Source organism: Hibiscus syriacus, unplaced genomic scaffold (assembly GCF_006381635.1).
Source record: "Hibiscus syriacus cultivar Baekdansim isolate YM2019G1 unplaced genomic scaffold, ASM638163v2 tig00111758_pilon, whole genome shotgun sequence".
NCBI classification, from domain to species: Eukaryota; Viridiplantae; Streptophyta; class Magnoliopsida; order Malvales; family Malvaceae; genus Hibiscus; species Hibiscus syriacus.
The window spans coordinates 1,176,850-1,243,177 of record NW_024063170.1 but is presented as its reverse complement, the minus strand read 5'-3'; the positions used below and the strand labels follow the sequence as shown (position 1 = coordinate 1,243,177).

Sequence of the window (66,328 nt, the reverse complement as noted above, 5' to 3'; positions counted from 1 at the left end):
TAATATGGATAGTTTGGTGACATTTACAGATTTTAAACACATTTTTACTTCTGTTTAGGTCGAGGATTGACTAAACATACGACTCTGATACCAATAAATATAACACCCTTAACTCCCATTCGTGCCCGAATACAAGTTAAGAATGTCACACTTTTCGTATAACAATTACTGTTTGAAAACGGTAAAATTTCTATTTCTTTAAAAATTTCCAAATTTAACCATTTAGACTCAGACTATTAACCATTATTCATATCATTATCTAAACATAACATATTAATCTTTATATTACAATATTTTACTACACTCATACATAACCATTTAGTATCTTATCATATTTTCACCTTTCTTTATTTCTTATACTATATCATTTCTCGTTTGAGCACAATTTCTAGAATTTTCTTTTTACAACACTATACATAAAATATTTGTAACATCTATAATCAAATTTATTCTAAAACATGTTTCTTTGGTTGCACGACCTCCTACTGACAACAACTTTATTATATTATCTTCATTACACATATATACATATCATTCGTATCTAAATTCAAACCAATATAATTCATAGTCTTAACCATTCAATGTAATTTACACTATGTTTATAACATTTTACTGTAAAATATAATAATTAAACTTGTATTGTTCCTTATCATATACTTACTCTTTTTCCTGTATCAATCCTTTCACTATATTATTCTTTTTCCTGTATCTTTCCTTTAACTGCACTGTTCTTTTTTCTGTATTGATTTATTAACTATATCTTTTCTTTTGTTACATTATTTCTCATATTGTACTGTATCTTTTACTGTTCTATATCTTATGTTGTACTGTTTCATATAATATACCATGTACTGTACTATTTCCTTAATTTCATTTTATAGCCTAGTACATAATCATGAGAATGTACGATACTCTAGTCTCATTGAGTGATCTTTGCAGTATTCAATTATCACTCCGCCTCATGCTCCACAAAGGTACATGAGTCATATGAGTGATCTATAATGTGTTCAATTATAACTCCGCTTCATGCACCACAAAGGTACATGAGTGATCTGTAATGTGTTCAATTATCACTCCACCATAACCACCACAAAGGTACATGAGTCATATGAGTGATATGTATTGTATATAATTATCACTCCACCTCATGCACCACAAAGGTACATTAGTCATATGAGTGATCTATATTGTATTCAATTATCACTTCACCTCATGCACCACAAAGGTATATGAGTCATATGAGTGATCTGTACTATATTCAATTATCACTCCACCTCATGCACTACAAAGGTACATGAGTCATATGAGTGATCTGTATTGTATTCAATTATCACTCCACCCCATGCAACACAAAGGTACATGAGTCATATGAGTGATCTGTATTGTATTCAATTATCACTCCACCCCATGCACCACAAAGGTACATGAGTCATATGAGTGATATATACTGTATTCAATTATCACTCCACCTCATGCACCGCAAAGGTACATGAGTCATATGAGTGATTTGTACTTGTTCACCCTACCTTTTGCATAATTGACTTTCATGTCTTATACACTGGGCTTTTATTTATGTCTTATATCTTTATTAATATAAAATATTTAAAGAATAATTATCAACTTCATACATTATTTTAACATATATTAATACTTTAATTAACTTAATAATTCATGTTCATATAATTTTTTTTTAAAATATTACTAACGGCTATTAAATACTAATTTCTTTTACAAAATTGATACTAACGTTATTTTTTACATTCATCACTTGACTTTTCAACATTTCACATTTAACCACTTATAAAATTTTCATTCAATTATAAATCCAATATTTAGTTTATATGCAAATTATTTCCTTAATATTCTATTTAAATCCATATCAACTATTTTCACATTATATTAAATGTAATACATTAACTTTACCCAATTGTCATTTCTCCACCAACTTTCCTAAAACTTATGAATTAAATCTCTATCTTATACAACTTTCCACATTGAGCCAAATTCTATTTTAACTATTCAAGTCCCTCTAATAATTATTTAAACTTTACACATCATCTCATACTCAATTCCTACTTTAATCCCTAATCTCTCTATATTAACAATTTATTTATTTAGCTTATACATTCTTCCCAATTCGATTCTAAATCCATAATATCATAATTTTAACCATAAGTTAAATTCTTTTAAATTTTCATCTCAACTTTTCTATTTTGTTTAATATAGTCCTTCTTGTCATTTAATCCTAAATTCACAAATATTCCAATTTGCCATCTATACATCAAATTTAGCACTCCGACTTTTAATCTCATCCTAATACATCAATTATTAAATAATTATACGTTAATCCTCATATTTCTCAATTTATACGATTAGATCCCTATACTTTCACCATTTTCCAAATTGGCCCAAGTCATATTCTAATAATATAGAATCACTCATTCATAATTTCTAAACCTTGAAAAAATTTTACCACAAATTTTCTTTATTTATTTCCTTTGGCCAAATACTTTTAAGTTTTTCGAGCATAGTTTCTATTTTGATTCAAACATAAATTCATCCTCTATGCAACATTTCCATGAAATTATCATAATTCCATAATATGATAAATATCATAATATCCATGCTAAGATAATATAGTTGGCTCATTTCAACCAATTAAAATAGTATATAACATAAAAATATCACAAAATGCATAATTTACCACCATTTCATATACTGGCAGTTTGCAATACCCTCAAAGAAATTTTTTTCTGTATTCATATATACACTTAAAAATTATTCTGTTTATACCATTAAAAACTAGACTCGAATACAAATCTAACGATATATGGAACTTCTTCTAATTTAACTTGTACATTTTATGGTAAATTTTTCAATCTAGCTTATAGAATCTATTGGGAGCAAAATCTGCTGCCCAAGTTTTTGACCTTTCAACAATCAAAATATTTATATCTTTTTGTATACACATCTAAATAATTAACCATTTTTTAAACAAAACTAGACTGATTTACGAATCTAATGGTATAAAAATCGTGTTTTATTCATTCTTGTAGAATTTATAGTGATTTTCTAAACTTACTACCCAGATTACCAATTTAAACCGATTTCACTAATTTGCATCCATAATTTATTCACTCACTTTTATTAGCTTATCAAATGAACACAAATGAATCAATTGAAGATCCTAACACCATCAACACAATCACCTTTAGTACAATACAATAATTTCCAACATTTACATAATTATGCTTTAATTTCTTAAGTCATGTAAAATAGGCTCCTAATACTCTCCAACTTGTTTCAAGCTTGATTCATAAAGTAAAACTCATTTCCAATCAATTCTAATCATTCTGAATCAAATTCAAAGCAAAACAAATCAAATTCAACCAAGTTCCTAACATATCCATCAATTGCCAAATCACCGTACCAATCCCTCCAACAATTATATTCAACTTTCATGCTTAATTATAACCCTACAACAATCCTAATATCAAAATCTAACTTAATTCAATCAAATTCTCAACTCCCCTTCATCCAAAAAAATCACAACTTTTACCATTCAAGCTTGAAACCAAGAAATAATTACACCAAATTGTAGAGAATTTAATGGGGATTATTTTCTTATTTTACACTTTAACCCAAAATATTACTAAATTTGATAAAAAAAATGGAAAAGAAAACAAATTGCTCACATTGGCTATTAGTTTCAGCAACTTGATGGAGAAGAAGAGACTCCCAAAATTTCTCAACAAAATCCCCCAATTTTGACTTTTAAAACCAATAAAAAAATTATTCATTTTGGGCCAAAAACCCAAATTGCCATTAATGAATTCCCAAAATTACAACCAATCCACTCCATTATCTCTATTTTAATATTATTAAATACCTGTAAAAATCTTATCTCTTAATTTTTCTTTTTAATCCTCCAATTTTTTAAAATTTTATTTTAGTCACTAAATTGCACTATCTCACTTTATAATGCAATTTTCACCAAACTCCACCGATCCAACTTAAATATCTCTATTTAAAAATATACATATAATTTTTCCAACCCAAATATACCTTCCTGCAAATTTTTATAAATTCCGATTCGAGCTGGTATCCGATTAATATAATGAACTTTATCATTTAATAGAGTTTTATGCAAACTCCGGATCAAAAATCTAAAACCCACTAAAATAATTGTGTTAGGCTGAACCACTAATTTACAAATCCAGAATATAACTTTTAAAAATTTACATTGTTAGTCCCTATACTTTTACAACTTTATACTTTAGTCCCTAAACTTTCAAAATTTACACTTCAATCACTAATCAAATTTTTGGGGTATTAGATATACTTAATGGAGACTAAGTAGGGGATTTGTCATGTTATTGAAGAACTAAAGAAGAAGGCTTGTGCAGATTTACATGAAGACTCTTTGTCGAAGTGTGATCATTCTTTATGAAGAACTTAGAGTTTTTCATTCAATTGTCGTTCAAGAAAAGTGAAGACATTAACCCCACAAAGTCTAGTCACTCAAGTATGAATCCTGAACATTAAAAGTTAACAGAGGCAGAATGCGGTGAGCTTCTATAACAAGATTTGATTGAGCCCTCAGATTCACAATGGGCTTGTGAAGACTTTTATGTCAACAAGAGATCAAGACATCTGAAAGGAAAGCTCATGCTTGTTATCAACTATCAGCCTCTTAATTACTTTCTAAAAAATGATTAGTTTTCTCTGCCTAACATAAATGCATTGTTCTCAAGCTTGGCAAAAGCCTAAAATTTTTCAAAATTTAATTTAGGAAGGCATTTGGTAGTTGGGTATAGATCTTGGAGATCGCTCCAAAATAGGATTTTGTATCCCAAATCATCACTACTAGTGGAAGTTTATGCCATTTGGACTCAAGACTGCTCCATCACTATTCCAAAAGGTGATGATCAAGATTTTCCTGTCCATTATGCAAAATGCTTTTGTTTGTATTGATGATATCCTTTTGTATAACCCTAATGAAGAATCTTACTCTCGGTTACTGAACCAGTTTAAACAGTTAGTTATCCAATATACAATTATGTAGTCAGAAAAGAAAATGCATATATGTCAGCATGAGATAAAATTTCTTGGAATGCGTCTCAAAGATGGGAAATATCATCCAAGACCTCATATCGCCCAAGAATTATTAAAATTTCTAGGAGAAAATCTTACAAAGAAGCCAGTAATTCAATTCAATTCTTGTAAATAATAAATTACTTAAGAGATTTTATTCCAAAAATCTCTAAGTATACTAATCCTTTAATAAATAAGCTTGAAAAAGATCCTCCTACATGGAATGAAGCTCAGACCAAAGCATTGAAGGTGTTAAAAGAAAAACTCCAACAGTTACCACCACTACAAATCCTTTCTAATGGTAAAAGAATTCTTCAGACGGATGCCAATGACAAATATTGGGGTGCAATACTTTTTGAAGAAAAAGAGGGGAAAAGACAAATATGTTGATACAAAAGTGAAAGATTTTCTAATGCAGAAATCCACTATCATTCAACCTTCAAAGAAATCTTTGTAGTAAGAAAAGAATATCCAAGTTCGAGTTTCATCTTATGGGTTGTCATTTCTTGGTATAAATTGATATGTATTTTTTTTCCTCGGATGTTCAAGTTTAACATAAGGTTATTCTTAATCCACAACTTCTCAGACGGTCATAATGGTTTTCAAAATACTCCTTTAACTATAAACACATTAAAGGTTGTTAGGTATGGCTCATAAATATACCAGAGTTTATTTATTATAAATAGAGATGTAACCTAAACCTATGAGATATTGAATAAAACTTCTAGCACCGCCTAGGCACCGAGGAGTAAGCACATTGTTGAACCTCGTTAAAATTCTTGTGTTCTTTCATTTTTCTTTACCCGATTCTTCAACAATTGGCATCAGATGTCAGGAGCAAAATTCAAAGTTACGAAATTTCGATGGTCAGGGTAACTTCGGATTATGGCAAACAAGGGTGAATGATCTGTTGGCACAGAAAGGGATCATGAAGGCTTTGCGACCTATAAAGTCGGCGTCGATGGAGGAGGAAGATTGGGAAGAATTACAACAGTGAGCAACAGGAGCCATACGATTATGTTTGGCGGATGAGGTCATGTATCATGTCATGCATCTATCGTCTCCAGATGAAATTTGGAGAAAGTTAGAAAGTCAGTTTATGTCCAAATCCTTAATGACTAAACTGTATCTAAAGTAGTAGTTGTATGGGCAGAAGATGTATGACGATCATGATTTGGCACAACATATGAATGTCTTCAATCAAATTATTTCTGATTTGGCTCGACTTGATGTGAAAATTGAGGATGAAGACAAAATGATAATTTTGTTGTGTTCGTTGCCTCCCTATTACGAACACATGGTGACTACTCTTACATATGGGAAATAGACTATCAAAGTTGAGAAGATTACTCCAGCCTTGTTGGCTCACAACCAGAGGAAGTAGAATACAGGGGAAAGCTCTCAAGCTGATAGCTTATATGTCAAGGGTAATCGAGACCGTGGACGGAAGCCAGAGAATGCAAGGTATGAGAAGTAGAATTTTATATCCAAATATAGGGATAAAAAGATAATTCATTGTTACAAGTGCAAGGAGGCGGGACATATGAAGTGAGACTGTCCGAAGTTGAAAAAACAGTCTGATGAGAAGTGTGACGACTCATTCAAGTTTGTTAATGTGGTCGAGGATGACAATTTTGATTGCAGTGAGGGTGATATGCTCTCTATTTCAACGACTCAATTGACAGATGTTTGGATTCTTGATTCTGGATGTTCTTATCACATCATACCAAATAGGGAATGTTTTTTGACATACATGCCGGTTAATTCTGGTTCTGTTTATTTGGGTGATGATCGATGTTGCAACAATGTTGGTATTGGTGAGGTCAAAATTAAGATGTATGATGGCTCTATTCGGACGTTGAGTGGTGTTCAACATATCCCAGATTTGAGGAAGAATTTGATTTCTTTGGGAACTTTGCACAAGAATGTTTTTATCCCTAAGGCTGATGAGGATAGGGAAACCATTCGGATTGTTAAAGGAGCTTTGACTGTGATGAAAGGAAAAATGAATGCATGGAATATTTATAGATTGTTAGGGAGTACCATTGTAAGTGGAGTTCATTCGGTTGAGTACTATGATGATACTACCAAACTGTGGCATATGCGTCTTGCTCATCTTAGTGAACGTGGTATGGCTGAATTACATAAAAGAAATCTGTTGCATGGTGTTAAAAGCTGTAAGCTCAATTTTTGCAAGTATTGTGTTCTTGGTAAACAGACTAAAGTTTGTTTCAAGACTTCGAAGCACACAACTGAAGGGATTCTTGATTATGTGTATTCTGATGTATGGGGGCCTTCCACGACATCATCTTTGGGTATATCTAGGTATTATGTTACTTTTATTGACGATTTTCACATAAAGTTTGGGTGTATTTTTTAAAACAGAAGTTTCACGTTTTTGAGAACTTCAAGCTGTGGAAAGCTGAGGTAGAAAACCAAATATGATGAAAAATCAAATTTTTGCAGTCTGATAATGGTGCGGAGTACACAGATTCACAGTTTCTAAACTTTTGTAAAGAGTATGGGATTAAGAGGCATTTTACAGTGTGCAAGACACCACGACAGAATGGTGCTGCAGAAAGGATGAACATGTCGTTGAATGAAAGAGCCAGATGTTTGCGGTTGAATCTGGAGCTTCTCAAACACTTCTGGGCTAAGGCTGTTAACATGGGGTGTTATATTATCAATAGATCGCCAAGGGAATCATTGGATGGGAAAGTTACAGAAGAGGTATGGACTGGTCATGATGTTACTTTTGATCACTTACGGATTTTTTATTGTCATGCTTATATGCATGTACCTGCTGATGAGAGATCCAAACTTGATGCAAAATCAAATGAGTGTATTTTTCTGGGTTACAAGAAAGGTGTCAAAGGATTCAAGTTATGGGATCCAGTTGCGAAGAAAATTGTGATCAGTAGAGATATTGTTTTTTATTAACATCTCATGTTGCAGCAGAAGAAGGACACGACAGTTGTGGATTTCGAGCAGTTTACAGTTGAGAAAACAGAAACTTCTCAATCGACTTCTGGTGATTTCGTCACAGATGATTTGCAGGATTATAGTCTCGCCAGAGAAAGGGTGAGACAAACGAATATAAATCCTCCGAACATATTGGGTTTTGAAGACTTGGTCTCTTTTGCACTTACTGTTAGCAGTGATGATCCAATTATTTTTCATGATGCAGTTACTAAAATTGTGATCAGTAGAGATATTGTTTTTATTAACATCTCATGTTGCAGCAGAAGAAGGACACGACAGTTGTGGATTTCGAGCAGTTTACAGTTGAGAAACAGAAACTTCTCAATCGACTTCTGGTGATTTCGTCACAGATGATTTGCAGGATTATGTCTCGCCAGAGAAAGGGTGAGACAAACGAATATAAATCCTCCGAACATATTGGGTTTTGAAGACTTGGTCTCTTTTGCACTTACTGTTAGCAGTGATGATCCAATTATTTTTCATGATGCAGTTACTAGTCAGGGAAAACGAAAAGTGGATATCTTCCATGGTTGAGGAGATGAAGTCTTTGAATCACTATCGTACATGGGAGTTAGTTCGCCTTCATGAGGGTAAGAAGGCGATTGGTTGTAAATGGGTGTATAAGAAGAAACCAACAGCAACAGAAAAAGAGGGGGAGAAGTTCAAGGCTCGTTTGGTAGTAAAGGGTTTTTCATAGCAGAAATGAGTTGATTATGATGAAATTTTTAATCTTGTGATCAGTCACACTTCAATCCGAGCAGTACTTGCATTGATGGCTAGTTGGGATTTGCATTTAGAGTAGATGAATGTGAAAACTGCTTTTTTACATGGTGATTTAGAGGATAAGATCTACATGCGGCAACCTGAAGGTTTCACTCAACCTGAAAATGGGCATTTAGTTTGCAGATTGAAGAAATCTTTGTATGGGTTGAAGCAGTCTCTGAGACAATGGTACAAACGGTTTGACTCCTATATGATCAAGATTGGCTACAAGCGATGTGAGTATGATTGTTGTGTCTATGTTAAGAGCCTTGATGATGATTCTTTTATTTTTCTGTTGCTGTATGTTGATGATATGTTAATTGTTGTGAAGAACATAGATGATGTTATCAGTTTAAAAAATTTATTGAGTCAGGAATTTGATGTGAAAGATTTAGGTGATGTAAAGAAAATTATTGGAATGGAAATTTGCAGGGACAGAGACTCAAGGAAAATGTGGCTATCTCAACGGGGTTATGTTGAGAAAATACTAGAAAGGTTTGCGAAGAGCAGTGCAAAACCAGTTAGCACTCCATTGGCGAATCACTTTAAGCTCTCATCAGAACAGTGCCCTAAGACATATAAGGAAGCTGAAGATATGGGCAAAGGTTCCGTATTCTAATGATGTTGGCTGCTTGATGTATGCAATGATATGTACTCGTCCTGATTTAGCTCATGTTGTTTGTCAAGTTTGTAAGTACATGTCTAAACTTGGTAAGTAACATTGGGAAGCAGTTAAGTGGATCTTTCGGTACTTAAAGGGTATTGTGGAACATGTAATTGTTTTTTGTAGTCAACGGGATAATCCTTTAGTTGTAAGAAATATGGATTCAGACTATGCATGTGACTTGGATAATAAAAGATCTATGACAGGGTATGTCTTTACTTTTGGTAGAGGGCCTATTTGTTGGAAGTCTAATGTTCAATCTGTGGTGGCACTATCTACAACTGAAGTTGAATACATGACATCGGCTGAAGCTGCAAAAGAAGCTTTATGGCTTACTGGTTTAATGAAGGAATTTGGGTGTTCAGCAAGGTGGAGTTCAGCTGCTTTGCGATAATCAAAACACTATTCACTTTGGTTAAGAATCATGTATATCGTGCTAGAACTAAGCATATTGATGTAAGGTTTCACAAGATCAGAGAGTTGGTTGCATCTGGAGAGATTTTGTTTCAGAAGGTACATACTGATGAGAATGCCGCTGATATGTTCACCAAGGCAGTTACGACAGATAAGTTCAAGCATTGCTTGGACTTGTTGAATGTTTCGAGTTGTTAAAGAAGTAAGGTAACCCAACCCACATTGAATGTTTCCTTATAAAGAAAGTCTCGTAGTGGGGGTTACGATTATGTGGGTTAGGGGTGTAGGGGCGCAGCACCACGGTACGGTACAGGGTTATATTTGTAAATATGTATCAGGGTTTATTTATTATAAATAGAGATGTAAACTAAACATATGAGATATTGAATAAACTTCTAGCGCCGCCTAGGCACCAAGGACGTAAGCAAATTGCTGAACCTCGTTAAAATTCTTGTATTCTTTCGTTTTTCTTTACCCGATTCTTCAACAAAGGTAAAACCAATGTGCTTCATACTTATTATCCAAACCATCACAACTAGAACCAAAAAGGCCCAAATTCTCCTCTTATGAGTCAACATTTTTCATTCCGCCTAACCTTAACCCATATTTCTTTCTGAGGTTTATAGACTGATAGTAGAAAAGAAATTTAAGACCATTTGGTAGAATTATCAATGTATGGCTTTTATACAAAGATCAAAGCCCACAACTAAATCATTTCCTAAGATATGTGATCTCAATATTGTAGTCGTACTAGAACATCTTGGAAAGAATTAAATATTAATGAGCTTACTGATAAGGTGAGTTGCAAAAGTCTGATCTGTAGCTGAGTTGAAATATCTGGTATGTGGATTTCACCATTATGGAGGGAGAATATTTGGTCTCATGATAGTTTCCGTTGCTCCAGTATCAATGAACGGAATAGCTAAAATTGGCTTTTCATATTTTCCCAAATAAACAGAGATTGGAATATGTGGAATAGGAACATGTGCAATTGATACTATTGATGAACTTATCTTATTCTAAAGCATATAGATTCCTTCTTATTCAGAGGACTATTTTGTTTCTGACTCAGTTTCTTCAATATTCTTAGTTTGAATTGCTAACAGAGATTAGTATGTGGGTTCATTTTCAATATATAAAAGAAATTTAACATAATTGTCTTTCTTGATTTTTATCCATGTTTTCTCCTGAATCTGTTGTATCATCTTTGAACCTTTCTTGTTCTTTGGAAAATTCTTTGCAAAATATCCTTTTTGTCCACAAACATAACACCTGGATGACTTTACCCCTGTGGTTTTCTTTCTTAAATATTTTTATTTTCTTTCTTGGGAAAGATGGCAATCTGTAAGTTTATTTTCTGGATCCTCTGTAAAACTTCTTCTTGTTCTTTATATTGCAATGACACTTTTGTTCGTTCTTGCATTTGATGGTCAATCTTGATTGTTTGTATGATTTATCCATATTTCTGATTCCAGTCATATAATCTTTGAATATTTTCTTCCTGGCACAAATTTCTTCAATAGCAATATAAGTTTCTTGTTGCATTTCTCCTTCAGTCAATTGTAGAATGTCTCTTCTTTGTTGCTAAAGGTGTTTGTTGACTGAATTCTGTAAAAGCTCTAGAATTGAAGCTAAAATAGCTTGTTTCAGGCTCTGATCCGCTCCCAGTATATAAAAGAGCTTTGTCATGACATTAAAATGCCTCTCTAGATATTTCTTCTCAAAAGAGCAACATATTATTTTGAAGAATTCTATTCTCTTAAAACATATTTAAAATAGGCAAAATGTTAACTTTTGCCCCTGTAGTAGACCCAATTTATCACTTTCATCCTATCGTGTTTTCACATCAATTTAGTCCTCGAAGTTGCTCAATTTCATCATTCTATACGCTACCCCTAACTTAAAACCCTAAATTATAAACCCTAAACCTTAAACCATAAGGCTTAATACCAAAATAAATGCCCAAACCATACCGCTTTTCCTGAATATGTGCCTAAACCATTTTTTGGCCATCTAGGTGCCTAACATTATAAATGTTACCCATTTAGGTGATCGGGCCGTCAACGGTGTTAATTTTCCCCATTAAGTGACACGTGTCATAATCTGGTGATTTTGAATTTTTTTTTAAAATATTATTATATTTATAAAAAAACTTTAATTTTTCTTAAATCATAAAAAGCCCCAAAATACCTAAAATCCCCAAATCTTATCCTTAACCTACCACAACTGCCTTTTTCGACCACGACCACCCTCGCCGACATAGTCCCTACCATCCTCCTAGTTATATGTCGTCGTAGTTAATGTCGATTGATCGTCGAGGTCGCATGGGAACGAGATTTTCATCTTAGGGTTTATGGGGTATAAAACATCGATTCGTCATTGATCAGACACGATTTCATGGGGGTTTTGGTCGTAGGGGAAGATGAGATCGGGTGGAGCTTCGTCGATGGTAAAGGGTAACGATCGCTGTGGGTTTAAGGGTTGAAATAAAGGTTTTTAAAGTTTTGGGGTTATTTCAAATTGTTTTTTTCTTTAAAAGATATATAATTGTTTTTAATTTCTAATAAAAAATTTAAAAGCACAAGATTGTGACACGTGTCACTGAACGAGGAAATTAACATCAATAACGGCCCGGAAGCCTAAATGGGTAACGTCTATAACGTTAGGCACCTGGATGATTCATAAAAATAGTTTAAGCACCTATTTGGAAAAAGCGATATAGTTTGGATACTTATTTTGGTATTATGCCAAACCATAACCATATTACCTCTAAACCATAAACCCTAAACTCTAACTTAAGTTTATAATTTAGGTTTTTAAGTTAGGGGAAAGGTATAGAATGATGCAATTAAATAACTTTGAGGGATAAATTGATGCAAAAATACAATAGGGGCAAAAATGATAAATTTGGCCTACTACGGGGTGAAGGTGACCCTTAAGCCTTTAAAATAACAATACCTTTAGAAACTATTGTAGGCACTATATTTTGTCCAGATTTATTTTATTTTATTTTATCATCATCATCATCATCATTATTATATTATATTATATTATTATTAATATAGTATTTATTTATTTTTACAGATCCAAACAGGTCAAGCCAAATAACATTTAGCCCAACAACTCTAGCCCATTACAAACCCTAACCCTAAACCTAACTAAGCCCTAGCTACTTAACCTCCAGGTGTCACCACCGTTATTTCCAACAGGGAGAGTCCACCTTTGTCGACTCCAGTCGCCATCGCGGGTATTGACAAAATTGAAAAAAAATCAAATCAATCTAAAACACACACAAAAAATAAAAAAATCCAATAAAATAAAAACAAATCAAACACACTCCCCAAAAAATCCAGGGAACCATGCCTCTACCCACCAACCCCTCTGCTATGGCCATCTTTGCCTCACAAAACATCACCAAATCCACCAAATGGAACATGCAAGAGAATATAAAAAGGGGAATGAGAGAAATAACGGGGTCATTCAAAAAGTAGAAAGAAGAACAAAAATAGGGACGAGCACTTTACCTCTTAAGTTCGAACGCCTCACTAGAGACAAGAAGACCTTCAAAGCATCAATTGTAGCATTTTTAAAATTTTTGGTCTTAAGGAGAAAAAAGGTTTATTGGGGATCGAGTTTCCTGGTCGGTGGTGGTTCATAACCACCAGAGAGAACCTCTATGGTGGTCGGTTGGGATTTTGGTGTTTCATTTTTCTTGTAACATAAAAAAGGAGGGGTGAGAGTAAAGAGAAGAATGACACCGAAAAAAGGGAAAAGAAATAGAGAGCTAAGGTTTCCTAAAATACCATAAAAGGGATATTTATATTATACCCAAAACAACGCCGTTTAAACTTAGGGTTTTTTTAAACTTGGGTGTGGTTTAATACCTCTTTTATTCCATCGATTCCTGTAAATCTCTGTCTTAGCCATGATATGTAACTTGGGTTATTTCGGTGCGGGATCTTTAGACTTTACCATGTTTATATTTTAGTCTTGATTTATAATATGTATAGAAAATGTCATATTTAGGTTTTTGTCCTTGTGATTTTGCCTTTAATCGATGTAATCACTATTTTAGTTTGAAAGAATATGGATAAATGCCTTAACTGTCTCCTGTGTTTTTGTTTTTTGTTTAGTTTCGTCCTTGTATTATTACATATATTTATACCTTTATTTTATTCCTTAAAAGTATAATATAATAACATGTTTTAAATGTATGATATAGAATATATAATATTAAATATAACATATAATTATGTAGGTTTTATAGAATATTTGTGCATGTATTTTTATTTAAAAAGGATATTTCAAGTAATATTTCATATACCCATATTTTTATAAAATGTATTTTTAATAATATAAAATTTTATCAGATTCTTCATTATTCGATTAACTTATGGAAGACTTCTAAATACCTGGAATATTCTTCAGAGGGTTATTCGAATAAGGTCGATATTTTATTATTATTCAATATTTGTTTGTATTCTATTTTTTTAAGAAGTATAATTTTATTTATTTATTTTAAAGATATCTTTTTATATATTTATAACGGAATCAATTTAATAAGTAAATATTTATTGCGTGTTATTTTATTATTTTATCTTTTATTTATTTGTCACATGACATGTTAACATTTCATTTATTTTTGTATATATCGTTTATTACTGTTGCATTCATAAATCAAGCATTTGTTTTCTCGTTTTCTAAAACAATTGAAGACAATGTTGTCTCACGTCTTTGGTTAACAAAATTGTGTCCAATATGACTGGATTTTAATTTTCATTAATTCACAAAATAATAGGACATCCTTTTCTAATAAGCCCGATTGAATTAAATCATTTTTATCGAGTTAAGTATTAAAAAAAGGGTCTCACTCATTCTTTAAAAATCACATAAATAAAAGGATCGTAATTCAAATTTTAGATTCAAATTTGTAAAATTCCACTACTTAGACAATGTATAATTGAAGGTACCAATTTTGGATGTCGTGGGAGTGCTCACACTTCCCCACGCGTAACTGACTATCGAACTCTTAAAATTGAATTTTTGGTAATTGTAGACCAATTTGTCTTTTAAATATTTTGTCTTAAAATTGTTTTAAAAAGACACTTTTCGGTATTCTACCTGCATAAATTAAATTTATCAAAAATCTCAATTTTTCCAAAATAAAGTCATAATTAATTTTAATTTAATATTTCGTTTTAAAAACGTTATGACAGCTTGACGATTCTACTGGGGAATTTTTTGTGAGTCAAGCATGACTCGATTTATACATTGTCTAAGTGGTTGAAGTTTTTTAAATTTGAAACTTTACTTGAATTACTATTTTTTTAATTTCAATTTTTCAATTTTTATAATCATGCATCATTTTTACTCATATAAATAGTTGTACTGATGTTTGATTTCATTATGTTCGGACTTGTTAAGGTTTTTAAAAATGATTCTTACATTTTGTTGAAAGGTTTGTGAGTTCTTCTTCACACACAACACATGCATTTGCATGTCATAAGCTATATAACCAAGCTCTGTCCCGCTAAGTTAGAGTGAATTGCTAGTGCCCTTAGTGAGCAACCCTCCGCACAGGCTAGTGAATCACTCCAGAGTATATGCCAATTGATCTTCATGAGTAGATCTCCGTGTTAGACATAAGTAATGTACTCCCTCGAATTGAACTCAATCTGCTTAAGTTTATAATAGATGAGGATTGAGGGTTTGGTATCCCAATGGGGCACTGACATCAAGAACAATTCGAGTACCCTTTCCTCTAGAGCCAAAACCATGCATGTAGTGAACCATAGAATGGTCACCCTAGGTGGAGCCATACTGAACCTCTGTTCGTCGGTAGGTACCGAAAATAAATGTACATGAAGAAGGAACGACTTTGAACCTTTACCTTTTCTTTAAATTCATAGAATAAATTTCTTCCGAATGAAAGCCACGTGGTTAAGATTACTTTTTGAAATAAAACATGTCGGGTAGAAAGCATGTATGGGTAGGATTGCTATTTAATAAAAACATCATTTGGGTAGATACCATGATTAGGTATGTGTTATATTTATCTTTAAATATCACTTTTGATAAGTTATTTCACTTGTACTAGCTCATTTTTCTTATTTTTGTGTCATTTTTACTTTTTTACAATACATCATCATCATAGCATAACAGAAGGTGTTGATCTGTAGATGACTCTTTAATTGAAAATTTTTCATAAATAGAGAAAAAAAATTTATCAATCAAGTAGTCGCATACACAGACATGTGCTTATGGCTAAGGGAAGCTTAAAGAGAACAAATGGGAAGCTCGTATGAAGATTACGTACCAGGTTGACTGATAGCACAACATCCAAGTTTTGAAAGATAATCCCTTTATTCAAGAAATAATGCAGTAGTAGATTATTATCTACGATCGTTCCACCATTAATCATCAAAGAGTGACACATGACTCCAATACCGCATGGGTATCATCCGAGATAGGCCATATTTTGAATGAAGCCTCTATACAATTTAAAGGGGTCATAAAACACTTGAGAGGAACAATTTTCGAGGATGAAACTTTGAAATAAAGTATAGACTCATTCTAGACCCAACATTCGAGCAAAAACATGTATGTCAAATAGGTTATCTTGTAGCATAAAGACTTTTATCTCTAATGAAACTTATTCTATGATATGCATTATACGAATCAACACCTTTTGTATTTGTATCTTTGCATTCCGCATTTGTATTGCAATCATTTTTTTTTATATTTTTACATGCACTCAATCATGAAAACATGGGAGTAACTTATGAAGGATTCGGTGACAGAAATTGAAGCCATCTCAGTCGTTCATAGTAAAAGGTCCAGAGCTATGAATAAGATACTAGCACATGTTATTAGAGTCGAGAAACTCCAGGAGCAACTTATTAGGACTCAACAAGATATAATCAATGAAACAAAGGAGTTTCAAGATGGGTTAAGGGATCAAATGTCCAAATTGATGAACATGTTGACTATAGTGATATATAGCAAGAGGTCGTTAGAGGATCCTGTTTTGCAAGGAGAAGCAAAAAATTTGAATGAATATTTGAACGATGGTGAGGATATAGTGAAATTAATTGGTGAAAATAAGACTACTGAGGTGCAAAATATCCCTATTCAGTATCAGAAATTAGATGCGTTCCTGGAACAAACTGGTAAAGTGTTAATGAGTGAGAAGACAACAAAAGATGAGAGTTTTCTTATGAGAGATAAGTCAAAATCTAGAAAAAGGGGCATGGAGGAAGTTCAAATGCCTGTTAAGGAGATTAAAAAGATGAAGGCACCACTCATCTCTATTCTTTGCTCGTACTCAGATCTATTGCCTTTTCTCTTCAAGGCTCTCCTTTTAGTGCATATTCTATCGAGAGCATACAATTATAGTAAGTCAAGTTGGCAGAGTGTCGAGAATCCCTGTGAATTTCACTCTGGTGTTACCGATAACTCCATAGAGAATTGTCACTCCTTAAGATTAAAGGTTCAAAATCTTATCATAGAGGGGTTGTTGTGTTTTGAAAATGAAAGACCTAAAAACCCTAGAAGCTCAAAATTTACCTATGAGCCTAAGAAGACAGAGAACCAGGGACAAACACCCATATCCCAATGCTCTGTTTCTTTGGTGGATGATAAGGAAAAAATGAAATCCAAAAAAACTTTATTTGATCTTTCTTCATTACTGTGCAGTGAGGCATATTCTAAGTTATTTGAAGTACATTTGATTGCGCCATACTTTGTTAAACCCCTAAATCCCCCATATCCAATATACTATAATGATAAGGTTTCATGTGAGTATCACGCTGGAGCTTGAAGAACTCTATTGAGAGATGCACTAAATTCAAACAACAAGTCCAAAGCCTTTTATGTCATGGAGTTATAGAGCTTGATTCCAACAATCACTCCATTTTAGTTAAAAAAATTGGAAATCAACAATTTGGTTGAAGTTGCCACGGTCAACAAAAGTGAAGAGTAGGTAGGTAATGGCATGGAAGAAGAGAAAAAAAAATAAGAAAGTGATAGAAGATTGTGACAAGAAGAATGAAGTAGAGGTAACTAGAGACTAGCCATAAAAGATGTCTTGGACAGATGCAACACTAAAATATTTTCAAGTGTCCATTTATAACCTATTGCCTTCTTTGGTTAAAGGTTGGTACCTCACCTTAAAGCCTCTGAAAGTGATTACTAGCTCATTTACTTATGGCTTTGATCTAAGGGGAGTATGTGATTTCCACATGGGGCATTAGAGCATCCCACACAAAAATGAATGACTTTGATGGAAGAAACAGAGAAACTTGTCAGCATTGGAGTTCTGAAAAAAACATGATTGAGAAATGAGTAGAAAATGAAGCATTAAAGGGTAAAATCGTAGATCCATGAATATGGTAAAATCGAAGAGTAATAAGTCATTCCGATGTAATTAAGAAAAAATTGTTTTACTCACTGTTCAACACTTTGTATAGAAGCATCTTTTATTGTTTTTGTTTTTATCTATTCTTAGTTTCTTTGTATGCTTTTAAGATGCTTATGTAAACTTGTATCACTTTTTGGACTATGAGTAATGAAACAAATTTATTTTTGAAGTTCAATGAATATGGTACTTGTGTAGCCTTGACAAGTGACAAGACTGAATCCTTGTAAAATAATAACCTTGACCATGCCTTAAAGGTCACACCCAAACATTATAACCTTCTCTTGTAGGGACCAAACTTGCATTCTCTTCCCACGAAGAGACGATCAAATGGCTTGGCATTCAGGTATGTATAGGAGATAACGAAATGGGGCATCTTGCATATGAAATTACAAACCTGATTAGACCCTACTTCTGTTGGGGACGTTTAATTATGACAATAATCTTCTTAGATGGAATGGTGGAATAGATGAACTTACTTTAGGTCAGTTTCTTGGGAAGAGAACTCTAAATATGAGGGATTTTAACTTCCAATAACACCCAGACTATAACATGTTCTTCTCAATAAGCTTAAGAAATCTTGAAGTTGCATACTCAAAAGGTTAATAAAATAGTGATAGATAAGTGTAATAAAATGGGGCCACTCTGCTGAAAGCATTAAGATGCTAACTTGAAGGCAATTTCAAGCAGCTATTGAGGTAAGTCTAAGATTCATGAAGTGGTTATATTCAAACCGTGACATTAATTATGACGCGATGAATTCCCCGAGGTAAGGGAAAGAAACGAGAGGGAACAAATAAAAAGGAAAAAAAGGAAAAAGAAAAGAAAAAATGAATGAAAAAAAAGAGTTTAGGTAATTCAATAAAGGTGGTAATGCTTAAGGTTTAGATTAAAGAGTTGTAATTGGACGATGGATTAAGGGAGTTGAATAATATCCATTATATTACCTCACACGAGCACTAAGACATTTTATCTTTAGACCGATATCTCAGCTCTACCTCTACTAAAGGAGTCTATGAAGCTTGGACAAATTAAAGATTTCAGAGGACCGAAATGAAAGTGTTATAAAAGGTCTAGCAATTGAATACGCTAGTTGCTTCATTTTGTCTGTATTTAATTAAATGCCAAGACGATATGAAGGGGCATGTCAGCATGTTTACAAGAAGGGTGATTCAATGACTGAAAGGAACCTAAGAAAATATGAAGCCAACCAAGAAGCCAACCAACCTATTGATCTTGCCAATTGTCAAAAGGGCTATAATTCTTTGAAATTTAAAATGTTTGATTTACTCAATATCCATTGAACTATTGATTTGTTTCACTTATAGGCCTAAAGTGTGGGGTACTATTTTGGTTTTGTAAAATTCTTTTATTCTTTTAATTTTTCGAGAATGAAGGAGGTCCTGGAAATTCATTTTACCTCAAATAAATAAGTGAGTTAGAAAATAAAAGCCGAAGTAAGAAGAATGAGTGATGTAGGAATAATCAATGTTTTCTTTTGAAACCATAAGTTTTAAAAGATCAGAAGACACAAGAATAGGACTTCTCACGTTTCTTTGTGACATCATCAAAGTTGGTAATTGGTCAAACGTAGATGTTTTTCTTAACAAAAGGGCACGGTTGATTTTGAACATCTTCTAATATATCGACTTAAGAGAAAAGATCGGAGGCTTGGTTGTTGAAGTTTTGATTATTTTCTGAGCGTCCTTTTGAAAAAGCCCTCAGACAATCAAAATAATATGATTTGATGGTATTGATGTTTTCTCAAGATGATAGCATGAGATAGTACGAGGGTGAGATTATTCAAAGTTGAAATTTGTTGGCACTGAATGAGTTGTGAAAAAAGTACGTGTATTGGGGCATTATGGAAGACCCATATCATGTTAAGATAACAAAATTTAGGCCAAAATGATGCTTAAGAATCTCAGGATTAGGGTTATTCCATCCAACCAAGAGTACAAGATCACTGATTTGAGTGGGCGATTGTACAAAAATCATATGCTTTCAATAAAGTAAAAAGGTGTGAAGTCTAAAATGGTGAAGCAGATACAATGGGACTTACTATATATGTTTGTTTTGTCAACCATCATAACATACAATTGTGTTACTCTGTTGATTTTTCACACATTAATGTCGATAATCCAAAGCATCACACATATATTCTTATTGAGCTTTCCTCTTTGGTATCATTGCAACGCTCTGCGAAAGCTTTAAGCACCTTGTAAAGAGCTTCTCTGGTTGAGAAATTTAGGCAAAAGCTACAAGAAATGATGAATGTAACCATGATACTGAGCCAATGTTGAGTTCCTGAGGGGTTTCTATAAATTCTAACTTCACCCGAGTGGAATGTTGTGTTCTGTCTGCTCCAAGGTTAAAAGTGGGTAATAAGGAAGTTACATTTCCACGAAATGGGCGATAGAACTTTGACAAAAAAATCAATGCAAAGCTTGGGGGTTGAATTCCATGTTAGTAATTGAATAAACACATTTAATTCTAGTTGTTTCTAAGGTTCCAACTATATCCTAGGAATGAATGTATCGTATAGCTTATCAGAGAATGTAGATATCCCATCGATTACTGCAGTGGTTAGCTTTGGCCAGTGGATATTGATTTTTTTTCATAAGGTAACAGCACGTACATAGTCTCCAAAGCTTGAAATGATAAATTCTCTTTTTCCACAGATAAAAAATCATGCATTCATACATGTTACATGAATTTGCATCTTTGCATATTCATCATTTTATACAAATATGATAAATTTTGATTTTCATCTCATGAGGATACCCGTAATTCGAGAAACCATTTTGCCTTTCTTAAGTTTGTTTCCTTAGAAACCACACTCTAATCCTTCTTAGGATTATTTCTCTAGAAATTGTTTTATTCCTTTTTAGGATCATTTCTCTAGAAAGTTTTTAGTCATCCTTAGCATCATTTCTTTAGAAATTTGTTAGAGTCCTTCTTAGGATTGTTTCTCTAGAAATTCGTTTGAGTCACATTCTTAGGATTGTTTCTCTAGAAATTCGTTTTAGTCATTCTCAGGATTGTTTCCCTAGAAACCTCAACTTGACTTTCTCGCGAAGAGGATTCAATATGTTAGTGATGTCTTTCTTGACGTTCTCGTGAAGAGGAGTCAATCTTTTAGTGATGTCTTTCTTGACTTTATCGCGAAGAGAAGTCAATCTTTTAGTGATGTCATTCTTGACTTTCTCACAAAGAGAAGTCAATCTTTTAGTGATGTCATTCTTGACTTTCTCGTGAAGAGGAGTCAATCTTTCAGTGATGTCATTCTTGACTTTCTTGTGAAGAGGAGTCAATCTTTTAGTGATGTTATTCTCAACTTGACTTTCTTGTGGAGAGAAGTCAAGTATTCACCAAAAAGTGGGCAGATTCTCTTCAATGTAAACGAGCAATGTCGTTTTCAACATCAAATTATCTCCAGACGATCAGATTTCTTTGTCGAACGGGAACAAAGTTGTTTTTAGACCTTTTACCTTGGAATCAGGGATACACAGATCGGAGTGAACGTTGAGGCCGGACAAAATGGTGTCTTTGATCTTTGCCCTATTCTCGTTATACAACAATGGGCAAAGAGAGGCAGTTGTAGACACTATATTTTGTCTGGATTTATTTTATTTTATTATCATCATCGTCATCATTATTATTATATTATTTTTTTACAGACCCAAACGGGTCAAGCCCAACAACATCAAGCCCAATAACTCTATCCCATTACAAACCCTAACCTAAAACCTAACTAAGCCCTAACTACTTAACCTCTAGGCACCGCCACCGTAATTGCCAACCGAGAGAGTCCACCGTCACCGATTCCAGTCCCCATCGCCAGTACTGACAAAACTGAAAGAAAATTAAATCAATCTAAAACACATAAAAAAGAAAGAAATAAAATAAAATAAAAACAAATCAAACTCACTCTCCAAAAAATCAGTGGAGCCATGCCTTTACCCACCAACCCCCTCTGCTATGGTCATCTTTGCCTCACCAAACATCACCAAATCCACCAAATGGAACTTGCGAGATAAGATAAAAGGGGGAAGGAGAGAAATAACGGGGCCATTCAAAAAAAAAAGGGAAGAACAAAAAAAGGACGAGCAATTTACCTCTCGAGTTCGAACGTCTCACCAGAGACAAGAAGGCCTTCAAAGCATTAAAGGTAGCATTTTTTAATTTTCAGTCTTTAGGAGAAAAAGGGTTCATTTGGGACTGAGTTGCCTTGGTCGACGGTCCGGTGGCCGATTGGGATTTTGGTATTTCCCTTTTCTTGTAACATAAAAAAAGAGGTGAGAGTAAAGAGGAGAACGACGTCGAAAAAGAGGAAAAGAAATGGAGAGCTAAGGTTTCCTGAAAACTCATAAAAGGGTTATTTATATTATACCCAAAACGACACTGTTAGACCTAGGGTTTTCTGAAACCTAGGCATAGTTTAATACCCCTTTCAGTCCCTCGATTCTTGTAAATCTCTGTACTAGCCATGAAAAGTAACTTGGGTTATTTCGGTGCGGGATCTTTAGAGTTTACCATGTTTATATTTTAGTCCTGATTTATAATATGCTTAAAATGTCATATTTAGGTTTTAGTCATTCTGATTTTACCTTTAATCGATGTAATCATTATTTTAGTTTGAAAGAATATGGATAAATGCCTTGACTGTCTCTTATGTTTTTGTTTTTTTTTCCAGTTTCGTCCTTGTATTATTACATATATTTATACGTTTATTTTATTTCTTAAATGAATAATAAAATAACATATTTTAAATGTGTGATATGGAATATATAATATTAAATATGATATATAATTATATAGGTTTTCTAGAATATTTGTGTATGTATTTTTATTTTATTTAAAATGATATTTCAAGTAATATTTTATATACCCATATTTTTATAAAATGTTATTTTTAATAATATAAAAATTTTATGAGATTTTTCATTATTCGATTAACTTATGGAAGTCTTTCAAACACCTAGAATATTCTTCAGAGGGTTATTCGAATAAGGTCAATATTTTATTATTATCCAATTTTTTTGTATTCTATTTTTTAAGAGGTATAATTTTTTTATTTATTTCAAATATGTCTTTTTATATATTTATAACGGAATCAATTTAATAAGTAAATATTTATTGCTTGTTATTTTATTATTTCATTATTTTATTTTTTATTTATTTGTCACATGACATGTTAATATTTCATTTATTTTTGTACATATCATTTATTAATGTTGTATTGATAAATCATGCATTTGTTCTCTCGTTTTCTAAAACAATTGAAGATAATGTTGTTTCACGCCGTGGGTTAACGAAATTACATCCAATATGATTATATTTTAATTTTCATTAATTCACATAATAAGGGAACATCACGTTCAAATAAGCCAGAGTGAATTAAATCATTTTCATCGAGTTAAATATTAAAAAAAAAGTCTCACTCATTCTTTAAAAATCATAGAAATAAAAGAATCTTAATTCAAATTTTAGATTCAAATTTGTAAAATTCCACTACTTAGACAATGTATAATTGAAAGTACTAATTTTGGACGTCGTAGATGCTCACCCTTCCCCACATATAACAGACTCCCGAACTCTTAAAATTGAATTTCTGATAATCGCAAACCAATTTGTCTTTTAAATAATTTTTCTTAAAATTGTTTTAAAAAGATACTTTTCAATATTGGACTTACATAACTTAAAGTTTGATGACGACTCTAATTTGAATTAAATTAAATTTATCAAAAATTTTAATTTTTCTAAAATAAAGTCATAATTAATTTTAATTCGATATTTCGTTTTAAAAAGTTATGACAACGATAATATTATATTACAAGCTATACCAAGTTTTTACGTTGACATATTATTAACAAGGGTAAATTACGTGTTTATTATCTAAACTATCAGTTTTAATCTATTTTAGTTCTTAAATTTTTAATTTTTTCCAAAATCATATCTAAAATTTAATTTTTATTTCATTTTAGTAGTGATAATAATTGAGTTTAACTCGATTGATATCATTATCGGTAAGTTAACAAGAGAATGTGAGATCAAACATACTTAAACGCTCACTATATTAAGTCTCCAGTCCGGGTAACATAGGGCTAAGTATGTCATAGAAACAGACTGCAATTTTAACAGCTTCAACATCATACCATGCGAAAACAGAACAGCTTCAAAGTATATTAATAACAAACAAAAGTAAGTAAAATTATTCAAATGATGTAATCTGACCATTGAGAGATGAATGAAGTGTGATCCATGGATTCGCCAGGGCATTCTTTGTGTCTCGATGGTTTCTCCTTCCCTCCAACAAGCCTTGCAGGGTTGCCTACAGCTGTAGTCCACGGTGGCACATCGATCAGCACCACAGACCCTGCTCCAATCTTTGCTCCCTCCCCAATCTTCACATTCCCTAGTATGGTAGCACCGGCCCCGATCAAAACTCCATCCCCGATCTTCGGATGCCTATCTCCACTGGCCTTCCCAGTGCCGCCGAGGGTAACATGATGCAAAATTGACACGTTGTTGCCAACAACTGCGGTTTCTCCGATCACCACACCAGTGGCATGATCGAACAAAATCCCTTTCCCGATCTTGGCCACGGGATGTATATCAACAGCGAAAACATCAGAGATTCGAGAGTGTAATGCCAATGCTAGTGGCCTGCGTGACTCAGTCCACAGCTTGTGTGTTACTCGATGAGCCTATAATTATTAGAAAAGAAATTCTAATTTTCTACTCTGACGAATAAAATTCAATGCTTTATACGAATTCGGTTCACAACATTCTATTAAAAATAAGAAAATCAGTTTAACTGTTCAAGTCAATCGGGAATATTTCCATCTAAAATTAAACATGTAATAATTTTTCAATGACTGACAAAGAAAACTTAAAACTGGAAACAAATAACTGAATGAAGTTCAAAATTCCTTTCATTAGTTGGAGGAAATTAAGAAAATGGATTTACCTGGCATGCCAAGAATCCTTTATAATTGAGTAGGCAATGAGAGAACGAAACGCAAGCAGGATCCCTAACGCGAGCCGCACGTAGATCGGCGACGGCGGCGTGTCGAAGCGAACGATCGGAGGAGAAAGTGTTGAGAAAAAGGTCGTACAGAAGGGTAGACAGGAGCGTGGAGGAGCAGAGCTTGTTGCCGAGATGGAAGGAGAGCGAGCGCTCGAGAGAGGAGTGAGAGAGGATAGTCGAGTAGAGATAGCTGGCCAGAGCCGGGTCCAACTCGGCGTCGCGGCGTGCCTCGGCTTTTATCTGGGCCCACACCCACGCCTCGTCTTCTTCCATGGGAGTTTCCGTCGCTTGAGAAATCGGCGGACAAGAGATCGGGGAAGGGTATTGGAGTTCTCCGGCCGGCATTTCTTGCGGTGAAGAATCGAAGGGCGGAGATGTTACAGTGATGATACGGTCATGAAAGCCCAACGCATTTGGAAGTCGATCGCTCTATGTATTGCCTTCTTTTTCCTTCTTTTGGAGTTGCTGGAGCTGGCAAGTGGATGATTCAGTTCAATCTGGGTTGGATGTGATTTTTTTAAGAATAATTAAAAACAAAGAATTTTGTCAACATTCTATGATTATTATACCTATTTGAAAAAAACAATCCAAAATTAAATAATTATTTATCAATAATATTTTATGTGAATATAATTATAAAATAATATTCTGACGGAGGAAATTAAGTGGAATAGAGGTAAAATCTATAGGTTCAACCCATAGTTTGTTTTATTCAGCTACTACAATGGTGGCCGAGTTGGCGAAGTGTCATTTCTATTTAGCTTGCCTTTGGAGTTTCAGTGGTTTTAAAGACCATTATATATACTTTTTTAAAAAACTTATTAAAATATATATGAACTTTTCAAATCTTATGTTCCATGTTTTATTGTTGGCTAAATCTTATTTTAGTTCACAAGAGTACGCAGGACTATATTTATTTATTTGATTAAATATACTCTTATTTATGAATAAAGATTGGTCTAAATAATTTAAACATCTTGTACAAATTAAATAAATGGATGCGATAAAACAAATAAACCAGCCAATGGAAGTGAAGTGGGGGAACATGAAAAAGATTGAAATGAATTACATTACAAAATGGAAGCTATTTTACAAAAAAAAAGGTCATCTGTGGAAGTTTTACTGCTGTTCATCTGTCGGGGCTGGCTTTTTCTTCTTTTTTCCCCTTCCACAACAGGCTTCGGTTTGTCAGAAATTGGCATTGTAAATGGTCAAAAACATACGAGGGACTTCGCACTTGAAAATCTGTTTTGTTCACTCAGATACCTTCCGTTTGTACATCTAAGCACTTGTCCTCCATAGTATAATAACCCCATCAAGAGAATGCTGAAATTTTGCATTTTCTTTGTTTTCTGATTCCTTTAATATCATGAGTGACGAGGGCCTTGGACCAGCAAAGTAATACACTTAGCACTGTCCGAGCGGAAACTACTCGAGCGGTGAATGTTACCTTGCTTACCATGGTCCGAGCGGAGGCTATCTCCTTTAAAACCTATCTGAGAGGACAAATCCTATAAACCTCAAAACACTTGTTCCAGCAAGAATTTAGGTGAAAGCTTAGAAGAATTACAACCCTCTATTTCAGTTCTATCTTGTCGGAAGTTAAATATCAAAAGGCAAATTACCTCGCTTTGACTATCAGGGGGGAACCACCGCAAGAGCACCCCAAGATGAACAACAGCCGGAATGAGCTTGAAAAGCAATGGTGTAGTCACCTGCACGTTTATATTATAAGCACGTTTCAAAATCTCGGAAGAAAAACCAATTCGGCACCATTTTAACAACGAAAGAACTTTGTGAAATAATGACTAGTGTGAAAGAAAGGCAATAACAGTTGACAATCCAAACTGAGAGCTGTTGTGCCCAAAAGTAGCAGGTAAAGTCTACCCTGCAGCAATGACAAAAAAGTTGGCAATACTATCAAGGAAGGCCATGGAACAAGGAAAATAAAATAAAATAAAAGATCTGAGCTAATTGTTTCAAGAAAAAAATTGTATGGTCTAAATAACAGTACTTAGCATCAGTTAAATGATGAGTAAAATAATGGCATACAAACCTCAACTAGATGAAGATTAGAAGCACGGCTGAGAAGAACAAAAGCAAATTCCCCAATTTGGGCCAAAGACATTCCGACCTACACATTAAGTTGAAATAACTAAGAAACTTTACAAGATGAACATAAATACCTAAGAAGGCTCGCAACTCGTACAAGAAGTGAAGTTTTGTTGCTATATCTAAATCCTTTGACAACTGCAGCAACTACCATTGTTTTAATAACAATCACCAATATTACAGCTGCTAGCAATATGTCGACGTGATTCCAAAGGAAATGTACATGAATCAACATCCCAATACTGGCAAGGAAAAAAGCGGAAAATAAATTGTGAATGGGCTCCACCTGCATGCAAGGTATAGAAAATCAAGGCAGAATCTTGCGTGTAAGAGGTATTAACAAGGCAACGCCGCAACGGCATTGAGATGATGCAGTTTCTTAGTTCAAAGTACAATAAACAAAACTGAATGAAAAATGTTCGTAAATCCGTAATTTGGTTGTCATGTTGGCAATAATGTTCTCAAACATGCATCATAAACCAAATCAGACCAAGGGAAAATACATTCAGGTAAACGGAAAATATCAACTAAATTATTTGAAGCCACACCAAGATGGACAGAATAGTGCCTCAGACCAAGGGAATATACACAAGTTTGCTAACTGCACAAATAGTATGCTAGTACCGTGAATTATCTTTCCACAGGAACCATTCATCTTACACCATCAGCAATTGCTTTTGCTGATTCAATCACATTAAGACTGATAACTTGCTCTCTAAAGCGATTGCAATGTTAACTGTGCTTAGAGATGGTCAATGAGCTATCACTAAAGTTAACTTTGAGTTGGAAGTTAACATATTTTTATATCACAAACAAAACTGCAAAGCGATGCAAAACTCTTTATAAGAAGATTACAAGAAAAGCATTACAAAGTAACCGCCTTGGAAGTTCTGGAAAGGGTACAAAGAACTAGAAGTTTTACTTGTTCAAGTGTATGCTGGCCCAGATCAGTGGTTGATATCATCACTCCAGCAGCAAACGAGCCCAGCTCAAGACTTAGACCCAGTTTATCACTACACTGGAATGTCGCAAGTAGTTATATTAATACACACACACACACACGCATGTACACAGGTATATAGAGTGCTAAGTGAATGAAAGAAACATGGATCTTATTGGTTGGAAAACGTTGTAAGAATGAGCAAGTACAAAATGGTACAACAACTAATGCAACAAAATGAGACAGATTGCTCTGATGATTATGATGAACACGTTAATTATAATGCACGAAGTAAGAAGGAAATGAATGAACCCAAGCAACAAGCAAGCAAAACGCCACCAATGCCAACTGATAGAGCTCATTAGTCTGTTTAAAAGAAATGAGTCAACAAATGTCTGCATAGATTAAAAAATTGAACCAAATAATATATATTACCTGTGATGATAAGCTTATCATAAGCCTAAGAAACCATGGCAAACAAGTCCGAGTTAATACACTCAAAACGATCAGAAATGTAACTAAAATCACCAACCTGAAAAATGAAAGAGAAAAGTAAACCATCAAACGTGGATGACCTTTGCCACAATTACATCAAAGATAGCAGATCCTACAGATTTTTTTTGCTCGCTTACGATTTGGTCATGGATAATAATCCTTGAAGAATGCCAGAACTGCCACCTAGAACTGGAAGTAAAGCAAACAGCAAGCCCACGGCACAGTCCTACAAAACCATGATAGTTCAAAACTTCATGCTTACTAAGATTCTATGCTCGAGTCGAGTAAATATTCTTTCAACTGATGTGGTGACCAAGAAAATAAATACCTGTAGGATAAGAGTACCAATTGTCACCTGACCATAAAGAGCACTTAATGTATTCCTTTCCATTAAAAATTTCAAAACCTGGAATCATAAACAAACCAGTTATCACAAGTGTGACAAGAAACTAGTATATGGGAAAAAATATTTGCAAAAGTAATTCGTTGAACAAACATTTTTTTCTATCAAAATTCAGAGAGATACTACACTATCAGCTTAAAATAAATGTGAACTGTAAAATAGAAAAGAAAAAAAATAGCAATCCAAGTTCTCAGTCAACAATGCAATTCATAGAGGTTTACCACCGCTGTAGAAGACATAGACAAGAATGCGCCAACAAAAACCCCCTCTGAAGGTTTACCTCCACATAACTGCAAAAAGCATGCAACAGCATCCATCAAAAAAACTCGTAGCTAATAATCTGAGTAAAGGGGAAGGAAAACACTGTAATACTAGTGAAAAAAGGAAAAAGAAAGATATATCACATATCTTCAATAAAAAACAGCACTTCTGTCCATATGCCTAATTGAAAAAGGAAATGAATGGGTCCTGGCCCAACCGCAGGAAAATTGCAGAATTCATGCCACAGCCCATAACAAGTGATGTTTTAGAAGTTCAGTACATGAATGATAAATCACAATATGGGAAATATATCAGCCGAGTTTAATGTTGTTCGAATGGCCGACACCTCCATTTTTTGTTCACATGCTACTGATATGAGTGTATACCAACCATGAAGACAAAAACTAATGACACCGATACTTCAAAGCCAAAGCCAACTCCACAAGGGTATGCATTTTCTTTTGCACACAGGGCTGGATGAATACAAAACCTGTGGTATTCTTGACACCCACTAAAATAAATTAGGATGCAACATTTATGAGGAACACTGGGAGGCAGCAAATTTAGCCTTCAGATAGCAATTTCAAATGAGATAGACCGACAGAGAACACTAGCAGGCAGCATGCAACAGTAGAATGAAAAGCAAAATTGAAAACTGAAAGAGAAGAGATATGAAAAGATAAAGAGTTAAGCCACATCCTGGGCCAAGAAGAAAAACTCTTATCTACCAGAAGCAGCACATGAGGACAACACCACCTATATTAGTGAAAATATGTCCATTAACTGTCAATTTACGCATAAGAAATATTCTGCAGCTGAATAGCCTCTCAAGAATATATTTAAAAAAGCTCCATTTTGTTGGGTAAATATAAACCTCATGTAAAAAGATTCATAATTAAAGAAAGGCAAAGGTTGATAAAGACTTTTTATACCATACATTACATTAAATACTTCTAAAAATGATAGACATACCGTGACTGTTATACCACACAAACACATGAATAGAAAAATTTGGAGAAGGCCTCCATGGATAGCAACTGCTCGAACAACACGAAGCTGCAAGAAGCGTTACAACTTTAATATTATTGAATATAGGAATGAACATAATAGAAAAGGGCAAGGCAATGAGAAAACCTTTGTTGTTGAAAACTCCAAGCCTAAAGCAAAAAGAAGAAATATTACACCAAATTGAGCCACTGTTTCAACCTGAATCATGTGCAAACAAGAACATTTGTCTTGAATCTTGATATCCAGCCCACCAATAAATAAAAGTAGAGATATTAGAGAAATGACTTTACTGAAGCTAAAGATAAACTCCCAGATAACATTGAAGCGAAAATTGCACCATTTCACCAACATAGCTAAAACCATCAGGCCCAATAATAGATCCTGCAAGTAGATATCCAGTAATAACCTGAAAATTCAAAACACAAGGGTGAGACTCTCTTTCAGGGGAAACCAATCACTGTGAATCAAAAACAAGTCTTACAAAGATTTTAATATGAGATCGTGAATGAATCTAACAAGGCACACCAAATTGAAGAAGGGAGAAAACATAAGAATAAATAATATAAAAGGTACAGCAAAGGTACCGGTTGTCCAGCACAAGCAAAAGCAATACCACCACATGTTGCAGAGACAATAACAACTACCAAATCTGATAATAATCTGCACAAACCAAACTTTGAAACCATAAAAAACTTGCTTCCATAACAATTGTAACAGCGTCAATATTAAATACAAAAAATATATAACAGAAGTGCAACCTTAAGTCTAGTTGTAGAACAGGATATTTGACTTTGGGTTGGATATTATAAAGACATTATCCCGAGGAGAGAAATCTCAACATGATCAATATAAACACCGAGGCATATTATCTCAATTGACAAAGTTACCTGAGACTTTATCTGAACATACATTTCGATCTATCAATGTTGGTGCATCATCTGCTCGATTTTCATTATCGAAATAGAAAACATCATGAAGCTGAAATGACCTGACATAACGCTCGGAAAAAAAAGTCCATTAATGTGGGTTAATGAAGCGGAAAGCCTAAAATTAATCCTATACTGATAACTACTCTTATGATTTTGCTTTTACTGAAGAAGAAGTAATAATAACTTACTTCTCTTCCTTGGTCTCATTTTTCTTGGACTTAACTCTAGCAACAGTTTCCAAGACAGCCTAACAAAAACAAACCAATTATGTTACCATCTCCCAAGAAAAAAGAGTTTCTTGAATACTCGATACCTGATGTCAAAAACAGACAAGTAATATATAGTTAAATTTGGTAAATAAAATAAGTTTCCGTTTGCCATTACCAAAAAATAAAACCTTCATTTTTATTGCAAGAGTAGCATGGTTATGAGTAGGGTTGTAAATGAGACGAGACAGATCGTGAGCTACTCGAGATCGACTCGATCTTGGCTCGATAAATACTCGGATCGAATGGACTCGACTCAAGCTCGAACTCGACTCGAGTTCTTAACGAGCCGAAACGAGCTACTCGATATTCGACTCGAAAAGCTCGTGAGCAGCTCGAAAAAATATTATATTATAATTTTATATTTTTTAAAATTACATTATTAAAAATACATTATTGATGAATAAATATTCTTGAATTGAAAATGGTTAAAAATTATTTTTGAATAAATATTCTTATATTTATTTTAAATTGATAAAAAAATTTATTTCTCTAATGACAAATATTTAATATATTTCTAATGAAAATATTTGTAATAACTAATTTTTTAAATTGTTGTTATATTTTGAGGTTTTGGGTTCAAATATCATAAATATCAAGGGTTTGAGCATTTAATATCAAGATACTATATTGTACTTACCTCATAACTAATTATGTGATAAGGTTTAGGGTTTTAGGATTTAGAGTTTATGTGATAGGATTTAAGGTTTAGAGTTTAGAGTTTAAGATTTATGTGTTAGGGTTTAGGGTTTATGTGTTAGGGTTTAAGTTATGCCATGAAGGTAACATACAAATTATGCAAAATGATATTATGTGGCTCATAAATAAATTATTCACATACTTATACATAAACATATCAACATGCAAAATAAATATACACAACTAATTAAAGAAAACAATCCTAAACAGAGACTAAATTAAGAAAAATCTAAATGTGAGGACTAATTTAAGCTAAAATTTAAATAATTGAGGGACTGTTTTGTACAAAACGCATAAATCTAGAGAGCCTAAAGCTAATTTACCCCTAAGGATCAAATTCGAGTTTGAGTTCGAGCTTTAATCGAGTTCGAGCTTGAATCGAGCTCAAAATCGAGCTCAAAATCGAGCTTCAATCGAGCTCGAGTCTCGAGCTCTTGAATTTTTTTTTGAGTTCGAGCCTTTTCGAGTTCGAGTCGAGTTTTAATATTATCTTTCGAGTTCGAGTCGAGCTTGAAAATTTTAGGCTCGCGAGTTTTCGAGTCGAGTCGAGCCTACATTTAAAATTTTCGATTTCGAGTCGAGCTCGGCAATACTCGAGCTCGACTCGGCTCGTTTACACCCCTAGTTATGAGTTCTGATCTCAAAGGTTTTTTTATTGAAAACTAGAACAATGTTTTTGTTTTCCATGCTAAGATCCTCTAAACACTCAAACGAGAATTGCAATTTAACACCAACCAACTGACTTAAAGATTTCTTTCAATTACAAAAGGGGAGGATGAACGCCATGCAATGCAACAACAAAAAGAAAGATTTCTCGAATTTTTTGAATGAGCACATAACCTACTTCAAAACTAAAGGGTAACTGCAAATGAACAACAAAATTGAACAATACTACTAGCCTACTACCAACCTGCTTCCCCGCAACACTATTGTTGAAACTACCAGGATCAGTGGCTGCAAAGAAGAAACATTAGTAAGAATTTCCAATAACATGGAGCTAAAGAAAGTAGAGGAATTCAATGAAGCTGCGTGAGCTTTTATCATATGACTTAAAACTAAAAGTAGGAATCTTATTTTCTCTGCATCATTTTTACGGCAAACTCAAACGTTCTTCATGAAAATCCTTACAAATTCCAAATAAAATACTGCGAGCTACTTATCCAAACATATATAATATTTTGGAAAACAAAATAAATATTAAAATTAAACAATGCACTTGAAAATACAAAATTAAGCGAAATTGAAGATGATCTACAGGCTTCAGTCTTCAGAACCCCCGCTCAAACACCATTGATATAAAAACAAATGCAGATGCAAAGAATATACGTTGAGTGGAAGCTCAGATCTAGAACGGACCTTCAATTTGGTCGGTGTCATTGAACTCCTTCTCAAGTGCGAGATCGATCATGTCGACGAAACTATCCTCTTTGGATCTCGTATCCGACACATTGGACTGTGCAGCGGTGACATTTATATCCGCTGCCGTCAGGGACTCGGCGGAGAAACCGAATACCACGAAGAAATCGCAAATGAAGAAGAGAGCCGCGAGTCTCCTCCTCATTGCGGAGGTCATAGTAAGAGCGACAAAAAGGAAAATATAGAGAGAGAAAAAGGAAAGGTGAACAAAAAGGAGCGTATAATAGCAGATGCGTAAGTTAGCAAAGCAAATAGTGAGGGTGTTGGATTTGCGCCTTTTTGTAGTTTCTTCTTTGTCTTCTCTTTCTGGTGCACAACGAGAGGGGAAGAATTTCTTTTTAGTTAGCTTGGAAATGGAGGTTGAGAGGAAATTACAAAAAGGTCATTCAACTCGAATATTATACTACATGGATGGCTTAATATCAAAATAAGTGCCCAAGCTATATTACTTTTTTCGAATAGGTGCCTAAACTGTTTTTTATCAATTCATGTGTCTAATGTTACAAATATTACCCATTTAGGTGTCCGGGCCGTTAACGAAGTTGATTTTTCCCGTTAAATGACATATGTCACAATCTGGTGCTTTTGAAATTTATTTTTTAAAAATATTATTATATTTATTAAAAAATTCTAATTTCTCTTAAATTATAAAAAAATCCTCAAAATATCTAAAATCCCTAAATCTTATACTTAATACGTCATCGTCGAAGTCCTTTCCATTCTCCTAGTCATACATCGTCGTAGTTATCGTCGAGATCGCGTAAGATCATAATTTTTATCCCAATAATCATATTCCCTGGTAATCTTTTACTCGTACTGATAATCTTACATTCCGTGAACCAAACGCACCTTAAAAATAATTGCACTACCGAGGTGGTTGGAGTATTGGACTGTGATTCTCACGCACCCCGAAGAAAAACTGGATTTATTGCGAACCTGGAATTATTTTTTGTACGGCCACACATTAAGACCATACAATATAATCATACAATAAAAAAATTAATAAATAATATATTATTAAATGACATTTAATAATTGATTTTATTGTAATTTAAATATGATATATTTACTAACAAAAATTTATTTTTAAGAGTTCGGAAGTCGGTTACGTGTGGAGAAAGGTAAGCACCCCCACAATGCCCAAATTTTGGTACCCAAATGATTATATATTGTTTAAAATATTGGGAATTACTAACTCGAAAATATATTTAATTACGATCTTTTTATTCATTTGAATTTATTTAAAAAGTGTGAATAATCTTCGGGAACGCACTTCCTTTGTAGTTAGGATACTTTCTCATAGATTCCCCCCACAAAACGTTATTTCGCAATTTTCGCAAAGATAAAATAAAATAAAACAAAATAAAAGTGAAAAACGATGAAAAATACTTGAAATAAATAAACGTGGAACAAATAAAATTATCGAATACAACACAAACATTTATGCGAAAAATCCTCGTAAAGACACATTCCCTTGTAGTTGGGAGATGTGTTCGTAGATTTCCCGCACAATGAAATTTCCCACTTACATATTTAGAAAACAAAATGAAATATATACAAAATAAGGAATAATCATATTTTATTTAAAAGACTTAAATAGCAGAAACATAAACTTAAAGGGGCTAAAACAATAAAAATCTAAACTTAAGGGTCTAAATAGCAAGTATAGACATTTAAAGGACTAAAATAACAAAAACAAACATTTAAAGGACTAGAATAGAAAAAAGTATAAACTTAAGGGACTAAAATGATATTAACAGAAACCAAAAGGGCTAAAAAGGAAAAACAAAAATTTAAAGGACTAAAATAACTAAAACAGAAAGTTAATGGACTAAACAGTAATTTCAAATAAACCAGAGCTAAAATCACAAACATTAAACAATACAAGTACTAAAAATAAAAATAACCCATAAATAATACTCATGACTAAAATGCATTAAAACAGAAACATGAAGGCCAAAGAATAATTAAACCAAAAGTAAAACAGTGACCAAAATGGAAGTTTCATAAACAACGAAAACAATGTTCAAACTTCACAAAATATATATAATAATAATCAAGTGACCAAAATACAACTTGTATAAATTCAAAGAATAAAGTCTAAAACAAATAAAATACAATCAGTGGCTAAAATACAAGATTACTAAAACCCAAAGCCCCAAAACGTAATTTACCCATTTGCAAAACACGAAAAAGCCCCTTTCCCTAAACGACAGCGTTTTGATTATATGATATAAGCCCAAAACGGGCTTCTATTCTTTCCATTCCCTCATTTTTCCTTGTTTAAGCAAAACCAGAGAGAGAGTGTGAGAGAATTTTCTTAACTCTCTCGTCGGAGAGAGAGCCAACCGCCACCGCTCGCGGCGGTCGACGGTGGCCGGAGCAAATAAATTAATCCCAAAGCCTCTCATTTTCAACCTAAACCCGAAAACTAACCTCACTCAGCCTAAATCCTTTCCAAAATCCCTAGATTTAAGACTTTACCTGTCGAAACAAAAGAAACTGGTGACCTCTTCAGCTTCCCGACGCTCCTCCGACCGAGGTAATGGCTCTCTCTTTCTCTCCTTTGGTTATTTTCTCTATTTTTCTTCGTTAGTTTGAATGGGTTTTTGGTTTTTTTACTTTTTTTTCTTCCCACGTTTTCTTCTCACCCCGAATACTCTGTGATTTTCTTATCCCCTATTTCTGATATATCTCCTCTGGTATTTATGTTTGCCCCCTCTGACTTTGTGATGGATGTCTGTTTGTTGAGATAATAGGACATGAGTGCCCTACCTTACCTCTGATAAAGCCCCGATCTTATCGGGATATCAATGGATTTCTTTTGATTTTTTTTCATTTCTTTCACTGTTGATGGGTTGTTGATTGGAGAGTGTTTTGTCACTGTTTGGTGCAGATCTGTCGGTGGTGGCCTTAGGCAACCGGGAAGCAATCGGTGACGGTTGTTGAATAAAAACCCTAATATTTAGGGTTTTAGGTCAGGTCAGATTAAGGCTCCAATCGGGTCTAAATTGAGTCTGGGTTGATTATGGATCATGGATCGGATCCTGGGCTGTTGAGTAGCTTCGGGTTGGATCAGCTGGTAGGCTTTGGTACTGGGTTGGGTTTGCTAGATGTTGGATGACTGGGTTTTGTTTGTAACTGGGTCAGAGTTGGGCTCATTGGGGTTCGGACTGTCTCAAGGGAGACAAAACTTTGTTTCAAGAGAAATGACTTAAAGATATGTTTTTCACGAGAAATTGTCTCAAGGGAGACAATATTTGTTTCAAATGAAACATTCTCAAAGGTTTTTTTCAAAAAAAACTGTCTCAAGAGAGACAAACTTAAAGACCTTTGTTTTCAAAAGAAACTATCTCGAGAGACAAAATTTTGTTTCCAAAGAAACAGACTCAAAGATGGGTTATGTCTTAAGTGAGATGAAATTTGTTTCAAAGGAAACAATCTCAAAGGTGTTTGTTTTGTTTCAGGGAAACAATTTCAGGATTTGTATTTAAAGGGGTAATTATCTCACACGAGACGAATTGATTTTGAAAATCACAAGTGAGATTAATTTTGTTTCAAGTACAACAAATTTAAATTTGTATCTCAGAGAAAAAATGTCTTAAGCGAGACGAAATTTGTTTTAAAATTTTCAAACTTTCTGGAAAAATGTCTCAAGCGAGACATAATTTGTTTTTAAGAGAAAGTTGTCTCAAGCGAGACAAAATTTGTTTTTAAGAAAACTGTCTCTAGCGAGACAACACTTTGTTTTTTAATAAGATAATCTCAAGAGCTCATAGTTTGTCTATCGGTTCTTGCATGTTGAGGAAACGTCTTTAGAAGATCTGATTGTTGACTTTAGGAAGTCTAATATGTGGATGTCATTGTTCTTTCAGGTTGAAGACATCTGGTTATTTCCGAGCTCTTATTTCCTGAGAAATTGAAATGATATATTTATGACTGCATAATCTTGGATGTTTATAGGATGTCAAGATGAAGTTTGTATTTTATTTAATTTGTACTCAAGAGAGGGAAACTCAAAGTGTTTATTGCACATGATGATGAATTTTTTATGCAAAGATCGATGCAAATTTCATGTATCATGTATGTATGTGTTGATGTATGTTTGTATTGATGTATGTTTGTATTGATGTATGTTTGTATTGATGTATGTTTTCTCGACCTGGAAGAAGAATAGTTGCAAGAGTAGTCTTCACTCTATCTTTGATTCAGTTTGTCTTCATTTCCATCAGGGTGTACTCTTGCAAACCTCAACTTGAGACAATTTGTGTTCCTTGCACCATCAAATTTTTGCCCAAAAAATTTAGCTTCTCTTGCCCCAGTTTCGATTATAAGATTCAGAGAGATATTTGTTGAATTCCAAGATACTTCGAGAGAACTTATCTTGTTTGAAAATGTTTTTATTCCTTTGGATTTTCAAAATTTTGAAAAATATCAAAAGGAATTTTGAAAAATATTGCCTCATTATAGGTTTCACAATTGAAATAAATCATAAAACATGAGTTCGTTAAATATCAAAAGAATCAATTGTTCTTTTAATCTTTGATAGTTACAAATCTTTGACAAATATCAAGATTGACAGGTTGGTTTTGAGGTAGGCTACCTAAATTCTAAGGTTTGTTTCATCGATTCGGTCATAGCATGCCCCTCTTTCTTGTTTAGGCATTTTGACCGAAGGCGAACAAAATGTCGCAACTAGCATAGTCAATTGCTAGAGTCTTTAGAACACTTCTATTTCAGTTCTCTGAAATATTCCATTTGTTCAAGCTTCGTAGACTCATCTAGTCAAGGTAGTGCATAAATATCGGTCTAAAATAAGATTTCTAAGTGCTCGTGTGAGTTTGACTATAACAGGTGTTCCTCAACTCCCTTAGTCCATATTTATTGAAACTCCTTATTTAGTAAAATTGAATTAATTTGCTAATGTTCGGCTGGTTGAATTTAGCTTTATTGTACATATATATTATAAATGCCTTTGTCAGGCTAGCTGAAGGATTCATGTCGTTACAAAGTCTTCGACTTGATAACCATAGTGGAGCAAACACCGAATTGCAAAGTACCCGATCAATGTCATGGTTTGAACGTAATCTATTCATAAAGTCAGGGCTTTCGAGTTTCCTCTATAACCAATTGCTTTAGCTGAATAGCTCAGCTTTATTGTGTATGTGTGTGTGTGTGTGTGTGTGTATATATATATATATATTCTGGGTATACGGATTCCATTTCTTAAGCACTAAGGAAAACCTGTTATAGCCTCAGTGTTTGTTGAAGGTCAGAAAATCTCATCGTTAGAGTTCAATTTCCAAGCAACTGGCCTAAACTAGATTCATCAAAGATGATCATAATCATCATTGAATGTCATCAAAAAAAGTAGAAACCAATTAGTTTTATAATCTCATGTTCTAGTTGCCCCATTTTGTCCGTTCCTAACACATACCTGAATGCCAAAATGAATGACTGTACATACGAGAAGAGAGTTATCTTGGTTCTTTCAAGGGAAGAGTATGCACTCTGATGTATTTAGATTAGGATCAAGGGGTCTTTGTTTTAATGGGGTTTAATCTTATCATTTGTCAAAGATTTACATCCTCAATTATTAAAAAGCTTTTAATTAAAATGATATTCAAAGAATTTCAAGATTAAAATTTGCTCATTGTTCATTTCCTAAGAATGAAGCATTTTATTGAAAATGTTCAAATGTTAAGTGACTTAAAATATTCACATATACATATATAGAAAAACAAGTTCAAATAAGATGACATGCATGAGAATCTAACAAAACTTCTGATGGATGCCCCAGCCGACTTCCGATCAGAATGCCTCATCACACACTGAACGTTAATGCCCCTGAATCGATTAGATCTTGGACCTTGCTCTTCAATGTCCTACAATTCTCAATAGTATACCCTGAGCTCCCAATATGATAGCTACATATGGTGTTAATATCATGGCCTTCAGGATATGGGGCCTCACTTGGTTTCGATTGAACAAGAGTCACAAGGTTCCTCTCAACTAGCGTTGGGAGCAATTCCTCATACGCCATTGGGATTGGATTGATGTGAGTCTTTTCACGGAATACTTTATGAGGTTTGGTCCCCAAACTAGCTAGATAATATCCCTCAATGTTAATCTCAGCTCTTTCCTTATTGTTAGTATGGCTAGTGCCTCATATATAGCCATTCTTGACTGCACTTTCGATCATTTCTCCACACATGATGATGTCAGAGAAACTCTTCGTGGCAGCTCCAATGATGTAGTTGATATATGGAGATTTCAATGTATTGATGAATAGAGTGATGAACTTTCATTCAGTCATTGGTAGATGCACTTGAGATGCGACAACCCTCCATCGTTGATCATATTGTTGAAAGCTCTCATCACTCTCCATCTCCATATTCTGCAGTGTTGTTCGATCAGGGGCCATATCAATTATGTGCTTGTATTGGCCCATAAAACACTAGCCAAATCTTTCCAAGAGCGGATATGAGTATGACTCAGTTGGTTATACCACCTAGAAACGGGTCCATTCAAACTATTTTGGAAGCAGTGGATCAACATCTAATCACTGCTGGTGTACCCAATCATCTTTCGAATAAACATCGTGAGATAGACACTAGGACAATTGTTTTCATTGTATTTTTCAAAATCGGGCATCTTGAATTTGGATGGAAGCACCAAGTCAGGAATTAGGACTAGTTTTGTTGTATCCATTTTACTGTGAGAGTTATGTCCTCTCATTCTCTAAAATGTCTCTCTGCACCACTATTTTAAATTCTTCGGGATCCTATTGTTGGCTCTTTTCATTGCATTAGAATTTGGCATGTTGTGATCAATAGGGTTACCCCGAGAATCTAATACGGTTGTATGAGTTTTAGTGGCGTAGAAGCCTACTTGGTGGCTTCGAAGCCTGTGGGGAGAAATGTGTATCGGTGGATTTGCATGTGCACTCACACCTTCAGAGGTTTTACAGGTTGATAGAATCTTCTCTTTACCTCTTTCTTGGTTGAGCCTAGTCAGTTTGGCTACAAACTAATCAACCAAGTCGCTTTGGTTTTGCAAAATACAATCCATGGTGGCCTTTTGCGCCTGCTCCATTTTAACTTCCCACTCTGTCTGTATCTTTTACAAACTTTCTTCTAGTTCTTTCTTCATCTTCTCAAATTTGGCTTCCATTCTCAATACCGTGTGAACGAATTTGCACAGTTAGAAACACTTTCTCAGAGTCCTCCACGAGATAAACCCGAGATTCTATGATTAATGCATCTAAAAAATGCTTCAATGAATACCATGGAAAATGCGAATATGCAAATGCAGATGCAAAAAAATGTGAAAATGTTTAAACAAATGCAAAAAGTATCGATTTCCAAAAGTAATCATTTTTAAAAATATTTCCATTCACCCAAAAGAATTTTCATCTTTACAAGAGAGATCCATAGACGAAAGCGGTTTGCGATACGTAATCCCCAAGCAAAATGCCAAGCTCGGACTACCAAATTGTGATCTTCCTTGTTATGAAAACACTTTTCCATTTTAATGGTCGTTCTCCTACTATAATGATTACTTGGTTAATCAACACTTATTTATGATGATCATGCAATGTCAAACAATAATAATAAAAAATCAAACATCGAAAATGTTTCAGTATAAAAGAATTCAAATATCAAGCCAATATCAAGCAAATATCAAGAAAAGAAAAATAATGTAGAAAAAGAGGATATGTTTAGAGTCGTTTCTCCTTTGTGTACACTTATTTTGGGAACCTATGATAACTCCGTAAAAAGGTCACATTTTGGGACCTTTTCACTTAAGTTATTGAGTGTCTAATAGCTCATTTAGGACCATGTAGATGCATTTAGAAGCATTTAGTTGCATGTGGTAGAATTCAGTTTACCGCGGCATTTTATTTTTAAAGCGGTGATGCCTTATGGGAAAGGTGCTTGTTTGATGATGTGCAAGAATTGAAAGTGAGGATAAGAGGAAAGAAAATAACGTGACTTAAGGAGATTGCTGAGCAAAATGAAATTGCCAAATTTGACTGGGATTTCGATAGTGCTTAAAATGAGAGAAGATATTTTTGAAGCCAGCTGTGTCCGACTTTTCAAGAGCTCTGCCTGAGGAATCCACCTCAAAGATCCTCCTAGAGGGATCGGTACTGCAACCGTCGGTCCTGCTGATGACACCGCCTGACCCTGCAGATCCTGTCTGTCCTTGGGAGCCTGTAACGGGATTATGTCGGTCACTCAGCCAACTACCTAGACTGTATCATAGCCTGTTCTGCCCGACTCCCAAGTAACTTAACCATGGTTTTAGGGTTTCCTAAGAAAGTCAACACCAAGTCCTAGGATTAGTTTTCTCCTATAAATAGAGGATGAAGCCATATTGTTGAAAAATTTAGTTCCACTCAGATTTGAGCTTAAAGTTAGAGAGAGAAGGTCTAATCTTTCTTCGTCAATCCTATTTGCCGTGGTATTTCTCTTTGACAAGCCCGAGAGAGTGGCGTCCTGAGCATCCGAGAGGAGCCAGTTCACTGGGAGTAGTTCTTGGTGGCCGAGGGAAGCATTGGGCAGTGCACGTAGAAGGGTTTCTCTTCTCCCCTTAGTTCTTTGCTTTCATATTTTGTTATTGGGTTGTAAGGAATGGATGAAACTTGCTTTGTGCTTATTTATTTCGATCCCCACCATGAACTAAACCTATTTGGTGGGAGTTCACTTGGATGTTTAAGTTTTATTTCAATGAATGGTTATTTTTTCTATGTTTCAATATGTTTTGTTTATGAGACTTAATGCCTTAAGGTTATTGGAGCTACGAGATTATCCTTTCCTTAGGAGGTCTTGAGGGTTCGAGAGAATGCCTTGGCAAAATATCCTTAGTATTCGAGAGAAACTAGGGAAGAACTACATAAACAAGGGATTCTAGGTAGTAACTAGGCCTAATCCACCTTAGAGATAATGTTAGAATTTCATTCGACTAAAAGGAGCTGTGAAAGAATGATAGGTTAGATGTTAATGCTACCGCAAAAAGGTATTGTCGAGACATATCCTGTTATCTAGACCAATAGGATCACTGCAGGGGTTTACGCCAATCGGTTTTGCCAGGGCATCTGTAATCTGCCGAGTCCCTTACTAGAGATAGCATATGGCACCTCAGTAGACTCTGTCGGGCATACTAGGCATAGAAGGAAGACCATTCAGAGAAATAGACTTATATTTTCCTAGTGACTCCTATCACTTATTCTCATAGCTGCTTGTCGTGTGAGAAAGCTGAAGTCCTACATTTTAAATCTAGTATTTACATTTTATTTTGCCATGACATTTCCATTTGGTTGTACTTATCACAATTGAAATTACCACGACATTTCATCCAACTTGCCATGACATATTCAATTGCAACCACACTACCACCATTCCATTTTCACATCAGTTATTCCATTTTGCCACAACATTCTCATTTATACATACCATCACTAACTTTGCTTAGGTGACAAAGTAAAGTGCCTTGACAAACTTATTTGATTTCCCCAATTCCCTATGGAGACGATATTCAACTTATCACTGTATTACTTGTTCGATTGTGTATACTTGCACATATATCCACACTCATTTATAGTACTCACAAACAGCGAACAAGTTTTTGGCGCCGTTACCGGGGAGTTGGCAACTGGAAGTTAAATTGTTTTGTCATAGCATTTTTATTTTACTTGTTTATATATCTTTTCTATTACTTTATTATTTTTCTTATCTTTTTACAGATTTCGTGGTGTATGACCAGAAGTAACCCTGACGAGCCATTAGAACCAATTGAACCTGAGATCGAGAGGCTCTTTAGGAGAAGAAGATGTGTTCAACGTGCAAACATGTACCAAATTGGAAATCCAGGCATTGGTCATGAGGATGATCAGAATGCCGAGGCAAATCCATTTGTTGGGAATGCACCCAGACCTCTTGTCATTCGTGATCACTTAAACCCGACTTTAGACGATTTAAATCCTGGAATTGTGGCACCAGAGATTCTGACAGCCCACTTCGAGGTCAAATCGGTCATGTTCAATAAGTTGAACTCCATAGGGTAATTTAGGGGCATGCCCTATGAAGATGCCAGACAACATATTCCTAACTTCTTGGAGGTGTGTGATTTTTTTCGCCAACAAGGGGTGCACGAAGATGTTCTGAAATTAAAGATATTTCTATATTCTTTGCGTGACTGAGCAAGGGCTTGGTTGAGTGGCGTTCCAGCGAGTTCAATAAAGTCATGGGCTGATCTGTACAAAAACATTTTACTGCGGTATAATCCTCCGAACATGAACACCCAACTAAGGAACGACGTTGCTTCCTTTCGTCAAGCTAATGATAAGTCGATGTATGAGTACTGGGATCGATACAAGGCATTGTTTCGCAAATACTCAAATCATGGTTTTCAAGATCGGACACAAGTGGTGATGTTCTACAATGGAGTCAACGCGCCCACGAGGATGATACTAGATGCCTCGACAAATGGGACGCTGCTTGACAAATCACTAGCAGAGGCATTTGACATTCTGGATAAGATTGCCACTAATGATTATCAGTTCCCATCCACAAGGCTTGGAGTTGAGCGAAAGTCTCATGGAGCTTTCGAGCTAGATTCTAAAGATTTGGTGTCTGCCCAACTTGATGCTATCACCAACATGTTGAAGAACTTGCAAAGGCCAAGTGAGGTGAGAGAAGTGAAGGCAACCCATTCAGTATGTTTATTATGACATGACAATCATAATGAGAGTGACTGCCCGACCAATCAAGAATCCATCAACTTTGTAGGCAAATTCACTCGAGGCAACAACAACAACCCCTACTCCAACACATATAATCATGGATGGCATCAACATCCAAAATTTTCGTGGGGAAATCAAGGAAACAACAATGCTCATCAACCAGCTCGGTAGCAGAATTTCAATGACTCCCAGGGATTTTAATCGAATATGTCATGGCATAATTCTAACAAGGGAGAACCATCTTCATCAAACACCGGTTATTTGGAGGCCACCATACAAGAGTTTATTGAAACAACAAAGACAATGCTGTAAGACCATGCGACCTCCATAAAAAATCAAGGAGCCCTGCTTCAGAGCCATAGTTCATCATTAAGGGCGCTGGAGAGTAAGGTTAGTCAAATTGCTATGGCATTACAAAAACGCAGACCAGGACATTTGTCGAGTGACACTGAAGTCACCAAACCTCATGGCAAGAAGAACTGCAGTGCGTTAACTCTCCGAAGTGGTACACAAATTAATGTTGAAGACAAGTTTGGAGGAATACTAAAGGATGATTTACCCCCTATAACCGTGCAAGCTGAGCAAAAAGTGCTGGAAGAAGCACTAGAGGAAGAGGACAAGGATGAGGGTTCATCAAGTAAAGAAATTGAGGGGGCAAATAAAAATGCCGAGGCAACTTCTGTTCGCACCCCGTCAGTACAGGAAGCCAGACCCCCACCTCATTTTCCGCAAAGACTGAAGAAGCATAACGAAGATATTCAATTCAGAAAATTTGTTGACATTCTGATTCAACTTCAAATAAATGTTCCTTTTCTGAAGGCTATGGAACAAATGCCTACATATGCTAAATTCCTCAATGAAATTGTTACCAAGAAGAGAAAGGTTGAGCAGTACGAGACAATTACCACGGCAAAAGAATTTTATTATTCTTTAAGCAAGCTGCCACCAAAGAGACACGATCCGGGCAGTTTTATTATCCCATGTTTCATAGGAGACAAATTTGTTGGGAAGGCACTATGTGACCTTGGCTCGAGTGTAAACTTGATGCCTAAGTCAATTTTCGTGAAGCTTGGGATAGGAAATGTGAGACCCACATCTGTCATCTTGCAATTAGCTGATCGTTCGCATGTTCATCCCGAAGGGCGAATCCAAGATGTCATCGTGCGGGTTGACAAATTCATTTTTCCTATCGATTTTCTGATCCTGGACTGTGAGGTCGATGCCGCAGCACCCATAATCTTGGGGAGACCCTTCCTAGCTACCGGTCGTATTCTCATCGACTGCGAGAGGGGTGAATTGATCATGTGAGTGGCCGATCAACATGTCACTGTGAATGTCTTCTGATCTCTCAAGTACATTGATGATTCTGAAGAATGCCAGAGCATTTTTGAAGTAGATACATCAATTGAAAAGGAAACAAATCAATTTTTCCAAGACAATTTCATTCAGTCGGACCCTGATGAGAGGCTACTTGAAGACTTAAAGGCTGGAGAGCCTAATGATTTTCTACCGAGGAATAGCAGGCTAGCTTCCTCAAAGCTAGCCCAGGTACACATTTCGAACCTTTGAATTTTGAAGAGTTTGTTCTTCCTAAGCCCTCATTGCAGTATGATCATACCTTAAAACTTAAGAATTTGCCACAACATTTTAAATATGCTTATCTGGGTAGTAATGAAACTTTGCCTATGATTATTTCCTCTGCCCTTACTCCTAACCAAGAATCTAGTTTGTTAAGTGTTTTGTCATAGCCTAAGAAAGCGTTATGATGAACTATGGCAGATCTGAAGGGAATAAGTCCAACTATCTGCATGCACAAGATCCTGCTGGAAGAATGCCACGGCAAATCCGTAGAGCCATAACTAAGATTAAATCCAATCATGAAACAAGTTGTGATGAAAGAGATTCTCAAATGGCTTGACGCTGGAGTAATATACCCCATTTCAGATAGCTCATGGGTAAGTCCTGTCCAATGTGTGTCGAAGAAGATAGGCACGACCGTGGTGACGAGTGAAGACAATGAGTTGTTACCTACACGCACAGTCACTGGGTGGTGAATCTGCATGGACTACCGCAAGCTTAACAAGGCCACCAAAAAGGGTCATTTCCCCTTTCCGTTCATCTATCAAATGCTTGATCGACTTGCTGGCAATGCATTTTATTATTTCTTGGATGGATACTCGGGGTATAATCAAATTGCCATCGCACCAGAGGACCAGGAGAAGACAACATTCACGTGTCCCTATGGCACGTATGCTTTTCCCAGAATGCCTTTTGGACTCTGTAATGCCCCGACAACTTTTCAGCGTTGCAAGCGAGCCATATTCTCAGACATGGTTGAGGATTTTCTGGAAATTTTTATGAAAGATTTTTTTGTTTCCGAAGATGACTTTAAAAAATGCCTCGACAATTTAGCAAAGGTACTGAAGCGATGTGAGGAGGCTGATCTTGTGCTGAACTGGGAAAAATTGCACTTCATGGTAATTGAGGGCATTGTTCTAGGCCATAAAATTTCTGCAAAAGGCATTGAGGTAGACAAGGCCAAGATCGAGGTGATCTAGAAGCTACCCCCACCAACTTTTATCAAGGGCATTCAGAGTTTCCTTGGACATGCTGGATTTTATAGACGAATCATCAAGACTTGTCCATAATATCCAAGCCCTTGTGCACCCTGTTGCAACAGAACCAACCGTTCGTGTTCAATCAGAAATGCCATGGCGCATTCGATGAGCTGAAGAAGAGACTTATCTCTGCACCGATCGTAGTTCCCCCAGATTGGATGGCACCGTTTGAATTAATGTGTGATGCAAGTGATTTTGCTATGGGAGTTGTTCTTGGGCAGCGTAGAGGTAAAATCTTTCATGTTATATATTATGCTAGTCGTACCTTGAATGAGGCACAATTAAACTAGACTACTACTGAGAAATAATTACTTGACGTGGTATTTGCATTTGACAAGTTTAGGCCATACTTGATAGGCACCAAAGTCATAGTTCACACTAACCATTCCGCTATAAAATACTTAGTGAACAAGAAAGATGCCAAGCCTAGACTTATTAGGTGGATATTACTGCTGCAGGAGTTCGACTTAGAGGTCATTGATAAGAAATGTACTAAAAACCAGGTTGCATACCATTTATCTAGGCTAGAGAACATTTCAGAATGCCATGACATCTTTGATATTAAAGAAGAATTCCCTGACGAGAAAATTTTATATGCCACGGTAATTCTGTGGTACGCTGACCTTGTTAATTTTCTTTTTAGTGGTGTTTTTCCTTATGAATTGAACAACCAGGGAAAAAAGAGGTTTCTACATGATGCCAAGTTCTATTTTTGGGACGACCCGTACTTGTTCAAGCAATGTGTCGATCAAATGATTCGACGGTGTGTCCCCGAATAAGAGCAACGTGATATCTTACACCATTGCCACACAACACCCTGCGGAGGGCATTTTGGAGGTGTGAGGACTGTTGTAAAGGTCCTCCAATCAGGCTTCTATTGGTCATCACTATTTAAGGATGCCCACGAATTTTGCAAGGCGTGCGATAGCTGTCAGCGCACTGGAAACATTTCCAAACGACACTAATGCCGCTGTAAAATATTTTGGAGATAGAGCTCTTTGATGTTTGGGGCATTAATTTCATGGGACCATTCCCATCTTTCTTTGGAGATTTATCATCTTGCTCGCGGTGGACTATGTGTCTAAGTGGGTTGAAGCTATTGCCACACCGAGGAATGACTCAAAGACGGTGCTCAAGTTTATTCACAAAAACATCTTCACTCGATTTGGAGTACCAAGGGCCATTATCAGTGATGAGGGCACCCACTTTGATAATAAGCTAATTGCCAAGGCATTACAGAAATATGGAGTGCGACATAAGATTGCCACGGTATATCACCCGTAAACAAATGGGCAAGCTGAAGTATCTAACCGAGAAGTTAAGAAAATCCTTGAGAAGGTGGTGAACCCTCGAAGGAAAGACTGGTCTCCAAAACTCGATGAAGCACTCTAGGCCTATAGGATGACATTCAAAACACCTCTAGGAATGTCTCCCTTCAAGATGGTATATGGAAAAGCTTGCCACCTCCCAGTTGAGCTAGAACACAAGGCATCTGGGAAATAAAGAAACTAAACTTCGACGCGCAACTTGATAGGGAAAAACGATTGCTCGATCTGAATGAAATGGAGGAGTTTCGAATGAAATTGAGGATTTTCGAGCGCAAGAATATGAAAATTCCAAGCTTTACAAGGAAAATAATAAGAAGTGGCATGACAAAATTCTTTTTCCATGACATTTTCATGAGGGCCAGAAAGTATTGTTGTTTAACTCTAGGCTCAAACTCTTCCCAGGCAAATTAAAGTCACGGTGGTTGGGACCATTTGAAGTCCACCATGTTTACCCATATAGTGTTGTTGATATCAAGAACATGGACGATGGGTCTATCTTTAAAGTCAATGGCCAGCGCCTAAAGGCTTACCAGGGAGTCCCACCATTGCGTGACAAGTCGGCACTTCTCTTGCATGACATCGATACTGGCCCAGCATCTTAAGGATGCCATGACATTTTAAATTTACTCCTGTGCATAAATAATTTTTACTTTGCCATTATTTTAGTCTTTCTTATTTTTAATTAATTACTTTTATTTTATTTTTGTTGCAAGGATATTCCACATGCCTAGCACATGAAGTGTATGGTGGAAGCTTGTGAAAATTTGGGCGGCAAACTTGAATAGTAAAAGGAATGAAACTTTTTCATTTTTCACTTTTACTTAGGATTAAAAAAAAAATTTACTCTTGCTTTTTGTTTTCTTCCCGCCCAGCCCCACCTTAGTATTTAATGTTTCCCCCACAAAATCTCACTTTTGTTTTTATCTTCCTTTCCTTTTCACTTTTCTTTCAACTTTTTCTTATCTTATCTTCTTTGTTCCCTTTCTTGCGCCGACAACTTCCATAACCGACCAAGCTCCAAGCTTCCTTCATGTCTCCTTATCTCGTGTTTTCATCATGATACGAGCACGACCATTTTCTTCTGCACCACCACGATTTGTGGATAATGCCGCCCGAGACCGGTTCCAAACCATTAAAAATTATCGGGTCTTTTTTGAGTTGGGGTTTATCTTCTCTGAGGAGAAGGTTGTCACCTTAGGAAGTGAGGTGCTCGATGTGGTTAACAAGCATAAGTGGAAAAAATTTGCCAAGCATCTTGCCCCTGTCAACGCATCGATAGTGAAGGAGTTGTACTCAAACATCTCCGAGCCAAACCAGCATGCCGTCATGGTTTGCGGCATTTTTATTTGATTTACTCCTATTGCTATTAATCGTTACTTTAAATTGCAGATTCTGGAAGACCGCCATGCCACCTTCGAACAGGACGCAAATAACGAAACATACCAAGGCATTCTGGAAGACCTATGTCTTCCCGACACCCAATGGAACGACCAACAACTAAGTCGCAGGACCGTGGACTGGGAGAAGTTGCTCCCGCAAGTAAAGTTGTGGAACCATTTTATGAAGCACAAACTTTTGCCCACTTCCCACAACACCACCGTGTCTTGCCAGCAGATGCTTTTACTACACTCAATCATATTCAGGCGCCCCATTGACGTAGGGAAAATCATTGTAGAGCAAGCCCATTTATGCCTGAAGCGATCTGCAAGTGCCCTGGTATTTCCTAATCTCATCATTGCTTTATGCCGTAAAAAGAAAGTTCCCGAGGAGCAGTTCGACGAGATTTTACTGGGTATTACTGGGATTACCACGGTAAAAATCCCTATGTTGTTGGGGATGAAGGACGCAAAGGAAAATAAAAGGAGACGACCACATCTCATGTTTCACCATCTCCATATGCCAGGGCAAACTCAGATGCCCTGGAGCAAGCAATCCAGCGCACTCAAGAGCACGTCGGGCTCCGACAAACTGATGACATATTTTGCCTACGCTAAGCGCCGAGATAAATTTTTCACCAATGCCTTCTTAGAGTTTCTCCTGCATACAAACTTCACCGTCCCAGACTTCCCTGCAACACTAGTGCCACCAAATAAGGATGCCGAGACATCTGTAGAAGTACCTTGTCCTACCACTGCCGACACTCATCAATCGTACAGTGCAGAAAGTCCTCAGCCCGCTGAAGAAGAAGAGCCAGCTAAAGCCGAAGAGCCCGCTGACCCTGATCCCGTCCATATTGTGTCGCCCGATACAGATCGAGAAGCTAACTTCCAACTCACTCATATCCCAGAATCCCCACAATTTGTTGAACCCCTGGCGGCAGAACATCCTGATATGCTGCAACCTGCAGCACCAATGGAAGAATATCACCCCGAAGTACCGCAGCGCACCGAGTCAACCGAGGAGTCCCAATCCGAGATACCACGACAAGATCATTTGCGTAAAAGCCGATGTTGCCTGAAAAAGGCATCTAAGCATGAGGAATCCCAGCTCTAACTATCCCAGAAGGTCCAAGTACTCTTCCGGCTGCACCAGCTTCTTACTCTGAACATTCCATCCCCGCCAAACTGAGAAAGCGCACTCACCGCGCGACCGCTGTACCACCACCCGTTTAAGTCAAGGTACCTTGCATTGCATTGCATTCATAGCATGTAGTTTATTTTCCTTAGTCTTAGCAAGCATTGAGGACAATGATTCTCTCAAGTTAGAGGGAAGTAGGGTTCTCGCATTATTGCATGATAATAATAGTAAAATAAATATGTCATGACATTAGTAAATGTTTGAATAGTTTTCTGGAATTAGTTAAGGATTCCCGATGATGATGAATTCTTGATGGCTAGGATAGAATGTACATGACTAGTTGAGGATGATAGAACCAACTCTAGGACTTGCTTCTTTGAAATCATTGAATACACGATTATATGTTTTCCATGCTTGAGAAACTTAGAAATTTTTATAAGAGAATTCTTAAAATATCGTGGCATAAAACTTTGAATGATGAAAACTCTTTAAAAAAATTGAATGATGCTAAAATTGCAAATAAATGCCTCAGTATATCTGTAGAGGGACACTCCACTATGACAGGGCATATGAGTGAATGAAAGTAGTCACAGGATGACTCTACCTGACTAGCTCGGGGATGGAAGGTATGCTCCCTTTCATCTAGAGTGTGGGAGGGTAGAGTGATAGGCTGACTCCCCTCGTCGCAGAAGTAAAGAAAAGAAAGTAATTTGGGAGTAAAAATTTATAAATGTCATGGCAAATTAAAAAAGCTTGCTTAGAAAATTTTTAAGTTTGTTAAGCATGGACTGGATACAAACACGCACACACCCATACAAAGAATCTTGCCCTAGGGGACAGTACTAGATTTCTCGACCTAGTCTAGCATGTTGAAGCCATATGTACCGAGGACTGAAATTTTATCCCATAAATTATTCTGCTTCTGAACTTGTCATGGTATTTTTGTTTTGCTTAATATTATACATTGCTTGAGGACAAGCAATAGCTTAAGTTTGAAGGTATGATAACTCCGTAAAAATGTCACATTTTGGGACCTTTTCACTTAAGTTATTGAGTGTCTAATAGCTCATTTAGGACCATGTAGATGCATTTAGAAGCATTTAGTTGCATGTGGTGGAATTCAGTTTGCCATGACATTTTATTTTTAAAGCGGTGCTGCCTTATGAGAAAGGTGCTTGTTTGATGATGTGCAGTAATTGAAGGCGAGGAGAAGGTGAAATAAAATTCCATGACATAAGGAGATTGCTGAGCAAAATGAAATTGCCAAGTTCGACTGGCATTTCGATAGTGCTTAAAATGCGAGAAGATATTTTTGAAGCCAACTGCCTTCGACTTTCCGAGAGCTCTGCCTGAGGAATCCACCTCGAAGATCCGCATGGAGGGATCGACACTGCAACCGCCTGGAGGGAACGGCATTGCAACCGCCTGGAGGGATCGGCACTGCAACCGTCGGTCCTGCTGATGACGCCGCCTGACCCTGCAGATCTTGTCTGCCCTTGGGCGCCTGTAATGGGATTATGTCGGTCACTCAGCCAGCTACCCAGGCTGTATCATAGTATGTTCTTCCCGACTCCTAAATAACTTAACCATGGTTTTAGGGTTTTCTAGGAAAGTTAACACCAAGTCCTAGGATTAGTTTTTCCCTATAAATAGAGGATGAAACCACATTGTTGAAGACTTTGGTTCTACCCAGATTTGAGCTTAAAGTTAGGGAGAGAATGTCTCATCTTTCTTCGTTAATCCTTCTTGTTGTGGTATTTCTCCTTGACAAGCCCGAGGGAGTGGCGTCCTGAGCATCCGAAAGGAGCTAGTTCGCTGGGAGCAGTTCTTGGTGGCCGAGGGAAGTATTGGGCAATGCACTTCGAAGGCTTTCTCTCATCCCCTTAGTTCTTTGGTTTCATATTTTGTTATTGGGTTGTAAGGAACGGATGAAACTTGCTTTGTGCTTGTTTATTTCGATCCCCACCATGAACTAAACATATTTGGTGGGATTTCACTTGGATGTTTAAGTTTTATTTCAATGAATGGTTGTTTTTTCTATGTTTCAATCTATTTTGTTTATGAGACTTAATGCCTTAAGGTTGTATGAGCTACGATAGTAGCATTTCATTAGGAGGTATTGAGGGTTCGAGAGGATGCCTTAGCAAAATATCCTTAGTATTCGAGAGAAACTAGGGAGAAACTACATAAACAAGGGGTTCTAGGTAGTAAGGGGTTCTAGGTAGTAACTAGGCCTAATCCACCTTAAAGATAAGGTTAAGATTTCATTTAACTAAAAGGAGTTGTGCAAGAACGATAGGTTAGATGTTAATGTTGCCGCAAAAAGGTATTGCCGAGACATATCCTGTTATCTGGACCAATAGGATCACTGTAGGGGTTTACGCCAATCGGTTTTACCAGGGCATCTTTAATCTGTCGAGTCCCTTACTAGAGATAGCATAGGGCACCTTAGTAAACTCTGTCGGGAAGACTAGGCATAGAAGGAAGACCATTAAAAGAAATAGACTTAGATTTTCCTAGTGACTCCTATCACTCGTTCCCATAGTTGCTTGTCGTGTGAGAAAGCTGAAGTTCTACATTTTAAATCTAGTATTTAGACTTTATTTTACCTTGACATTTTCATTTGTTTGTACTTATCACAATTGAAATTACCACGACATTTCATCCAACTTGCCACGACATATTCAATTGCAAGCACACTACCATCATTCCATTTTCACATCAGTCATTCCATTTTGCCACAACATTCTTATTTATACATACCATCACTAACTTTGCTTAGGTGACAAAGTAAAGTGCCTTGACAAACTTATTTGATTTTCCAATTCCCTGTGGAGACGATACTCAACTTATCACTGTATTACTTGTTTGATTGTGTATACTTGCACATATATCCGCACTCATTTATAGTACTCACAAACAGCGGACAACCTACTGACGGATAGAGGTTTGACATTAATTTTATCGGGGTGGGTTACTAAGGCTCACTATATGCATGGTTTCGGCATTATGAGGAAAATGATACTCGAATTGTCCTTGTTGGTGCCTCCTTAGGCTGCCAAACACTCAATCTTGGCCCATTACAGGCTCGTGCGAATCGAGTTCAATTTGATATGATACATTCCCTTATGTCCATACGGAGAAACGATTTATCTCACGTAGACATAAGGTATATGAACCCCAAAGGTTACTAGCTAAAACCCATGCGGAGAAACAAATTATCTCACGTAGGCTAAGCTTTCACCTTAACTTAAAAGGGACAAAGCTCGTAACTGGGCTTATGATATAAAAATGTGCGTGTTGTGTGAGGAGAAACTCACAAACCTTAAAAACAAGACAAAAGATAAATTTTACAAGCTAAAAAACCTGTTCAATTCTGAAGATCACTAAAATAAAAAATCAATTAGTTTTAAAAAATAATATGTTGAAACTCAAAATAAATAAAAAGATCAAAAATTAAATACAATTTAAATTTGTAATTCCCAAAAATAAAAACAACATGTAATCGTTTATGGCCTGACTCTCGAACTCCCCACCGGAGTCGCCAAACTGTCATAACGTCTCCCCGGGGGAGTCCGTTAGACTTGAAAATTTTAGTTTCGGCGAAAAAAAATGAAATTCAATTTAGAAAATAATTTGATTTTGAAGTCGCCACCAACCTTTAAGTTAGGTAGGTTGGAAACCTTAAACGACAAAAAATGGTATGTGTTTTAACAAATATTCATTTTTAAGAGTTCGAGAGTCAGTTACGTGTGGGGAAGGGTGAGCACCCCCACAAAGACCAAATTTTGGTACCTAAACAATTATATATTGTTTAAAATATTGGGAATTACAAACTCGAAAATAGATTTAAATTACGATCCTTTTATTCATTTGATTTTATTTAAATAGTGTGAATAATCTTCGGGAACGCACTTTCTTTGTAGTTATGAGACTTTCCTGTAGATTCCCACTCAAAATGTTATTTCGCAATTTTCGCAAAGATAAAATAAAATAAAATAAAAGTGAAAAGCGGTGAAAAATACTCGAAATAAATAAACGTGGAAAAAATAAAATTATCGAATACAACACAAACATTTATGTGAAAAATCCTCGTAAAGACACATTCCCTTGTAGTTGGGAGATGTCTTCGTAGATTTCCCGCACAATGAAATTTCCCACTTACATATTTAGAAAACAAAATGAAATATATACAAAATAAGGAATAATCATATTCGATTTAAAATACTTAATTAGAAAAAACATAAACTTAAAGGGCTAAAATAGTAAAAACCTAAACTTAAGGGTCTAAATAGAAAATATAGACATTTAAAGGACTAAAATAACAAAAACAAACATTTAAAGGATTGGAATAGCAAAAGTAGAAACTTAAGGGAGTAAAACGATATTAACATAAACGAAAAGGGCTAAACAACAAAAATAGAAATTTAAAGGACTAAAATAACTAAAACAGAAAGTTAATAGACTAACAGTAATTTTAAATAAACCAGAGCTAAAATCACAAACATTAAACAATATAGGCACTAAAAATGAAAATAGCCCATAAATAATACTCATGACTAAAATGCATTAAAACAGAAACATGAAGGCCAAAGAATAATTAAACCAAAAGTAAAACAGTGACCAATATGGAAGTTTCATAAACAACGAGAACAATGTCCAAACTTTACAAAATATATATAATAATAGTCAAGTGACCAAAATACAACTTGTACAAATTCAGGGAATAAAGTCAAACAAATAAATTACAATTAGTGGCTAAAATACAAAATTACTAAAACCAGAAGCCCCAAAATATAATTTAACCATTCACAAAACATGAAAATGCCCCTTCCCTAAACGACAACATTTTGATTATGTGATATAAGCCCAAAACGATCTTCTATTCTCTCCATTCCCTCATTTTTCCTTGTTTCAGCAAAACTAAAGAGAGTGTGTGAGAGAATTCTCACAATTCTCTCATCGGAGAGAGAGCCAAACGCAGCCGCAGGTGGCGCCCGCGGCTGCCGACGATGGTCGGAGTAAACAAACTAACCCAAAAGCCTCCCCTTTTCAACCTAAACCCGAAAACTAACCCCACTTAGCCTAAATCCTCTCTAAAATCCCTAGATCTAAGAGTTTACCTCTCGAAACAAAAGAAACTGGTGACCCCTTCGGCTTCCCGACGCTCCTCCGACCGAGGTAAGGGCTCTCTCTTTCTCTCATTTGGTTATTTTTTCTGTTTTTTCTTCGTTAGTTTGAATGAGTTTTTGGTTTTTGGTTTATGGCTTTTACTTTTTTTTCTTCCCATGTTTTCTTCTCACCCCGAATACTCTATGATTTTCTTCTACCTTCTTTCTGATATCTCTCCTCTAGTTTTTATGTTTGCCCCCCTCTGACTTTGTGATGGATGTCTATTTGTTGAGATAATAGGGCATGAGTGCCCTACCCTTGCCTCTGACAAAGCCCCGATCTCATTGGGATATCAATGGATTTCTTTTGAATTTTTTCACTTCTTTCACTGTTGATGGGTTATTGATTGATGAGTGTTTCTATCACTGTTTGGTGCAGATATGTCGACGGCGACGTCAGGCATTGAGGAAGCAATCGACGGTGGCTGCTGAACAGAAACCCTAATGTTTCAGGTCATATTAGGGCTCCAATCGGGTCTAGATTGAGTCTGGGTTGAATTTGGATCATGGATCGGATCCTGGGCTGTTGAGTAGCTTCGGGTTGGATCAGCTGCTGGGCTTTGGTACTGAGTTGGGTTTGCTAGATGTTGGAGTTGGGTTGATGTTAGCTGAGTGGGTTTTGCTTGTAACTGGGTCAGAGTTGGGCTTATTGGACTTTGGGTTGTGAAGCCTGCAAAATGTAAATATATTTTGTAATAATAATAATAATAAATATAATATTTTTGTAGACCCGGACAAAAAAAGATGTCAAAAAAATAATTGATTTTTATATAACATTATACATGTGATGAAAGGTCTCATTTTCCATCACGGAAACATGCAAATTTTAGTGGCCAACACGTCCCTCAAAATGACCTAATAGCTCCCCTTGAAAGGACCTGTACGAACCTGCATTTATACTCTTAATTATCTCCGAACATTAATGACACAGACTTGATATATTTAGGCATATATGATATGTTTTGATCAGAAACAGTGTAAAATTAATAAACAGGATAAAGTATTACAATGGCTACAAAATGGATAAAATGTATTAAAATACTTTATGAACATTGTATTTCGTGCAACAGATCGTACATCTTGTTTCATATATAATTCGAAATCGAACAACATCAACCGAAGCATTCAAGAGAGAACGTTAGGACAAAGAGTAAGTGGCGGAGGTCGCGTTCTTTAACGGCACCTGCGTTGATTCTTCCACAAAGCGGGCCGAAGCCGACTCCAGCGGTCGATTTGCTTCTTCTTCATCTTCTAAGAACAAATCGTCCGTAGTTCTCAACATGCCATGTCCTAGAACAGCAGCTATTCCGACCGAAAGGCCGACTATGATATTATTCGTCACACCCGTTAACATAAGCATGGCAATAGTGACCCCCAACAGGCCTGTCATCACGATACGATCGTCGATGATGAACCCTTCGATTGATACCGGGTCGTCCCGTAGGAAATAAAGGAACAGCCATGCGGCCATCATGATGATGAAGACTATGAGCGATACGGGTTGCCAAAGCAAAGTGAGGAAGAGAAGAAACAATATGACAATCACGTAATTCACACGGAAATGCGCTGCATTGGTTCGAAATCTTTGTATGGCATCGTTTAGATGTGTGGGGAGCTTTATGGATTCGGTCTTCACCATCTCCTTCCATTCTCTTCGGGTGCAGAGGCCGGATCGGATCTGCTCTCTTGCTTGGGAAATAAAGTTCGACGATGGCGGCAACTCTGCCGGAATTGTTCCGTATGTTGTCATTATTTAATGATTAGGTTTGCAAGAGAGAAGAAATTCGAGTTTATGCCATAGAGATGGGGGGAGAGACGAACCTGAATTACATGATTTGCTAAATTTAGTGGGAATTATGTGTATGTGTAACTAAATATAGCTTCTAGGTAGGTTCGATATTTCATTTTTGGTGTGAGTTGGTTGGATACTTATCATTTTCGTACCATTCCAATTTATGTTTACGTAATTGTTTTAAGATTAAAAGTTATTTATATTCATGTTAATTTTAAGTATTACTTAAATTTAAATTCAATTTTAGAAAATCAACATTATATTCGAATCCCTAAGATGCGTTTGGTTCACGGAATGTAAGATTATCAGGGAATAGGAATACTGTGAATGTTGTATTTGTGTTTGGTTGGCTTAGCAGGAATGTAAGATTATCGTGTTTGGTTAAATGAATAAAAGATTATTGAAATGTATATTTGACCAAATTGTCCTTATTATATATTTATTTTTTAACAAGTTGGAAAATATTTATATATTTTCTTTAAAAATTAAATTTACATAATTTATATAATTTTTTTTTACAAAATTTAAAATATAAAAATGTTTAATGAAAGGGTAAAATTTTATTTTAACCCCTGAACTTCATATAAAATTTTAATTATAGACTTTTTTTTGTAAATCTAAAATAGTTTAAGGATAAATTTATAATTTAACCTTCATAGAATTTTTATTATTCAATGACAGAAGAATGATATTTTTGAAAAAATAAATTTAAGGACATTTTAGTCCAAAACGCCGGTAATCCAACAATACCTAAGTAAAGGGAAGTAATGACATTCCCGGTAATATACCCCAAAAAATCTACTATTGGTAATCTTACATTACCGGAAATGATATTTCCGGGCTAACCAAACGAGGGAATGTGAATTTCATTCCTATGAGAATCCCATATTCCCCCATCCAAACGTCCTAAATACATTATCCGTAAAATAAAACGAACTGTATATTAAATATATGACAGTTGATATCTCATATTTGTATTTGCTTTAAGTACAATTCAAATGCTAAATTAAATAGTATTAAATTATAAAAATAAATATTAATAAGCTTGTTAGAGATCTTTTTGACTTAATTGTTTTTTTCTCTTGCTTTGTGTCGCAACCGTCCTTAGAGTGGGCCCGTAATTGAGCTTCGACTTAAATAAAACACGTTAGAGCCGTCACTGATCATTTTTAAAAAATATTTAGGTTGATTGTACACCATCTTATATGATATGCATTTTACCATAAATATGTCAGATTCGGGAGTCTGGTACAGTCAAGGAAGGATTAACACCCTTGTACTGCCCTTTCGGTGTCATTTTAATTTCTCGGTTGTCTTAATTGAGAAAATTGAAATTAAAATTAAAATTTAAAGATTCGATTCAAATTTTTTACCTTTGATTGATTAAAGTTGTCTCTAAAAAGTCAAAAGAAATAGTAAATTTTAAAATATATAAATATATAAAAATAAAAAATAAAATAAAATTGAGAAAATATTAAAATTAAAAAATAAATAAAAAAATAAAATAAAAAAGAAATTAAATTAAATTTTGAAAGAAAAAATGTTAAGGAAAAAATGTTAATAAACATACAAAAATAGAAAAATAAATAAATACATAAATAGATAAAAATTAAAGGATCAAATTGAATTAACTTAAAATTTATGGATCTAATTAATACTTGAAAATGAGCTGCAAAAAAAACAAAAGGTTAGGGGGATTAAATTGTGAAATATAATAAATATAATGAAGAATTAAATTGAGTTAATTGAAAATTCAGAGACAAAATTGTAACAGGTGACCAAAATGAATTATGCATCAAAAGTATAGGGACTGCAAAAATAATTTAAAAATCTTATAATTATAATGTGGTCCTCCCTATAATAGCCCAAAAATTAGAAGAAAAAAAATCATTTTTATCCCATTCCATAAAAAAACACTCCCCCTTCACAAAAACTCTCTCAACCTTCTTTCCCACAAGTCCCACCGACCAATAGTCGACCACCTCCCCGGTGACCAAAACGTCACCGCTTCGCCCCACTAGTCACTGCCACTGGTGGCCGAAAAAATTTAACAACACGAAAATGCTCTCTCCTTTTCGATAAACATGAAATCAAAGCTCATTCGTCCTAAAAAGGACCCTACGATTGTAGATTTAAGTTTAAAGCCTCGAAATATACCTTTTCCGGCGTGACTCTTCATTTTTCGATGCAACCTGGGGCCAAAGCTCTTGGCTTTTTATGATATTTCTTTGAAAATACTCGAATATTCTTTTGATTTTTGCTTGGTTTTATCTACTTGGTGCTTTGTTTTGTTCGATTTTTTCCTTGCTATGGATTTTCTTTTCTTTGTGCACGATGCACTTCGTAGTTATTTTTCCCGGTGTGATTGCGTTTTTTTGTCTTCTTGTGTGTTTGCTCCCCGTCGTATATATAGCCCCTCCGACAGGGTTGCTTTCGGCTATAGTAGGATGGTGTATTCCTTATCCCTGATTTTTTGGGTTGTACATTGTTCGCGATTCATTCTGGAAAATAGGGGATGTTCTCTTTGGTGTCGAAATGGTCAGTTTAGCACCGACGCGTGGTCTCACACACCCGTTAATGACTCTCTTGCGGCGCCCTTCTCACATTGTGTGGAAAGCCTAGTTTGATTGGGCTGGGTCAAGCCCGGTTTGATTCCCTTACTGGACTGGACTCTAATTTGGACCTAAAAACGAAAATAAAAAATAAAATAAAATAAATAAGTGAAATAAATAAATAATATAAATAACTAACTATATAAAAAATAAAAATTATACATTTTCAAAACTGCTTTTAAAAACTATATATTATATATTTTCAAAATTATTTTTGAAACTATAATATATATATATATTTTTTCACAAATTATTTTTCAAAACTATATAATATATTTTCAAAAATCATTTTCAAAACTATATATATATTCAAAAAATCGTTTTCAAAACTATATAATATATTTTTAAAAAAATTATTTTCAAAACTATATATATATTTTCAAAAACTGATTTTTTTAAAAGTATATATTATATGTTTTCAAAAACCGTTTTCTAAAAACTATATATTATATTTTTTTCAAAAATATTTTCAAAAACTAGACTATATTAATAAATATACTAAATAAGCCCCGGACGAAAATGGGTGTCTACAGCTGCACTTCTTTGTCTTTTTTCGTGTAACAAAAAATAGGTCAAAGATAAAAGGATACAAATTTTCATTCGGTATAAAGAGGTCCCTGAATCTAATATATTCCCTTGTGGAGTTGAAAATTGACTCTGATATTGCAGTTAGGAATAACTCCCTGTTAAATTGAGTTGTGGATGACTCATCCGTCATAAAGTTGAGTCAGCCTTGAAATGAAATATTTTTTCATGAAATTGAAATCGTAGTTTGGAATTTGAATCGGAAGGTGGCTTCTTGTTGCCAAATCGTAGTCAACCTAGTTCTTCTTCTCGGTTTAAAGACCTCAGTTTGAAAATTCATCCGGAAAGTAGTTCCTCGATGCTACCATGTGGTTGATATGCCCTTGAGCTGAATGGAATCGAACTCTAAGGTTTTTGTTGACAGATAGCCCTTCTCGCCTTGAGCTATGTTGTAGATTATGCTAGGAGATAGTCTCATGTTGTTGCAAATGACTCAAATTAAGTCAATCCATTGGGCACGATATCATTCTTCGCGAAATTGAAATTGTGGGTAGCTCTTTCGTTGTGAAGTTAAGCTCTGAGTTATATATCCTCTATTGTGAAGTTGAAATCCAATCTCGAGTTGTTGTGCTTCGCCAAATTGGATTTGGGTTGAATATCCTTCATTGTGAAGTTGAAATCCAATCTTGTATAAGTTGTGTCGTTTTGAGTTTGATATCTTTCGCTGTGAAGTTAAAATCTAGCACGAAACCTAAACTGGAAAGTTGATTGTTGATAGACAACTTTTCTCGACTTAAGCTATGTTGTAAATTTCCTCTAAATGAAGGATGACCCACATTCACGAGTCTAAGCCGATCATAATTCTTTAAATAACTCCCCTTCATGGGAAAGCCAAGTGGAATATTCTGTCAGCCGGATATCATCCGTCGTGGAGTTGAAATCTGGCTTAAAAACGTTAACTGGAAACTAGCCATTCATCGTTGAGTTAAGCTGAACTGAATATGTTCTGAATTGGCTTTTGAAAAGTTGATTCTAAGATCTGTAAATCTTTCAATAGGTCAAGTTGGTTTGGGTGTAGCTCCCTACCGCTGAGTTAAGCAACCACCATCAATCTTTTTTTAAGGTACTTTTGAATCGAGCATATTTCGTCTTGAAGTTGAAACTTGACTCTAAAGCTGCAAAAATTATGTATGCGAAAAATGATAAATGTGATGCTCTTAAGTATGTCTAAGATGTATGCAACATGAATTAGCTCTTGTTTTATCTCCTGGATAGAGCCTCACTTTTGTCTATTGACCTTGTCCTTGGAATCGATCATGCCCCGTTTTATTCTCGGGTTGCTGCCAATGTCACAAGGGAGTGTTACAAGTTCTATCTGATCACACGGACTATTTGCTTTCAAGAATGTGAAATACTCCATTATTCTGGCATTGTTTATTCTTTCTTCAATATAGGCAAAGTGAGTCTCACCAGCTTCAAGGACCTTTCACATTTGAGACTGTCCTGTTTGAAAATGTTTTTCTCATTTCTTTTTTTTAGGAATCAAATAAAAAATTATAAAGTATTTCCCCTTAATTCAGGCTCACAATCAAATCACATCATAAACATGAGTTTACAGAAAATCAAAAGAATCAATAGCTCTTTAATGCTTTCAGATTTATAGTTCTTTGACAAGTATCCAAATTGATGAGTTGGCTTCAGGTTGGCTTCCTATTTTCTAAGGTTTCGGCCACCAGAATGTCATTTCTTTCTCGGTCCTTTTTAACATTGCAACATGCCCTCTTTCTTAGCTTGGTATTTTAATCGGATGCGGATAAAATGATGCAACCAACATAATCAATTACTAGACTTTCTAGAACACTTTTCTTTTGATTCTTTGATATATTCCATTTGTTCAAGCTTCGTAGACTCCTCTAACAAAGGCAGTGCATCAATATCGGTCTAAAAATGAAATTCCTGAGTGCTCGTGTAAAATTGACTATAACAGGTGTTCCTTAACTCCCTTAGTCCATCTTTACCGAAACTCCTTATTAGATAAATTTGGTTTAATTTGCCATTGTCTGGCTAGCTGAATCCAACTTTATTGTAATTTACCTTTATCAGGCTAGCTGAATCTTATCCATAAAGCCGGGGTGATTAACCAATTGCTCTAGAGGGACGGCTCAAGCTTTATTGTATATATATATATATATATTATAATCACCTTTATCAGGCTAGCTGAATCTTATCCATAAAGCAAGGGCAATTAACCAATTGCTCTAGAGGGGCTACTCAAGCTTTATTGTAATCATATAATATTATAATCTGGGTATACGGATCCAATTTCTTAAGTTTGTCAAGAAGAACCTGTTATAGTCTAGGTGTTGTTGAAAGTCAAGAAATCTCCTCTTTAGAGTTCAATTTCCAAGAAATTGACCTAAACTAGATTCACCTAGTCAACTATTCCATCTGTGAAGATCATCTTCATCATCATTGAATGTCATCAACAAAAGTATGGTCCAGTCAATTTTGTAATGTCATACATAAGAGATGCCCCATGTTGTCTGCTCCTATGCATACCTAAATACCAAGTCTTTTGTTCATTCCCTTATGAGAGGAGAAGACTATATCGGTCTCTATAAGAGAAGGATATGGTATTCGAGCGTAGATTCTGGGGGTAAGGTCCAGGGTCCTTGTTTTACCAGTTTTTAATCTTGTCATTTTGACAAAGATCTATAACTCCAATCATTTACAGAGTTTTTTAATTCAATTGATATTCAAAGAATTTCAAGTTGTAAATTTGATTCAATGTTCATCATCTCTACAGTATCATAAATTCATTTAAATATCCTTACAAAAAGAAAGATTAGAAAGTTCAAAAAACAAGTTCAAACAAAATGCTTCAAATAGAATAAAGCTTCATCATAGAATGGAATGATCACTTTCTAATTAGGATGCCCTGAGTTATTGAAGTGGATCCAATTCTTCTTACGTATTTTCTGTATGATTCTCTTGAATGTGAAGCAGTTCTCAATAGTGTGCCCTGGGACAGCGCCATGATATTCTCAATAAGCATTCTCATCATACCACCTGGGGTATGGGACTTCATGGGTTCTATAGGGTATGATGACATTACATGAGTGTAAAAAAGTTATTTCTATAGTTCTTTGTAAGTCATGAGAATATGATCGAAATGTTCCCTTTTTCTTTTTTTCCTGAGTTCCCTTGAATCTTGTCTAGAAGTACCTGACGGTACAACTTAAGTTGATTTTGGGTTGGAGATTGTAACACCTTTATTGTCATTGTATGTGTTGATGTTGTTAATCTCTCCATCACTCTTCTTCATAGGAGGTTTCTTATTGACCTCATCTCTCTCGGTCTTACCTTGCTTTATGACCATTTCTATCATTTCTCTGGCCATAACTAAGTCAGCAAAATTTCCAGATGTGATTGCGTCCAGGTGCCCAAAATAAGGATCCTTCAGCGTCTGCATAAAAGCTTCCTAGTTTCCTTCTCATCCAAGGTGGATGAACTTGCATAGCTAAATCCCTCCATTTCTGTGCACATTGTCTGAAACTTTCGTTATGCTTCTTCTCCATGCTTTGCGTCATAACTCGACATGGCCTCATATCATTGACATGTTTACATTTTTCCAAAAATGACTTGGCTAAATCCTTCCAAGTCTTAATATGAGATCGGTTTAGCTGGTTGTACCACCAGATGGCTGAACCAGACAGACTCTCCTGGAAGCAATGAATCAGGAGTTGATCATTTCCTACATATCATGTCATCTTTCAACATAACATGGCGATGTGAGCTGAAGGGCAACTGTTTCCATCGAATTTCTCAAACTCGGTGACTTTGAATTTTGGTGGAAGCACCAAATCCGAGACTAAGCTCATCGACTCCATAATAATAATGGTCCCCCTTAACCACCTTCATTTGGTCTTCCAATAGCTTGATCTTTTCTTCCATTTTCTTTGCCTTGTTTTCTTCATTAAAATCTGGGATATGGTAATCATCCAGATTATTCTCAGGGTTAGATACAAAGGTCTGTATTTTTATTGCAGACGAGGCATTTACTTTTGCTGCGGATGAGTCCCCTTAAAGTCCTGGTAGGATTCCAGGTGAAATATTCACTTGCGGGGTATGTGGCATAGTTACCCCTTCAGATGTCCCTACCCCAGGTGCACTTGCCTGATTTAGGCCAGATAACTTGGCAACGATTTGATCGACCAAAGACTATTGGTTCTTAGTAATTGTTTCTAGAGTTCTTTGATTATTATGGCTTATTTTTTCTTCCAACTCTCTTTGTAACCTCAACATGTTCTCTTCGAGTTGAACAATTTCTTCTTCTATCTTCTTCTTTTTTGAACGAGTGTTATGTGGATGAGGTGTGTCAAATGCTTGGGGTGGTATGTCCAGTGTTTGTTCCTTTTTTTATGAGACATTTTCTGTTAGTTAATGTGAATGTAAAGAAATAAAGAAAAATAACAAATGAAAAAATATGTATAAATGCATAATGCATGAAATGTTCAGGGCATTGATCCAAAAACACGTCTGTTATTATAAATAATCTTTATTGGGACAAAAGTGTTATTTCTTAAGAGACAAAACCCCCTAAAGGTATATTCTGACTAAGTCTTATAAACCCTGAACAACTTCTAACAGGTTGAATAGTCTTCTGCCTTTGTCTGTCATCGGTTGAATACCCTGTCGAACTACTCCAGCTTCTCTGGCTAAACCGTGTAAGTATCGAGCTACTTTTTGTACTTGTTCCAAGAAGTCTCAAATGAATGCATCTCTGGCTTCCACTCTCTGCTGAGTCTGCTCCCAATGAAAATGCCATTGGAAACCTCCATCTAAGGGAATTATCTGAAGCTCACTTCCTTGTTTCCTGAACCCGTCCACAATGGCCTCCAACTCAGCTATGGTTTTGCCATCCCGTTCTTGCTATTTTTTAAGAGACTTCTCAAGATCAGCTACCTTGGTCTTTAGACTTTTGTTTTGGTGCTAGCTGTCTAATAAGCGTATTTGAGCAGCCATTGGTTGTTCTTTGAGGGTCTCTTTTTTATCTTGTCCTTCAGTCTTCACTTTTCCAGTATTCAGAGGATCTTTTCTTGATACCTCTTTCTCAACAGACTT

General features: G+C 35.4%; 2 protein-coding genes and 1 pseudogene across 2 annotated transcripts; all 3 read right to left on the bottom strand.

Annotated features, from left to right (window-relative positions):
* Positions 1 to 24,380: 24,380 nt before the first annotated feature.
* On the bottom strand, positions 24,381 to 25,851 carry LOC120169298 (serine acetyltransferase 5-like). Its single transcript, XM_039177476.1, has 2 exons — positions 25,306 to 25,851; positions 24,381 to 25,042 (listed from the first exon to the last, which is right to left on the bottom strand). The coding sequence occupies exons 1-2, from the start codon at positions 25,708 to 25,710 to the stop codon at positions 24,551 to 24,553; spliced, it is 897 nt and encodes a 298-aa protein (XP_039033407.1). The 5' UTR covers positions 25,711 to 25,851; the 3' UTR covers positions 24,381 to 24,550.
* Positions 25,852 to 26,372: 521 nt separating this feature from the next.
* Positions 26,373 to 34,192, bottom strand: LOC120169299 (annotated as a pseudogene).
* Positions 34,193 to 57,392: 23,200 nt separating this feature from the next.
* Positions 57,393 to 58,150, bottom strand: LOC120169249 (PRA1 family protein F2-like). The gene has a single exon (XM_039177443.1). It carries the CDS (start codon positions 58,023 to 58,025, stop codon positions 57,414 to 57,416), a length of 612 nt encoding a protein of 203 aa, XP_039033374.1. The 5' UTR covers positions 58,026 to 58,150; the 3' UTR covers positions 57,393 to 57,413.
* Positions 58,151 to 66,328: the final 8,178 nt, after the last annotated feature.

What these genes read in the sequence shown, in the direction of transcription:
- LOC120169249 (XM_039177443.1), bottom strand. Translation starts at nt 58,025, where the DNA reads ATGACAACATACGGAACAATTCCGGCAGAGTTGCCGCCATCGTCGAAC.
- LOC120169298 (XM_039177476.1), bottom strand. Translation starts at nt 25,710, where the DNA reads ATGCCGGCCGGAGAACTCCAATACCCTTCCCCGATCTCTTGTCCGCCG. An exon ending in AAGGATTCTTGGCATGCCAG is followed by an intron (nt 25,043 to 25,305) that starts GTAAATCCATTT and finishes TAATAATTATAG; the next exon opens with GCTCATCGAGTAACACACAA.